The sequence below is a fragment of the Neoarius graeffei genome, chromosome 19, assembly GCF_027579695.1.
Source record: "Neoarius graeffei isolate fNeoGra1 chromosome 19, fNeoGra1.pri, whole genome shotgun sequence".
NCBI lineage: Eukaryota > Metazoa > Chordata > Actinopteri > Siluriformes > Ariidae > Neoarius > Neoarius graeffei.
Window position 1 is genome coordinate 65,826,631 of NC_083587.1, and position 72,089 is coordinate 65,898,719.

Here is a 72,089-nt window from a genome sequence, read left to right on the forward strand (position 1 = left end):
ATCAAAAATCCCTTCGCAATTCAACTTCAGCAATATCTTGGCATCATGTCTGCCAAGTTTGACATGAATTTGATGAACCGTCTAGGAGGAGTACGTTAAAAATGACCATGTGTAATTTCACTCCAAATGGCCTTATGACATCATTCCAAAGTTCTACCCATTCATTTCAATGGGAAATGGAAAAGGGGCCCATGCCCGGGGCCAAAAGTCTGTGGCTGAGTAGCGGTGACAATGACTGATGTGTATACCAAATTTCATGAGTTTTCGTGCATGGGAAATGCCTCAAATAAGGTCAAATACGGCATAATAATAATAATAATAATAATAATAATAATCCTTCGAAAAACAATAGGGTCTTGCACCGAACGGTGCTCGGGCCCTAATAATCCTTCGAGAAACAATAGGGTCTTCGCACCTAACGGTGCTCGGGCCCTAATAATAATAATAATAATAATAATAATAATTCTTCGAAAAACAGTAGGGTCTTACACCGAACGGTGCTCGGGCCCTAATAATCCTTCGAAAAACAATAGGGTCTTCGCACCTAACGGTGCTCGGGCCCTAATAATAATAATAATAATAATAATAATAATAATAATCCTTCGAAAAACAATAGGGTCTCGCACTGAACGGTGCTTGGGCCCTAATAAATAAATAAATAAATAAATGTGATCGAGAGGATAAGGTGCATGTGATTGTAAAAACATATACTATTTAGGTAAGAGGTAGGCATGTTTTAGGTAAGAGCTAGGCATGTAGAGGTGTAGACAGTTTGTGTTACAGTTCAGTCCCGTTTCTGTCCGTACCGCTGTTATCTGAGTCGGTGACTGGCTTTGTTCAGTTCACGTATGACACTCGGGTAAAAGCTGTTCTTTAGTCTATGTGTCCGTGATGCAATGGACCTGAACCATCTACCAGAGGGCAGTGGTTCAAGAAGCTGGTGTCCAGGGTGGGAAGGGACCTTTAGGATGTTGGTGGCTCTACTGAGGCAACGGGTGGTGTAGAGTTTCTCTAGAGGGGGCAGTGGGCAGCCAATGATCTTCTGTGCAGAGTTGATGACTCTTTGAAGAGGTTTCTTGTCTGCCACAGAGCTGCTGGTGTACCACGTAGCAATGCAGTATGTCAGCACACTCTCGATTGAGCAATGGTAGGAGGTCACTAGCAGCTGCTCGTGGAGGTTGTTCTTCTTGAGGATCCTCAGGAAGTACAGTCACTGCTGTGCCTTTTTCACTGCCGCTGTGGAGTTTGTCGTCTAGCTGAGGTCCTCTGCAATGTGTGTGCCCAGGAACTTGAAAGTGGGCACTCTTTCCACTCTGACCCTGCTGTTTAGCAGTGGAGTGTAGTTCTTGTTGTGTTTTTGGAAGTCTATTATGAGTTCTTTTGTTTTTGATGGGTTCAGGGCTAGGTTGTTTTCTTCACACCACCTTGTCAGTTTCTGGACGTCTTCCCTGTAGGCTGTCTTGTCATCTCTTGAGATAAGTCCAACCACAGTTGTGTCATCTGCAAACTTGATGATGGTGTTGGTAGGGTGGGTGGGTGTGCAGTCGTGGGTGTAAAGGGCATAGAGGAGGGGAGGGGGCTCAGCACACAGCCCTATGGGGCTCCAGTGCTGAGTATGAGGGTGGATGAGGTGTGGGGGCCTAGTCTTACCATCTGGGAGTAGTTGGTGAGGAAGTCCTTGATCCAGTGGCAGATGGTTTGGGAGAGTCCTAGGTCAGACAGTTTGGGAATCAGTCTGTCTGGGATGACTGTATTGAATGCAGAGCTGCAGTCTATGAAGAGCATCCTCATGTAGCTGCCCTGCTGTTTCAGGTGGCAAAGTGCAGTGTGTTGGGCAGTGGTTATCGCGTCCTCAGTAGACCTGTTTGTTCTGTATGTGAACTGGTGTGGGTCGAAGGTGGCTGGGAGGTTGGTTTTGATTTACTGCTGGGCCAGCTTCTCAAAGCACTTCATGATGATCGGGGTGAATGCCACTGGGTGGTAGTCATTGAGGCCACTGATGACTGGTTTCTTTGGTACTGGGATAATCATGGCTGATTTTAGGTAGGTCAGGATGGTGGCTTTGGACAGGGACAGGTTGAAGATGTTTGTGAAGACTGCTGGGAGCTGGTCTGCACATTCTCTCAGTACTCTTCCTGTCACTCCATCTGGACCTGCAGCCTTCCTGGGGTTGACAGCCCTGAGCACACGCCTCACTTCATGCTCCTGTACACTGAGCATGTGATTGTTGTAGGTGGGAGTGGTTGTAATGTCTGCAGCCTCTGCTGTTCTTACTTCAAAGTGGGCAAAGAAGCAGTTAAGCTCCTCTGCTAATGCAGCATTCACCTCAACAGTCCTGTGATTACTGGTTTTGTAATTGGTAATGTACTGTATCCCCTGCCATAGGCCAAGTTTACATTAGACCGTATCTGTCTCGTTTTCTTCGCAGATGCACTGTCCGTTCACATTAAAACGCCAGGAAACGGGAATCCGCCAGGGTCCACGTATTCAACCCAGTTCGTGTCTGGTCCGGTGCTGTGTAAACATTGAGGATATGCGGATATGCTGTGCTGAGCACTAGCTGACGTCGTCATTGGACAACGTCACTGTGACATCCACCTTCCTGATTCGCTGGCGTTGGTCATGTGACGCGACTGCTGAAAAACGGCGCGGACTTCCGCCTTGTATCACCTTTCATTAAAGAGTATAAAAGTATGAAAATACTGCAAATACTGATGCAAATACTGCCCATTGTGTAGTTATGATTGTCTTTAGGCTTGCCATCCTTCCACTTGCAAGTGGTAAGTGACTTGCGCATGCCCGATATGCACTGGGATCACACACACAGCGGCTCAGTCCCGAATCACTGCTTGTGCGCTTCACTCGCGCGCTCTGTGAGCTGCGCAGGGCCGGGGAGTGCGCACCCTCCAGAGGGCGCTCGCTGTTCAGGGCGGAGTGATTTGGAGCGCAGGATGCCTGCGGAGCCGAGCCGCTGAGGAGAAATTTGCACATTACACATTTACACATTTCAACTTACCGCTAATTAGTCATGTGATTAGCGTATCCGTGTATTGGCGTTGCTGTGTGCACGCGAATCGTGTATTGGCGTTGCTGTGTGCACGCTAATCGTTTTTAAAAACGTTAATCTGATGATCCGCTGATACGGTCTAATGTAAACCCCACCATAGTCTCTGTGGGTCGTTTTGGCAAAATGGTCCTCAATCTTTTTCCCATGCTCAGCTTTAGCACCTTTGATGGCTCTCTTGAGGTTGGCCCTGGCTGTGCTGTATAGACCCCTTTCACTGACGTCACCCGAAACCGGAAGTAAACAGACCCTGCGCCATTTTGGAAGACCAACAAACTCGTGATTAGGGGGAAATAACGGCAGCGGTATGTGAACCCACGAGAATAAAGTGGAGTGGCAAACGACTTAAACAAACAAATCTGAGCTGTTTTATTTATGATTTATTGGCCCAACAGTAGACTTGAAAGAAACCTGTGTGAGACTTGGCAAAAAACTGTGGATATAATGGATAAGTCTGTGCATGATCTGCGGACACTTTGAGGTAAGCAAACGCAAGAAATTCAGATTTAAAACATGCTAAATTGGCCCCAAGTTGATAACTGTATGAGGAGCAAGCCTCCCAGACTTCTACAATTTAATAATAATAATAATTTAGGATGGTTTGGGGCTTGCTCGCTGCTGCCAGGTTGGTTGTTGAGTAGCCTGACTGTTTTTTTTTTTTCTTGCGTGTGGTATCATTGTTGACGCGAGGTTATTTTTTGAACATGCCAATGTGGACACGATTTCCCCTGATGAGTTATGACTTCAGACGCGATGCGTGTGTGGAGGTGTGGAGTCCGCGTGTTATGTGCGTAAGATAGGCTTCTCATGTGTTTGGAGATCCGCGCTCCGAGACAAGCGCAAGGCTTCTCATGTGTTTGGAGATCCGCGCTCCGAGACAAGCGCAAGTGCCCCCCCAAGGGAAAAAAGGGACCCCCCGAAAATATCGGCATAGTTCGAACACTGAGTGTAGGCACTGGGTGTAAACAACAAATAGTTTACAATGTCTGGGTAGCAAACAGATGGCAGAATTGGCGTCCGGTCCTCCTTATGTTTCCATTCTCCCTTGCCGCGAGTCTTATCATATGAGTCAAACCCATCAATCACAGCCAGTTTCTCCACATACCGTGCCCTTTCTGCAGCTGGTAATGTACTCACATAACCAGAATTATCATCCATCATGTCACTTTACTCTCGCTTGTACTTTGTTTTATATTGTGAGTGCATGTACTTGGTCTTCCAATATGGCGCCTAACAAAATCTCGCGGCGCAGTGACATCATGTGAAAGGGGTCTATAGAGAGTGTGCACGTGATGTCACGAGGTCATGTGATATTTGTTTATCTGCCATCTTGGATGGCATGGCCACGCATAGAACTTAGACGAACCCATTCTAATTATCAAGTGTGTGGGAGTAGATCTTTCGAGAATGGTTATATCTTGTTCAGCATTTGGTTGTACCAATAGACAGGGCCAAAAGGAGGGCCTGTCATTTTATAGATTCCCCGCAGACGAGGAGAGACGCTGTTTTTAGTCACTGCACACTTTATTGGACCATTGGGGTCTTTTCAAAATATTAGTTAGAACTTGCTGTATAATTGTAGTATACTGCACCACCTATCACCAAGTTGTGATCAAAAAAATATAACTGGTTTTCACATGGACGTGTAATATTAATGTTCTTAATACAGGGATGCAAACGGTGTGCCTTTTGGCGGATGCCGCCTTTTTCACGGCTGAATCGTGCGGATCCGATTTTTTTAGGGGGGGCGTTGGAGTGTCTGAATAATTTCATCAAAGTAAATTCTGTATTCATCTCATCTCATTATCTCTAGCCGCTTTATCCTTCTACAGAGTCGCAGGCAAGCTGGATCCTATCCCAGCTGACTACGGGCGAGAGGCGGGGTACACCCTGGACAAGTCGCCAGGTCATCACAGGGCTGACACATAGACACAGACAGCCATTCACACTCACATTCACACCTATGGTCAATTTAGAGTCACCAGTTAACCTAACCTGCATGTCTTTGGACTGTGGGGGAAACCGGAGCACCCGGAGGAAACCCACGTGGACACGGGGAGAACATGCAAACTCCACACAAAAAGGCCCTCGCCAGCCCCGGGGCTCGAACCCAGGACCTTCTTGCTGTGAGGCGACAGCGCTAACCACTACACCACCGTGCCACCTAAATTCTGTATTAAAATTACTAAATGAGCAAATGCCGTTACAGTCCATGAAACATAGGAAGTATAAGTATGAGAAGAAAACAGTAAATTAGAAAGCTGCGCACATTTGCGCAGCTTCCGCGCAAACGTGCGCAGCTTTCTGATTTACTGTTTTTCAGACAAAAACATACATATTTACAACCCTGTCATTATCTGGAACTGAATTTAGATTTCGAACATTCTTACGATAAAACGTCCTGCATAGTCTCTTTATGATAAACGTCTTAATGCCACTTACCCGTGAGGTTATCAAGTAGACATTCTTCTTCGGAACCTTCCAGAGGTATAGTTGGGATACCCATCCAGCAAAAAAATATTTATAAGCTTCCAGGCTCTTGTAAGCTTTGAGGGCTTTGCCAGTGTAACACGATTCACGATTAACAAGAAAATTGTAAATGTCGTGGTAGGCCAGATTGGGCAAATCGCCGGCACCGCAGCTCCGAATTTCCCTGAACAAGGATTGCGGCAAGTTGCACGGATCTGCAATCCCCAACCTGGAACACTTTTCCATGTAACGCTGCCTCACGTCACCTTCAAGATGCTGAACAAACTTAGACAAGTTATTGCGCGATGTAGATGGGGTATTTTCCGAATTTTCTTGGGGATTACTCCCTGGATCCATTACGCTCGCGCAAGGTAAACAATCCTGAAGCCGTCCAATATGGCGGAGTAAACACGGACGGGTCACATGACTGCACATCCTCTATAGGGTTTTGTCCTCAGATTTAAATGCAGCATTGCGAGCCTTCAGAAGATTTCTGACCTCCGTCATCCAGGGTTTCTGGTTGGAATGTATCCGGATATGTTTGTCAACAGTGACATTGTCAACACAGTTGTTGATGTAACAGAGCACTGCTGATGTGTACTCTTCTAGGTCATGATCTTCAAAAATGTCCCAGTTTGTCCTTTCAAAGCAGTCCTGGAGCTGGGAGATTGCTCCTTCAGGCCATGTTTTGACAGTTTTAGTGGTGGGGGGAACTTTCTTCCTTAGGGTTTTCTCCATGAGGCAGAGGATTACATATATTCTGAAATAATAAGAATTTAAAAAAGCCCTTAACCATTCTTTACAATCTACTAGTGATGACGATGTGACATAGAGTTGTGGTCAGAAGTTTACATATAGTGTCATCTTGGATATGAATGTCATGGCAGTAGTTGGGCTTTCAGTAATTTTTTTAACTGTTCTTTTTCTGTGGCAAAATGATTGTACAGCATACATCTTTAATTATAAAAAAACACTAGAACTTGGTGCACAAGTTTTAATTTTCTTTGGGTTTTCTGAAATCAACACAGGGTCGAAACTATACATACAGGTTCAAAATTTTACATACAGCACACCTAATATTTGGGTAAAATGTCTCTTCGTAAGATTCACCTTGATCAAACATTTTTGTTTACCATGAACAAGCTTCTGGCAGAATTCTGGTTGGATATTTCACAACTCTTCATGGTAGAATTGGTAGAGTTCAATTAAAATTGTTTTTTTTTCTTGGCATGGACTCAACTTATAAGCACAGTCCATATACATATGTATTTTCAATAGGGTTGAAGTCAGGACTTGTTTTAGGCTTAATGTTAGCATGCTTTATCCTCCACAACCAGCTCTGATGTGTGTTTGGGTTCATTGTCCTGTTGTAACTCCCAAGTCGTGTTCAGGTTTCTGATGGTTTACACTATGTGCACAATTATTAGGCAAGTTGTATTCCTGATGATTAATTTTATCGTTGAACAAATACAGTGCTCTCAGTCAATCCAAATTGTTAATAAACCTAAAACCAGAATGATTAACAAAGGAAAGGGGAGTTTAGGCCTTCTCAGGGGAATATATAAGTGTGCAGAATTATTAGGCAACATTTAGTGTGCAGAATTATTATGCAACTAAATGAAAAGCTTAAAGTTTCCCATCTCACTTGTTTATTTTAATTTTCAGTGTAACAAATAAACAACTCAGAATTAACAAATAAACACTTCTAGCATTTCAAAAATATTCAGTGACCAATATAGCCACCCTTCTTTTCAATAACTGCCATGAGCCTTCCATCCAGTCTGTTAGTTTTTTGATTTGTTGACGATCAACTTTTTGTGCAGGAGCAACCACGGCCTCCCAAATGCTATTCAGAGTGGTGTATTGTCTTCCCTCGCTGTAAATCTCATGCTTAAGAAGGGGCCACAAGTACTCAATAGGGTTTAAGTCAGGTGAGGAAGGGGGCCATGTCATTACTTTGTCATCTTTAAGGCCTTTGTGGGCTCGCCAAGCAGTGGAGTACTTGGGTGCATGTGATGGTGCATTGTTCTGCACAACAATCATGGCCTTCTTGAATGATGCAGACTTCTTCCCATACCACTGCTTGAAGAATGTATCTTTTAGAAACTGGCAGTAGGTTTGGAAGTTGATGTTAAGTCCATCTTCAACCTGAAATGGTCAAACTAGCTCATCCTTAATAATAGCAGCCCATGCAATTACCCCTCCACCACCTTGCTGGTGTCTGAGTCAAAGTGCCCTGTGTCCATTATGCCGCTTTTCCACTACAAACGCGGCTGAGTCGGGCTGAGCCGTGCCATGCTGAGTCGGGCTGAGCGGGGCTGTTGGAGTTGCATTTCGACTACAACCGCGCTGAACCGTGCTGGCTGGAAGTGGGTGGACACATTGGGTGGAGTTAGCGAAAGTGGGTGGACGTCAGGTGATGTCGTTAAGCAGCGCAAACAGTGACATCAGTGAGCTTTTAAGCGGTAGTCTCACGACCCGAATAGTAAACAATAAAAATGGAGGACATGGAGTCGTTAGTGTTGCTGGTCTTGGTGCTGTGGCTTGTTGTCATCGACAACGCGGACAGATACTGGCAAGAGCGTATAGATGAGGCGAGGCACATAAGGCTTCAGAAATTCTCGTAATTCGTAATTCTTCTCCTTCCGGGTTTGCGGTGTTTACAGATCCCAGCGCGCTCGCGGGGCATGTGTGGGCATGTGAGGACACTCCTCCTCACCAATCAGTGCACAGGGGAGTGTCTGCTCACGCCCCCAACCTCACTCGGCTCGCTTTGGCTCGCTTCAGCCCTACTCCAAAACGGTGCGAGTTTTAGGGGCTAAGCAGGGCTGAAGCAAGCTGAGTTGTGCTGGTTTTTGGTAGTCGAAACGCGAGCCGTGTCGGGCTGAAGTGAGCTGAAGCGAGCTGAAGTGAGCTGAAAAAGGGTAGTGGAAAAGGGCCATTAGTTATCCAGCTATGGGCCCATCCATCTGGTCTATCCAGAGTCACTCTCATTTCATCTGTCCATAAAACCTTTGGAAAATCTGTTTTCAGATATTTCTTGGCCCAATCTTGACATTTCAACTTGTGAGTCTTGTTTAGTGGTGGTCGTGTTTCAGCCTTCCTTACCTTGGCCATGTCTCTGAGCACCGAACACCTTGTCCTTCTGGACACTCCAGGTCGGTTGCAGTTCTAGAATATTGTGGCACTGGAGGATAATGGGTTCCTGGTAGCTTCATGTTTAATCCTTCTCAAGTCTTTTGCGGTTAATTTGTGTCTTTTCTTCTCCACACATTTTTTGCGACCCTGTTGACTATTTGCAACAAAATGTTTGATTGTTCTGTGTTCACATTTCTATAGCTTAGCTATTTCAAGAGTGCTGCATCCCTCTGATAGGCATTTTACAATTTTTGTCTTTTCAGTGTCTGTTAAATCTCTTTTTTGGCCCATTTTGCCTGAGATAAAGAAGCTGCCTAATAATTATGCACACCTTAATATAGGGTATTAATGACTTTAGGTCACACCCTCCCTCATTACACAAATAAATACCACCTGAGAATGCTTAAATCCAATTAGCATTCAAGTGTATCTAGCTTGCAGTTGGAAAACATGCATAGAAATAATGGTAGGGTCAGAGTACTCACTTGCCTAATAATTGTGCACACAGTGTATACTGAAAAGTTCTGAGGTAGTCCACCTTCATTATTCCATCCACTTTGTGCAGTGAACCAGTTCCACTGGCAGCAAAACAGCCCCAGAGCATGATGATCCTACCACCACCACCACCAGCTGGTACAGTGTCCCTCTGTGCATGGTGGTCATTGTGGCCAAACAACTCAATCTTTGTCTCATCTGACCATACAGCTTTCCTCCAGAAGGCTTTTTCTTTGTCTGTGTGGTCAACTTCAAACTTTAGTTAAGCTTGAAGGTGTCAATTTTGGAGCAGGGAGTTATTTCTTGGATAGCAGCCTCTTAATTCATGGTGATCTGAACTGTAGACAGTGATCCATCAGCTTCCAGCTCTACAGGGTCACAGGCAAGCTGGAGCCTATCCCAGCTGACTATGGGCAAAAGGCGGGGTATACCCTGGACAAATCGCCAGGTCATCACAGGGCTGACACATAGACACAGACAACCATTCACACCTACGCTCAATTTAGAGTCACCAGTTAACCTAACCTGCATGTCTTTGGACTGTGGGGGAAACTGGAGCACCCGGAGGAAACCCACGCGGACACGGGGAGAACATGCAAACTCCGCACAGAAACGCCCTCGCCAGCCACGGGGCTCGAACCCGGACCTTCTTGCTGTGAGGCGACAGCGCTAACCACTACACCACCGTGCCGCCCCTGCTTTTATATATATATATATATATATATATAATGTGAGAAATATAAAGTGCATATGGAATGCAAAATATAAAAGTAGAATGAAAAACGAAGTGTGTTGTGGGTGTGTTTGGTCCCTGATGATGCTCTGTGTCCTTTTTGTGACCCGGGTGTTGTAGATGTCCTGTAGTGGGGGGAGGACAGCTCCACAGATGAACTGTGCCATTTTAATGACACGCTGTAGAGCCTTTCTGTCCTGAGTTGTGCAGTTCCCGTACCACACCACTGTGCACCTGTAGAAGTTGGTGAGGAGTTTGGTGGACAGTCCAAATTTCCTCAGCTTCCTCAGGAAGAAGAGTCTCTGTTGAGCCTTCTTGATGGTCTGCTGTGTGTTATGTGTCCAGGTGAGATCCTCACTGATGTGAGGTCCGAGGAATTTAAATGTTTTCACCCTCTCCACCTGTGTCCCGTTGATGTGCAGCGAGGCGTGCTGGTCTCTCCTCCTCTTCCTCGGGAATAATCATCTCCTTGGTCTTCTCAGCATTCAAGGAGAGGTTATTTTCCCGGCACCAGGAGACCAGCTGAGCCACCTCCTCCCTGTAGACTCTCTCATCTCTGCCGGTGATCAGCCCAATGACAGTAGTGTCGTCAGCGAACTTGATGATGGAAGTGTTACTCTGGGTGGGGGTGCAGTCGTAGGTGAAGAGGGTGTACAGGAGTGGACTGAGCACACAGCCTTGGGGGGTCCCTGTGCTCACTGTCTTGGTGCTGGATGTTCTGGTACCAACTCTGACAGCCTGGGGTCTGTTTGTGAGAAAGTCCAGGACCCAGCAGTAGAGGGAGGATGTCAGTCCAAGGGTGGAGAGCTTCTCAGTCAGTCTGCTGGGGATGACGGTGTTGAAGGCTGAACTGTAGTCCACAAACAGCATTTGAATATAGGTGTCCCTGTGTTCCAAGTGTGACAAGGCTGTGTGGATGGCTGGATTGATGGCATCATCAGTTGAACGGTTCTGACAATATGCAAATTGAAGGGGGTCTATTGTGTCTGGTATGTCCTTTTTGATGTATGACATGACTATCCTCTCAAAACACTTCATTACAACTGAAGTGAGTGCAATTGGGCGATAGTCATTCAGGCATGTTATATTATTTTTCTTTGGGAGGGGCACTATGGTGGTGGTCTTGAAGCATGTGGGCACAGAAGACATGGAGAGGGACAGGTTGAAAATGTCTGTGAAGACCTCTGCTAACTGTGTGGAGCAGGCCCTCAAAGCACGGCCAGGGATGTTGTCAGGGCCGGCTGCCTTTCGGGGGTTAGTCCTCCTGAAGACCTTGCTCACCTCAGTTATGGTCACAGTAGGTGAAGAGCTCTGTGCTGCCTCTGTTGGTAGAATCCCTCTGTGTTGGTTGGTGTTGAGGGTGTCGAAGCGAGCATAGAACTCGTTCAGCTCATCTGGTGATGTGTTGTGGTTGACTGTGACCCTGCTGTTCTTCTGCTGGAAATTGGTGATCTGTTGCAGGCCCTGCCACATGCATCTGGAGTCTGAGGTGTTGTAATATCCTTCCAGCTTCACTCTGTACTGCCTCTTGGCTTCCCTGATGGATCTGCGTAGGTCATATCTGGCCTTTTTATATCCATCTGTGTCACCAGAAGCAAAAGCGGTGGAGCATGCATGTAGCATACTTCTGTTAGGGTTTTGCTGGGATTCGAACCTGGTTCACTGGTGTAATAATCCAGCAAACCCCCACTAGGCCACCAGGGGGATGACTCAAATACAGAGGCGTGAGGCGGAAGTAGAAAAAGTATCAAAAGGTTTATTTACAATATTTACACACAAAAAATCCAAAAAGTATAATCCAAAACGCTCAGAAGATATAAGGGAAAAAATAAAAAATCCAAAAGTTCAAAGTCAATACAAAAGCCAATAACCAGAAAAGAAGGGGTAAAAATCCAAACGCTCAGAAGATCCAAAAAGTAAAAAACAAAATCCACAAAGTCCAAAAGAAAGCAAAAATACAAAGAACACAAGGACATAGACGAGGAAATCGGAACAGAGGTAACTGGAGCTAAACATAACAGCACAAAGACTCCGTGACAAGAGGACTGAACTTAGGGGTATAAATACACAAACTAAAATAGGACACAGGTGACACTAATGAGGACTAGGCGGGGCACAAGACACATGGAAAACAACAAACATAAAACACAGAAACAGTGGCAGCCTCTAGAGGCCAAAACAAACATGACAAGAAAAGGAAATAACAGCAGCCTCTAGAGGCCAAAACAGTCCCAGTCCTAACAACTTCACTGTTAATCCAAGGTTTTTGGTTAGGATATATTTTGCAGCGCTTGGTGGGGACAATGTCATTAATACATGTACTGATGTAGCTGGTGACCACAGATGCATATTCCTCTAAATCCACAGAACAGTCTTCTCTCAAAGCAGCAGTCTTAAACACATCCCAGTTTGTAGAACTGAAGCAGTCCTGGAGCACCAGATCAGTCTCTTCGTTCCAAACTTTAACAGTTTTACTCACTGGGGGGGGGGGGGCTTGTTTGAGAAGGGCCTTGTAAGCTGGGTAGAGGAACACAGAGATGTGGTCAGACTGTCCAAAGTGGGGGTGGGGCACAGCCTTGTAGCCATTTCTCATGTTGCTGTAGACGTGGTCCAGGATGTTGTTGTCCCTTGTCGGAAAGCTCACTTGTTGATGGTACTTCGGTAGCACAGTCCTGAGGTTGCAATGATTAAAATCCCCAGCCACGACGAACACGACATCTGGGTGTGTGGTCTTGTGTTTGCCAATGATGTCATGTAGTAGTCCTAGTGCTGTAGTGTGGTCGGCCCGCGGCAGGATGTAAACAGGCAGCATAAACACAGCACTGAACTCCCTCGGTAGATAAAAGGGTCTGCACTTCACCATCAGCACTTCAATGTCCGCACAACAGTGTTTTTCAACCACCTGTACGTCTGTACACCATCTGTTGTTAACATAAACACACACACCGCCACCTTTGTTTTTACCGGAAGCAGATGTGCAATCTCCGTGGTGCATGGAGTGGGTCTGTAGTTCAATGGCTGGGTCTGGCAGGCTTGCAGTAGTCCAGGTTTCTGTAAAAATCAGGGCACAACACTCTCTGATTTCACGTTGAGATGTTATCCTGGTTCTCAGCTCATCCATCTTATTTTCGAGCGAGCGAAAGTTAGCTAGCAGAAGGCTAGGTAGCGGTGGTCTTGTAGCTCTAGCCTTTAGCCTAGCATGTAGCCCGCCTCTCTTACAGCGCCTCCGTTTTGGGTGCATGGATCGTCGGCTGTTTTGCCAACTCAAGTCTGGTGATGATGCGGCCTGCCGGATGGTGTCGGTGTAGCTCCGGTCGGTGTCAGCGAGGAGAAGAAAGCCACAGTCCAGAAGGACTGGACTGGACCCGTGCTGAATTTTACCAATGTTCAGAAGTGTGTCTTTGCTGTAGGTGATCCTAGTGTACAAGCACTGAGCATTTGTCACAATCAAAAGTACTAAAATAAACAATAAAGATGGTCAGTGTCATGAGCGCGTCGCAAACATGTTTGCCACGGGGGGCGCCATGATAGAATTGTGTACATCTGGTATCCTCTTTCTCAGATCTGCACTGAGTTCCTTGGACTTTCCCATTTTACTGTGTGTTGGTCAATCCAATGAGTGCTGTAAACAAACCCTTTTTATGAAGGCACAAAGAAGCTAACAGCTGTAGTCAATCATGATCACTAACAGGAAGTTAAGAGACCTCGGCCTTGGCAAGATAAGAGACATTTTGGAAATTTCAGCACCTCTGAATTAATAATTTAGGTGAGCATATGTAAATTTTTGACCCTGTATGTATAGTTTCGACTCTCTGTTGATTTCAGAAAACCCAAAGAAAATTAAAACTTGTGCACCAAATTCTAATGTTTTTTTAAAGCTGTATGCTGTACAATCATTCTGCCACAGAAAAAGAACAGTTCAAAGAAATTACTGAAAACCCAAATATTGGCATGACATTCATATCCAAGATGACATTCATATCCAAGATGACACTGTATGTAAACTTCTGACCACTACTATATATTGTTTCCCCCCTAACCACCAGTAGTGTCTTGTCTTATTTAATAGAATAAAATTAAGAGGAACAGAAATTAATATTTGGCAATTTGTGCCCTTGAAGGACTTTTTTGTTCAAAGAATGTGGCGTAAGGATTTGCAGCAAGCATATCACCACAAAATGGGAACAGAGAGAGAGAAAAAGGAAGCAACTGGATATGAGAAAGACAAAAAGATACAGAACGAAGAACAATAAAGTGAACAGAGAGAGAATCCAAACATAGCAATGAAGTGATTCACTCACTAAATTCTGGAAAAGTGACAGCAAACTTGTTGTAGCTTCTTTAACATTTAAGATTAAAGAGAGTTTTATTGTCAATACATCGGTGTATACTGTAAGTATACAGTGTATTGAACGACCATGTTCCTCAGATTCCCCATGGTGCATTTATAGAGAAACAGAAAGATTACAAAACAAGGTATATACATAACTGTCGATAGTTACTGAAGTAACATTTAGCTCTCTCAACATCGAGCTACAGTTGTGGTCAGAAGTTTACATACAGTGACATGAATGTCATCTTGGATATGAATGTCATGGCAATATTTGGGCTTTCAGTCATTTCTTTGAACTGTTCCTTTTCTGTGGCAGAATGATTGTACAGCATACAGCTTTAATTAAAAAAAAAACACTAGAATTTGGTGCACAAGTTTTAATTTTCTTTGGGTTTTCTGAAATCAACACAGGGTCAAAATTATACATACAGGGTCAAAAATTTACATACAGCACACCTAATATTTGGGTAAAATCTTTTCTTTGCAAGATTCACCTTGGCATTTATCAAAAATTGGTCAAAAATTTACATACACTCACCTAGATTATTAATTCAGAGGTGTTGAAACTTCCAAAATGTCTCTTATCTTGCCAAGGCTGAGGTCTCTTAACTTCCTGTTAGTGATCATGATTGACTACAGCTGGTAGCTTCTCTGTGCCTTCATAAAAAGGGATTGTTTACAGCACTCATTGGATTGACCAACACACAGTAAAATGGGAAAGTCCAAGGAGCTCAGTGCAGATCTGAGAAAGAGGATCGCAGATGTAGTTATTGTGAAGGGTAGTCAGTTTGCCAAGTCACTCTGCTTCAAGAAAACCCCTCAGCTGAAAGGAAATTGGTTTAGATGGTCAGGAACAACCTGGGAACCACCATGGCACAGCCCTGCCATGAACTGGAAGCTAATGGATCACTGTCTACAGTTCAGATCACCATGGACTAAGAGGCTGCTATCCAAGAAATAACCCCCTGCTCCAAAATTGACACCTTCAAGCTTAACTAAAGTTTGAAGCTGACCACACGGACAAAGAAAAAACCTTCTGGAGGATAGCTGTATGGTCAGATGAGACAAAGATTGAGTTGTTTGGCCACAATGACCACCATGTACAGAGGGACACTGTACCAGTTGGTGGTGGTAGGATCATCATGCTCTGGGGCTGTTTTGCTGCCAGTGGAACTGGTTCATTGCACAAAGTGGATGGAATAATGAAGAAGGAGGACTACCTCAGAATTTTTCAGTATAAACCATCAGAAACCTGAACACGACTTGGGAATCTGGAGTTACAACAGGACAATTAATCCAAACACTCATCAGAGCTGGTTGTGGAGGATAAAGCAGGCTAACGTGAAGTTTAACACAAGTCCTGACTTCAACCCTATTGAAAATACATATGTATATGGACTGTGCTTATAAGTTGAGTCCATGCCAAGAAAAAAAAACAATTTTAATTGAACTCTACCAATTCTACCATGAAAAGTCATGAAATATCCAACCAGAATTCTGCCAGAAGCTTGTTCATGGTAAACAAAAATGTTTGGTCAAGGTGAATCTTGCGATGAGACATTTTACCCAAATATTAGGTTTGCTAAATTTTTGACCCTGTCTGTATAATTTTGACCCTGTGTTGATTTCAGAAAATCCAAAGAAAATTAAAACTTGTGCACCAAATTCTAGTGGTTTTTTTTTTTATTAAAGCTGTATGCTGTACAATCATTCTGTCACAGAAAAGGAACAGTTCAAAGAAATGACTGAAAGCCCAAATATTGCCATGACATTCACATCCAAGATGACATTCATGTCACTGTATGTAAACTTCTGACGACAACTATAGCTCAGTACAATAAACAACATAAATGACAAGACAAAGACAAGTGCAAAGTGGCATTGTGCATCTGTGTGCCAATGTTCATTTTATTGCAAAAATGCAAGAAACTGTGGTTTAGTTTGAAGAGTTTAAGTTTTTCCAGGATATTACACAAGACGGGTACAAAGTGAGCATTGTGCATGTGTGTGTGTGCAAATGGGCAGTGACGTGCAAATGAATGAGAAATAATGAGAAACTCTAGTTTCAGGTTAGAGGTTTTTTTTTAAACATTACTGTGTTTAAAAACAAACAAACAAACAAACAATAAAAAAACACAATTGTAAAAGTTTGCAAACGGTCTCAGATAGCAAGTACTAATACAAAGATTTAGCCCAATGTTAGCAAACAGACCAGAGTAGTTTCTCCACTCACTTTAGAATGATATATATTACACAGACATGGGAGTTTTACTGGGAAATACACCACTGGTATTTTTCATCTGTGCTCCATCTGGGACATGGAGAGCCAAAACTCCACAGTGGTGTAGTGGTTAGCGCTGTCGCCTCACAGCAAGAAGGTTCTGGGTTCGAGCCCAGTGGCCGACGGGGACCTTTCTGTGTGTAGTTTGCATGTTCTCCCCATGTCTGTGTGGGTTTCCTCCGGGTGCTCCAGTTTCCCCCACAGTCCAAAGACATGCAGGTTAGGATAATTGCTCCAGCTTGCCTGTAACCCTGCACAGGATAAGTAGCTACAGATAATGGATGGATGATCCGAACAGTAGCACTGGATTAGCCTCATCTTCTCTCTTTCCCAGTGAACAAAGAAATGATTCTGCGCATGTACAGCAGAAAAGTTTTGTTATTGGATAATCGCATCAGCTCCGATGTACAACCCCGATTCCAAAAAAGTTGGGACAAAGTACAAATTGTAAATAAAAATGGAATGCAATAAATTACAAATCTCAAAAATTGATATTGTATTCACAACAGAACATAGACAACATATCAAATGTCGAAAGTGAGACATTTTGAAATTTCATGCCAAATATTGGCTCATTTGAAATTTCATGACAGCAACACATCTCAAAAAAGTTGGGACAGGGGCAATAAGAGGCTGGAAAAGTTAAAGGTACAAAAAAGGAACAGCTGGAGGACCAAATTGCAACTCATTAGGTCAATTGGCAATAGGTCATTAACATGACTGGGTATAAAAAGAGCATCTTGGAGTGGCAGCGGCTCTCAGAAGTAAAGATGGGAAGAGGATCACCAATCCCCCTAATTCTGCGCCGACAAATAGTGGAGCAATATCAGAAAGGAGTTCGACAGTGTAAAATTGCAAAGAGTTTGAACATATCATCATCTACAGTGCATAATATCATCAAAAGATTCAGAGAATCTGGAAGAATCTCTGTGCGTAAGGGTCAAGGCCGGAAAACCAGACTGGGTGTCCGTGACCTTCGGGCCCTTAGACGGCACTGCATCACATACAGGCATGCTTCTGTATTGGAAATCACAAAATGGGCTCAGGAATATTTCCAGAGAACATTATCTGGGAACACAATTCACCGTGCCATCCGCCGTTGCCAGTTAAAACTCTATAGTTCAAAGAAGAAGCCGTATCTAAACACGATCCAGAAGCGCAGACGTCTTCTCTGGGCCAAGGCTCATTTAAAATGGACTGTGGCAAAGTGGAAAACTGTTCTGTGGTCAGACGAATCAAAATCAGGGACACTGTGTCATTCGGACTAAAGAGGAGAAGGACGACCCAAGTTGTTATCAGCGCTCAGTTCAGAAGCCTGCATCTCTGATGGTATGGGGTTGCATTAGTGCGTGTGGCATGGGCAGCTTACACATCTGGAAAGACACCATCAATGCTGAAAGGTATATCCAGGTTCTAGAGCAACATATGCTCCCATCCAGACGACGTCTCTTTCAGGGAAGACCTTGCATTTTCCAACATGACAATGCCAAACCACATACTGCATCAATTACAGCATCATGGCTGCGTAGAAGAAGGGTCCGGGTACTGAACTGGCCAGCCTGCAGTCCAGATCTTTCACCCATAGAAAACATTTGGCGCATCATAAAACGGAAGATACGACAAAAAAGACCTAAGACAGTTGAGCAACTAGAATCCTACATTAGACAAGAATGGGTTAACATTCCTATCCCTAAACTTGAGCAACTTGTCTCCTCAGTCCCCAGACGTTTACAGACTGTTGTAAAGAGAAAAGGGGATGTCTCACAGTGGGAAACATGGCCTTGTCCCAACTTTTTTGAGATGTGTTGTTGTCATGAAATTTAAAATCACCTAATTTTTCTCTTTAAATGATACATTTTCTCAGTTTAAACATTTGATATGTCATCTATGTTCTATTCTGAATAAAATATGGAATTTTGAAACTTCCACATCATTGCATGATGTGTTGTCTTGACAATGTGCAATATTGCAACAATATCCATTCATCCATCCATTATCTGTAGCCACTTTATCTTGTACAGGGTTGCAGGTGAGCTGGAGTCTATCTCAGCTGACTATGGGCGAGAGGCGGGGTACACCCTGGACAAGTTGCCAGATCATCGCAGGGATGACACACAGAGACAAACAACCATTCACACTCACATTCACACCTACGGTCAATTTAGAGCCACCTGGAGGAAACCCACACAGACACAGGGAGAACATGCAAACTGCACACAGAAAGGCTCCTGTCAGCCATTGAGCTTGAACCCAGAACCTTCTTGCTGTGAGGCAACAGTGCTAACCACTACACTACTGTGCTGCCCTATTGCAACAATATTGTATGCTCATTATCCATTGGGTAGAGTGACGTAATACACGTTGGATAAGCGATATGCTAACAATATTGCATGCTATCAAACCAAATGAATGAAACCCGCTAAAAGGGAATAGAACACATTTTTTTATTCCATGGAAAAAGTGTCCTGTATATATAATAATTCCTAATATTTCACTCCGATGATGTCACTCCCAGTGTTTTCCCGCTGACTAGATGCATGTTGTCAAAATGGCGAACCGGTTCAAAATTAAAATTCTTTTGATTAACTTGTGTATTTTTTTTTTTGTGGATGTGTCCATATAATATAAAGAACATTACACAGTGGCATAAAGATAAGAAGTTTATCTTCTCATGTTAAAAAATATATCACTCGTTCGCTTCACTCACTCACTCCTGATCTACACATTCACCACTCGAAGATAAACTTCATATCTTTGTGCCACCGTGTAATATCCTCTCTCTTTCTCTCTCTCTCTCTTTCTCTCTCTCTCTCTCTCTCTCTAAGTCTTAGGCACCTTATTTCGTATAAACTTTGTTATATACTTTTATTTTATGACTTCTACATTATCGAATCAGTACAAAAACACTTTAGAGTTCCAAACATTAGTTTTCCAGCACAAAATTAAATGTTACAGAAAAAAAAGTATCTGAGCAGCATATTCCATAAGAGAGGATATTTAGATGAAAAAAGAAAACATAATGAAGGCTACTGGGTTTTGGTACAAAATGAAGAAGTGAGTGTGACGGTCAAAGTGTCCAGAAGAACTGTGGCTGGTTCTGGAAGATGCTCAGTAAAACCTACAGATCATTTCTGCATAAAACTGCACTCACTGGACCTGAGAATACTATTTTCTTTTTTTTTAAGCCAAATATTGACTTTTTTTTCATGCATTACCGCTGACTGAGCTTTATGGTATTTTTTGTAAATGTAGAAATGTTTAATTTAATTATCTTTGAAGGCATCTTTGCTGTACAGTATTTCACTGCATGTGCCTAAGACTTTTGCACAGTACATATATATATATATATATATATATATATATATATATATATATATATATATATATATATATATCATCTCATTATCTGTAGCCGCTTTATTCTGTTCTACAGGGTCGCAGGCAAGCTGGATCCTATCCCAGCTGACTACAGACGAAAGGCGGGGTTCACCCTGGACAAGTCACCAGGTCATCACAGGGCTGACACATAGACACAGACAACCATTCACACTCACATTCACACCTACGCTCAATTTAGAGTCACCAGTTAACCTAACCTGCATGTCTTTGGACTGTGGGGGAAACCGGAGCACCCGGAGGAAACCCACGCGGACACGGGGAGAACATGCAAACTCCGCACAGAAAGGTCCTCGCCGGCCACGGGGCTCGAACCCGGACCTTCTTGCTGTGAGGCAACAGCGCTTGTGAAACAGTGTATGCGGGCCAACTTGAAAAAAAAAATGCTGCATGATTATTCCAAGAACATCCCCTGTTGTAATCACTATTTTTTTCAGGCTCTCAGTGGCTTTCAGTTCTCACTTGTAGTTACTGAATCAGCGAGCTAATTATATACAGAGAAACAAAACTACTGTGTGTAGTTCTTACCGAAGACACAATGAAGACGCTGTACTTGTTCATGCTCACGCTGTCAGGTACGAAACAATTTAATTCTTATGTTTTAACTTTTTCCTGATGAATGTTGCAATGAGTACATTCTCTTAATAGATCTCATCTCATTATCTCCAGCCGCTTTATCCTGTTCTACAGGGTCGCAGGCGAGCTGGATCCTATCCCAGCTGACTACGGGTGAAAGGCGGGGTACACCCTGGACAAGTCGCCAGGTCATCACAGGGCTGACACATAGACACAGACAACCATTCACACTCACATTCACACCTACGCTCAATTTAGAGTCACCAGTTAACCTAACCTGCATGTCTTTGGACTGTGGGGGAAACCGGAGCACCCGGAGGAAACCCACGCGGACACGGGGAGAACATGCAAACTCCACACAGAAAGGCCCTCGCCGGCCACGGGGCTCGAACCCGGACCTTCTTGCTGTGAGGCGACAGCGCTAACCACTACACCACCGTGCCGCCCCCTCTTAATAGATACTTTATTGAATACTTTAAAAAATTAATTAACTATTAATTTGTGTCTGATCGAGAACTTGACTTTAAGCTTCTTTACAAGAATTTTTGTGGTGTTCGGTCATTTTTAAACCTTTTAAACGATCTTCAGTGTACCTGTAAGGTTCCTTGTGGCACCACCTGAAGATTTTCTGAATACTGTAGTTTTTTTTTTAAAGTTATTGCAAAGATTCTATGATGTAGTTTAGAGTTTGTTTCCAGGAATTAATTTCAGATGGGGAGGGGAGTTGAGGAAATGTGCTTAATGAAAATCATCTAGATCATTTAAGACATGATTAACCATTAAAAAAATGTATATATATATATATATATATATATATATATATATATATATATATATATATATATATATATTTCTACATCAACTATGGGACACATTCGTTTTACGTCTGGGGTCAAAGAACATGCAGGAATCGTCATGACTGCACTGTATGTATGTTGTGTTAACCATGAATACTGTAAGCACATGGAGCATACATAAAATATTTTAGTGGGGTTCAAACCTAAGATCCACACCTTCAGATACTTCTGAATCATGCATTATATGACACAAATAATGTACATTGTGTAAAGTACAATTATAATAGAGCATAAGAAATATATTTGATCAGGTTATACAACCCCAATTCCAAAAAAGTTGGGACAAAGTACAAATTGTAAATAAAAATGGAATGCAATAATAAACAAATCTCAAAAACTGATATTGTATTCACAATAGAACATAGACAACATATCAAATGTCCAAAGTGAGACATTTTGAAATTTCATGCCAAATATTGGCTCATTTGAAATTTCATGACAGCAACACATCTCAAAAAAGTTGGGACAGGGGCAATAAGAGGCTGGAAAAGTTAAAGGTACAAAAAAGGAACAGCTGGAGGACCAAATTGCAACTCATTAGGTCAATTGGCAATAGGTCATTAACATGACTGGGTATAAAAAGAGCATCTTGGAGTGGCAGCGGCTCTCAGAAGTAAAGATGGGAAGAGGATCACCAATCCCCCTAATTCTGCGCCGACAAATAGTGGAGAAATATCAGAAAAGAGTTCGACAGTGTAAAATTGCAAAGAGTTTGAACATATCATCATCTACAGTGCATAATATCATCAAAAGATTCAGAGAATCTGGAAGAATCTCTGTGCATAAGGGTCAAGGCCGGAAAACCATACTGGGTGCCCGTGATCTTCGCGCCCTTAGACGGCACTGCATCACATTCAGGCATGCTTCTGTATTGGAAATCACAAAATGGGCTCAGGAATATTTCCAGAGAACATTATCTGTGAACACAATTCACCGTGCCATCCGCCGTTGCCAGCTAAAACTCTATAGTTCAAAGAAGAAGCCGTATCTAAACATGATCCAAAACGCAGACGTCTTCTCTGGGCCAAGGCTCATTTACGTAAAATGGACTGTGGCAAAGTGGAAAACTGTTCTGTGGTCAGACGAATCAAAATTTTAAGTTCTTTATGGAAATCAGGGACGCCGTGTCATTCAGACTAAAGAGGAGAAGGGCGACCCAAGTTGTTATCAGCGCTCAGTTCAGAAGCCTGCATCTCTGATGGTATGGGGTCGCATTAGTGTGTGTGGCATGGGCAGCTTACGCATCTGGAAAGACACCATCAATGCTGAAAGGTATATCCAGGTTCTAGAGCAACATATGCTCCCATCCAGACGACGTCTCTTTCAGGGAAGACCTTGCATTTTCCAACATGACAATGCCAAACCACATACTGCATCAATTACAGCATCATGGCTGCATAGAAGAAGGGTCCGGGTACTGAACTGGCCAGCCTGCAGTCCAGATCTTTCACCCATAGAAAACATTTGGCACATCATAAAATGGAAGATACGACAAAAAAGACCTAAGACAGTTGAGCAACTAGAATCCTACATTAGACAAGAATGGGTTAACATTCCTATCCCTAAACTTGAGCAACTTGTCTCCTCAGTCCCCAGACGTTTACAGACTGTTGTAAAGAGAAAAGGGGATGTCTCACAGTGGGAAACATGGCCTTGTCCCAACTTTTTTGAGATGTGTTGTTGTCATGAAATTTAAAATCACCTAATTTTTCTCTTTAAATGATACATTTTCTCAGTTTAAACATTTGATATGTCATCTATGTTCTATTCTGAATAAAATATGGAATTTTGAAACTTCCACATCATTGCATTCCGTTTTTATTTACAATTTGTACTTTGTCCCAACTTTTTTGGAATCGGGGTTGTATGTAATGTAGATCAAAATAGGTTTAATTTGCTCGTTCTAATACATTATCACTCAGTCACAGGGATTTGTAATCTAATTGATTTGACTGCAGCAAAACAGGCGAAAAGGACGATTGAATTAAATTGAATTCACTGACAAGAGTTTGAATTTAAGGAGATATTTGATTAAAAAAAAACCCATTTCAGTTGATTTTTCATCACATTTTGCAGGTGTTCTCACTCAGGACGGTGGTTGGTCTGTGAAATATCCTGATAATCTGATCTGTGCTGTGAGAGGATTCAGTGTCTCCATTCCCTGCAGTTATTATTATGATCCAACATCAAATCCCAATATTCAGGTGACACAAAAGCTTTGGTGCTCGATGAACTCAAACACAGATGTTTGTTTAAGCCCTCCGTATGTTTATAACAGCTCATCAAACACCAACTCAGACTTTGAGTACGCTGGAGACGACAAATCAAACTGCACTTTATTAATCCACAATCTACAGTTCAGTTATTCTGGAGAGTACAGATTCAGATTTATAACTGATAATCCTGATGACAGATGGACAGGTGTTCCTGGAGCGACTCTACAAGTTGCAGGTAAATTTTAATGATGAAAATAAGATAAAAAAAAATCCAAATTATAGTTTCATTTGTATAACTTGCTTTCTTTCTTTACTGGATTTCTTTTCGCAAGTCTTACAAAAGTATTACTCTTTTAAATCAGGTCCAGAATTTACTTTTGTGTTTGATCCTTTTTTTTCCCCATTACATTAATGATATTTAGTTAAAGCATTTAGCAGTACACTCTTATCCAGAGTGACATACAACACGCCCAGAGCAGCCTGGGTAGCAGTTGGGGGTTCAGTGCCCTGCTTGAGGGCACTTCAGCCATTCCTGCAAATCCAGGGAAACAAACCAGCAACCTTTTGGTTCCAAAGCTGCTTCTCTAACCATTAGGTCATGGCTTCCCCAGCTGATATTATTCAAGAATACATCATTTAAACCTAATTTTTTTCCCTCTTCTTTCCATTTTATTTTGTGTAGTTTCTACCTGTTGTTTGTTTTATTCTTCTAAGTATCCTTAAGTGTCATGAAAGGTGCTTATAAATAAAAATTATTATTATTATTATTATTATTATTATTATTATTATTATTAAATTTACCAGAATATCCTGCGAGCCAGATATGATATCTGAATAAAGGCTTTTTAGTGAAGAATGATGGAGTCTTGTTTGATACTTTAGGATTTGACCGTTATATAATTATTAACACCCTCTCAGTCCTGATTCACTGACGTGGAGTCTTTCCTGCTCTCTGGAAAAGATTTAAAGGTGTCACTAATCAGGCTCAGTGCAACCGGGACCCTTAAACAAGGAAACTCGTTAAATCTGACGTGTGATGTGAACTGCACACACAGTTCCTCACAGTTCATGTGGTCTAAGAACAACGAGCTCTTACCTGAATCAGGACCCGTTCTTCACTTTCCTGCTCTAACCGTGAGGGATTCTGGGAATTACACCTGCACTTGGAAAACCAACGAGGCCTCAGGATCTGAAACGATCAGCCTTCACGTCGAGGGTGGGTCCATCTGCTCACAACATTCCTGAAGCTTTAATATCAGAATTTTTCATGATTACTGAAGTAAGATAAAAAAGAAAGTACAAATGATCTGCCCTGACACACTCGTAATAAGTGACATGTTTAGTTAAATACTTTTCAACAGGTGCAGCTCATTGGACCTGGATCATCGTTCTGGTGATCGTTTTCGTGATTTTGGTGATTGTGGCAGTAGTGATTTCACACAGGAGGTGAAGATTGTTATGATGGACAAATCAAAATATTGTTAAGCCCTAACTCTGTATTCCATTTGGGAAAAATGCTGCCATGGTTTGTGTAAATCAGAATGATAGAATTCTTAAAGTGCCATTCCACCATTGGATGTATTCTTTGGCATAAAATACAATATATTTTGACAACATATATAAATGGTATCACTAGATAGAGAAATCTTTTAGCTTCAAAGTGATATATCAAACATAATTTTTTGACAACGACAAGTATATTAATTTTGCGACCAAAGTCACCTACCCTTTTAATTTCCGCGCGTGATGTCATCGGCAGGTTCCCCTTCTTGTGTACCACGTGACGTGTGACGTGGCACATATTATCAGCAATGGCGGATAGAACGCGATAAAAATAATACCAATAAATCTAGCTAATACCAATAAATCTAGCTAACTGAAAGATTAACTCAAAATTTTTCGCAATTTTTTTGGCCCCCATACATGAGGAGAAATGACTCTCTCACTTTGGGGGTTTCCTGGTCTAAAAATAGACCGACACGTGGTACACAAGAAGGGGAACCTGCCGATGACATCACGTTTCATTACCGCGCGGAAATTAAAAGGGTAGGTGACTTTGGTCGCAAAATTAATATACTTGCCGTTGTCAAAAAATTATGTTTGATTTATCATTTTGAAGCTAAAAGATTTCTCTGTCTAGTCATGTTGTCATAAAATATATTGTATTTTATGCCAAAGAATACATCCAATGGTGGAATGGCACTTTAAAGCTGTACTTGTATACTTCTTCCATTAGGAAGAGAGGAGAAGCTCAAGAAGAAAACAGTGGGATAAGTGCAGAGAAATTACAGGTATGACCTTTAAAAAGAAATCACAAACTCAACACTGGACAGTTTAAGGTTTTCTATGTTCTCGCACAGCGATAATGGATGTGTGAATACAGGAACGGTTTATAAAGTGATAATTGTACTTCTTATTTTACCAGGTTGGAAAAAACACAAATGATAAAGAGACAAAGCCACAGCTAGACTATGTTCCTCAAGCAGATGATGAAACATCGCAAAAGGAGGAAGTGACTTATGTGACTGTGTGTATCAAAGACAAGAAACTAAACCAAGGGTAAAAGCAAATACACTTCACATCCTAATCCCCTAAAACATATGGTGCAGTGTAAACTGTTGTGGAAAACTGTGATAGATTGGATTAAGTTTAATGGAGATGAAAATCTATGCTATATTATATACGTTTATTCTTTAAGTTCTCTGAAATATTTAACATTTAATAACAAATAGTGTGTGTGTTTTGTGGCTTGACTTTCAGGAATGTCCACACTGCGAAACAGAAGGAGGATGACAGTGTTATTTACAGCACAGTCATAAAAACCTGATCACATGTTCAGCAGTGGGAAGTTAAAACAAAACACGTCATCGATTCCATTTTAGAGTTATTAATACTGTATCATATCAAGTGTAGGCATATCAGGTGAAAATTCAAATTCAATCCAAATCACTTGAAACTGCTCTCATTGAATCGAGAATTGAATGCAGAACAACATACTTTTACAGAATTAAAATACGTTTATATGTTCTTGAGAGATTACAAATCAAAGATTGGAAAAACGGCTTAATTTTTAGAAAACGGCCGTAATATTCTGTATGAGGATCACATGGTCCAAAATGGGCCTCATTAACCAATGAGATCAAATGCTTTTTCTTAATAACTTTTCTATTTTTCAAGATATTTACATGGAAATTGGCAGGAACATAGAAGGTTGTATATTGAATACAAAGTTTGAAAAATTAGTAAAAACAAATCATCAATCAGAAATCATCGAAACTGATCAGAAGAGAGAGAGAGAGCCTGACTGCTTTCCCGTGACTCAAAAAGAAAAGCACCAGCAGTTTCCCGACGTCCCGTGAGCAGAGTTTTTACTCTGTTGTACCGACTTCAACCTACTGTTACTCCCAAAGTACTGAACAGATCTTAACCAGATCCATTTCTTTGGAAATCAGAGATTATAAGCTTTTTAATGAGAGTATTCATGATAGAAAATATTCAAGAGTTAAGCAATGACACATTTGGAAACTCAGATGAGTGTCTGGATGGACAATTTTTACACCGTGGCCAGCGAGTGTCTGATACTCCGATCAAGTGTCCAGTTATTTGCTTGAAACACACGATTGGATCAGAAATTGACGTTAAAGTTGAATTTGTTCTAAGAATCATGCCAGGTATTTTTTTTCTTTGATAATTATAGTGTTTTGGTCAACAGACTTTTTTTTCATTCACTGATCTTCAGTAAACACTTTATCCTGGTCAGGCTCATGGTGGATCCAGGGTCTATCCTGGGAATACTGGGAGCAGGGTGGGAATAAATTCACTCTGGATGGGATGATGGTCCATCACAAGGCACCATGGACACACTGGTTCACAAATAAGAGTAAGTTAGTAGTATAGCCAGTCTTCCTCTGGGTATGTTTTTCAGAAAGTGGGAGGAAACTGGAGAACCTGGAGGAAACCCAGACACAGCGAGATTATGCTGCCTTGTTTTCTAAAGATTTATAAAGTTTGATGCTCTGTGATTTGTTAATGCAGGTGAAAAAAATCCAGTGTCTAAATTTAAAACATTTCTTTCTTTCTTTCTTTCTTTCTTTCTTTCTTTCTTTCTTTCTTTCTTTCTCACCATACATTCTTTTTCTTTTTTCTTACCATGTTCTTTCTTTCTTTCTTTCGAAATCCAGAATATTTTAGTATACAAGTATGTTCATGTGTGTAAAGCTGATAAATCTTTAGTAAAATAAATTTGTAATTATGCCTGATGATAATGTACCGATCCAGAGGAAATCACTGAGTCACTGCTCTGAATGTCAGTAACAGAGGTTAAAAAAGCTCTGAAGTTTGTCAAGAAACAGGAACTTTTAGACAAAAGTCTTTCAAAGAGCTGAAGAGTGTGTTTCTAAAATTAAATTGTTACTTCAATTCATAAGATGTTTAAAGCAAAATATTGATGTAATTGTTGAACTTTAATGTATAGAAATGCTTTCTTCTCAGATTTCTCCACTTTAGCATCAGTTAGCATCAGTCATGATGCTCATTTGGATCATTGCTAAATTGTGCAAACTATGTCTTGACTTTAATCTAAATAAAAGTTCTGTTCTTGCTGAGACTCGTTAGTTTTTTTGTGTTAGTCGACAAGAAGTTTGAATCGTATCTGATGTGGGTCCTGGTTTATTTCAACCATTTAATTTCATTCATTTTCCATTGATCCTTTTTTCACAAGCCACAATGGAGACACTACATTAGTTGCTGACTAGCCGATTAGCTCCACATTAAGAAACACAACCACAGCAATACTGCTACACAATATATTGATTAAATATATTGATTAAATCACACTTATTATTACTGTTTTTTAATTCAGAAGGACGAAATGCAAATGCCCCGCCCACACGTTACCAAGAAATGAAGATAAACCCAGAAGCTGAATAGTTGACACAACCAGAGCTTAATATGTAAATCGGAAACTCAACTGACATTTAAAAACCACTATTTTAAAACAAAAATAAACGTTATGACTATTTATAGAGACCCCCCCCCCCCAAGTTTCTGATTCTTTAAACATTTTAAACATCAAAACCAGGTGGCATGGTGGTGTAGTGGTTAGCGCTGTCGCCTCACAGCAAGAAGGTCCGGGTTCGAGCCCCGTGGCCGGCGAGGGCCTTTCTGTGTGGAGTTTGCATGTTCTCCCCGTGTCCGTGTGGGTTTCCTCCGGGTGCGCCGGTTTCCCCCACAGTCCAAAGACATGCAGGTTAGGTTAACTGGTGACTCTAAATTGACCGTAGGTGTGAATGTGAGTGTGAATGGTTGTCTGTGTCTATGTGTCAGCCCTGTGATGACCTGGCGACTTGTCCAGGGTGTACCCCGCCTTTCGCCCGTAGTCAGCTGGGATAGGCTCCAGCTCGCCTGCGACCCTATAGAACAGGATAAAGCGGCTACAGATAATGAGATGAGATGAGATGAGATAATGAGATGAGAAACATCAAAACCCAGTGGTCTTCTCAAAGCATTTCACCAGTGACACCTGCTGGTGAAAACTATGTAGTGCAATCCAAGAAGATGTTAGGTTCATTAACAAGAATGAAAATGACTTCTGAAACTTTTTTCTGAACAACTTACAAAAAAAAAAAACACCTTAAACTCTGTCTAACCTTCCACATCAGGTTTTGGTTATTATAATGTCATTGAATCATATGATAAACTGCATCAATTTATCAGCCACACTTTTATTTATAGAGAGCATTTAATAGATGGATTGATTGATTTTATTTAGTAAATTCAATGTAAATACACACAAACAATTATAAATACATTAAAATACATGGGTGACACAAGAAAATGAAAACACTTATTTCCATTGTGGTCCATAAAATCAAATGACAAAATGAAGGGAAAATATAGAATATAAAATTAAAATAAAGAAAAATTATATATATGTTGATAACAAATAACATGAGTAGTACAAGTAAATATAAATAAATATAATAATATAAATATAAAAAGATAATACTGTACAAAAGTACTTAGTGCAAAATACGAGGAAACAAATACCTGTATCAAAATTAACAGGACAAAGACAATATGATAACAGAAGACTAGTTAGATTATAACATAAAAGTGTTGAGAAACGTATGTTATAATATCAGAGATAACGATCGACATACGTACATTATCAGAATTACAGAGGAAAAAAATCCAAATGTATGATGCATCACAGTCACAGAAAATCCACTCAGTGCGTCAACCTTGAGAGCAATTCATCCTTCTGACCAGTAGGTGTCGCCCGTGTGCTCTGTGAACAAATTATACTCTTAAGAGATATTCTAGATTCCAGATAATCACTGTGACATCAGCTCTAGTCTGTGTACAAAGTTACTATTCTGATGTTCTTTCAAGAGCACAGACACTACAATCTTCAAGATAAAACTTGAAATGAATAAATGAATTTCAATGAAGAAATGCTTCAAATTACAGATACGATCCACATATCACAGTTGACACCTATATAATGCTTCGCAAATCATGATACACATACATTCTGCTTCTCAAATGGAGCCCTGAAAATCACACAAACTCTACATGCTAATAATCACATGATTCACATGTAAAATTTTCTCATGTGGTTTTTAGACACTTCGTCTTGGACTGTCCTCTGGACTCCATTGAGGTGGTGGGTGAGAGGAGGATGTTAGCCAAGCTGACCTCAATCATGGATAACCCCTCTCACCCCCTACATGAGGCTGTGGGGGCTTTAAGCAGCTCTTTTAGTAGTAGACTGCTACACCCACGGTGTAAGAAGGAGAGATACTGCAGGTCATTCATACCTGCTGCTGTCAGACTGTAGAACACCCACAACTTGTAACGTAGCACCAATAACCTGTTTGTCATTATATTTGCACTACTTCACCACTACTACCTCTGCCATCTCTCATCGATGCAATTATTATGTGCAATTAATATAGGCCCTAAACAATTTTTATGCACTTATATTTATGTTTATATATATATATATATATATATATATATATATATAATTTATGTATATATGTGTGTATATGTACAGAGTCTACCTGTAATGTGCAATTTTTCTATACTTTTTCACAGTAGATAATGCAAATAACCCTCTGTATTTAATCTTTCGTTTGTCAAATTTTTAGTTCAGTTTTATTTGTTATCTGTTTGACATTTTCTTGCTACTGTAACACGTGAATTTCCCCGATGTGGAATGAATAAAGTGAATCTAATCTAATCTAATCTAATCTAATCTAATCTAATCTAATCTAATCTAATCTGTTATATTTCACGCAGTTTTTTAACCTATGGTCTTTTCACAAATAGTGCAATGTTTTTTATTTTTCAAAATGCGTTTTTCCCCCCCAAATGGATCTTTTATTTCCACATATTATTGAGACGACGTCGAATTACTTGAGTTCACATGTGCAATTTTAACTACTTATTAACTGAGCGTGAGGTCATGACAAGAAGATATCAGACCGAGGTCTTGACGGCAGGGCCGTAGCCAGGATTTTTCAAATACCGAGGTCAAACATGGCTGACAGCACCGAAGCCCCCCGGCACAACTTAAATAAATAAGTAAGGATAGATTTGGTGGAGGACACATTTATTTTAACAATTCTAAAACTGTGGCACCATAACTGTGGTGTTTTATCTGACATAAAAGTAGAAAAGTAGTGAACTCTTGAACTGAATATACATACCTAAAGTACCAGTTACCTAAAGTATTGGCATTATTTACATTGCAGCATACACATGACAGAAAGGGTGTGAACTGCTGAATTGTAAGCTTTAGTATTACACCTTATAATAATAGTGTGAGAGAGAGAGAGAGAGACAGAGTTTGTGTGTTATTTGTGGGTGTCTGTATGTGTAGAGACATTCTGAGCAGTAATGTAAAGGCATCAGTCTATCTGGCTGTCTTGAATTGAGATCCATTTGCACGCATTCTCTGAAACAGTGTTCTCACCATTGCCTGTAATGTAAGTTTGGCTCACAACACATTTACTTTAACAATTCTAAAACCGTGCCATCATAACTGTGGAGTTTTGTCTGACATAAAAGTCAAAACTGAACTGAGTGTATTGCTCAGCTACATGAAGTATTGGCATTATTTACATTTCATTATCTTAAATTACATTAGAATGTAGGGCTATTAGTTCTGTGTGAAGACTATGTATTAGAGAGAGTGTGTGAGAGTGTATTATTTGTGTGTGTGTGTGTGTCTGTGTGAGTGAGTGAGCGAGAGAGTTACTCGAACAAGCCCGTTTAGTCAGCCCTGCACAGGGCTGCCTGTGACAACGTAGTTTTGAATGTTTCTCGAAATGCTAACTAAAATGTAATAGGCAATGACAATGAAACGTTTCCCCTTGGAAAGTTGGCATGACACCGCTGAACGGTCTGCCACTGCACTGACAATATTTTCTCACCTTCCCTCCTTCTCTTTCTCTTCTGTTGGCTGTCCAAACCTTAATTTGGTTTGTTGCAACTTTTTCATTTTGCACTCGGGTAAAGCTCTATAATGCGATGTGACTATTAGCCTACGTTAGGTTAGGTAGGCATATGTGATAGAGCGTAGACTACACCCTGCCTGTTTTATCCAAAACCCAACTTCCCCGGCCGACACTAGTATAGGCTACGTCGCATGACGCTGCTTTAGACATGGCAACGATAGAGATAGAGGCTGAGAGATTTCAGATGACATTAGACAAATGTGAATTTTATTGGGGGGAAATACAGATGACATGTGGATGCGGACGCTGCGTTTTACATTGATCACTGCTCGAATTCAATTTGAAATTTCTGAAAAAAAAAATACCGAGGACATGACCTCGGTGTCCTCAATGGTAGTTACGGCCATGCTTGACGGTATGGACCAAGCCATACATAAAGACTGAGGTCTGATATTTTCCCATAAAGACTGAGCAAGCAAAGTTAATAAGGAGTTTGTCTTGTCTTATTTCAAAAATTAAAATAGACAGTCATTATAATGAGGCGTCATGCTGCTTTCCGTCATGTTATATTTGTAACGTAGTTGAGTCATACATGCAGAATAAATGGCTAGCAGTTTCAAAACTGAATTTCTGTTAGTGGTTAGTGGTTTCTGAATGCTCTTTGTTACTCATTTCTTGAATAACTCAGTGACTTTTGTTTGTCTTTTGTGTTTCGGCCATTTTTGATTCCGTTTTGATTTCCAATTAATCTCTTTTTGCCATTTTGTTTTTCTTTTTTGCAACATTGAAAGCCGGCACCTTGGAAAGAAAGTCCATAATTGCCCATGGGAAAATACTGCCCGCCAAGGAACCAATCAGAGCGCACGATTTTACCAGAAGTAGCTTGTGCCATATAATAACAGGACCGCACCTTCATGTCAAGCCACATGCTAATCTCATTTGAAAAACATCTGACGCTGATTGAGTGAAATGTTTGATTTTTCTGTAATGGTGTTATGAACCCATAAAATTGAAAAAATGGGAACACAACATAAGAAGCCCAGGAGACGGCGATTTCAAAAGTAAATGTTTTTTTTTAATGCTCTTGGAGAAAGGGTTAACAAAAGGCGTCAATAAGGCTGCTGGGCCATAGAAGGTTCACGCTGCACGCTGCATGCTGCACGCTACACGTTCACGTGAAGAACCGGACCCTGGGCCATTAAACTTCATGCTTGGATGTTCACGTGTTGCGCCTGTTCTACTTTGACCGAGTAACCAACAATACGGACTCTTCGGATGACGACGATTGCCTCATTCTGCTTTTACTGAGACAGAGGAAGAGAAAAAGGAACAGAATTTGGAGCCGAGAACACTTCCTTCTGAGAGAAACCCGTGGTGAATTTCACCGAATATTCTATAATCTGCTTGACAATCCCGATGAAGAACTATTTTTCAATTATACCATTCAATTATTTTTTCTGAAGTTTTCCCCTGAAAGCATAGAGTTATCTCCCTAGACCCGTTCTGATTGGCTGGCGCGGCGGTGACCGCATGCATTGACTGGAATTTCCATCTTCACGCCTAGAAAAAAGTGCGCATGTTCATTTCACGCTTCACGCGTGAAGTGTGCAGCGTGCAACGTGAACGCCGTTCTATGGCCCAGAGCAAGTCATGCTACGTTTATCCACTTTTCTTTACACGCGTGTAGCGTGCAGCATGCAGCGTGCAGCGTGAACCTTCTATGGCCCAGCTGCCTATGGCCCAGCAGCCTAACGGCCTGCGAGTCATAAAATTCAACTTAAACAATCCCTCCAAAAAAACGAAATAAACAAGGGATTCTTACACACACACGTTTTGAAAAAAAAAAAAAAAAAAAAAAAAAAAACAGCATCTTACCAAAAATACAAAAGCAGCTACAAAAGCGTTATTTAACAAAAATAGAGAGGGTCAAAGCCCCAGAATGTGCCCACTAGCTGGAAGAGACAGTGTCGCAGGCGAGGCTCAAAAGCGAAAGAGCAGAGGATCCGAGAGCTGAGAGAATCCACCCAGGGAGACTGGAGTCTTTTATTGGCGGCACCGGCCAATCGGGCGGCTCCGGCACCCAAGGCGCACCTGCAGCGAATCACTCTTAAGGGGAAAAAAAAAAAACAAAAACAAAAAAAAAAAAAAAAACACACAGCAACCACATGGGCAAACAGTAGACGCAACGCAGCATCTAGGCTACGCAACACCCCCACCCTTAAGAAATAAATTGAAGGGTGAAGACCACACATACATACATATACATACACACATGTTTTTTTTTGTGAAACTGACTGCATAAATATAAAAACTCAGATCTTCCCCACTAACTATACACACAAATCTACCTAACAGTAGACCCTAATCTTCGGGCAGCCGTTGTGGTGGGTACTTGCGCACCTTAAACCCATAGGCCGGTAGAACTACCCAGTAACAAGTAGTTGCCCAAGCCTTGGTGGTGCCCCCGATACAACTGCTCATAACCACGTGACCGCCCAAAAACAAGGCAAAAAAAAAAAAAAAGTACCCACCAGAGTACATTCTGAACCTTTCAGGGGAAGTCTGCATAAAGAGTAAAGGCATATACAATTAGAGTGTTTCACAACAGTTTCAAATCACACAATGATATATTTAACAGGTTTACATTACAGGAAGAAAAGAAAAATGCAGCCCGACAATTTATTATTAATTCCATTTAACAGTATAACTAAACCCGGGATAACGCGTCAGCCACGACATTATCCCAACCACGAATGTGTTTAATGTCAAGGTTATAGCCCTGAAGCACCAGACTCCAACGCATTAACCTTTGGTTGTTGTTGCACATACGGTTGAGAAATGTTAGAGGGTTATGGTCTGTGAATACGGTAACCTTAGCTGCCCCGCCAACATATACCTCGAAGTGCTGTAGAGCCAGCACGAGCGCAAGCGCTTCTTTTTCGATGGTGGAATAGGCACGTTGGTACTGGTTAAATTTGCGTGAGTAAAACCCAACAGGATGGTCCAGACCATCGTTACCCTCCTGAAACAAGACAGCACCCGCCCCTAAATCACTTGCATCCACCGTAATAGAGAAAGGCATGTTAAAGTTAAGCACGGCCAGCACAGGCACAGTAGTAAGCAGCGCTTTGATTGATTCAAAGGCGGATTGACAGGGTGTATCCCAGTCAAACACATGCTTTGTGCTGAGCATGTCAGTGAGAGGGGCGGCAACACTCGAAAAATTTCTACAGAATGATCTGTAGTAGCCCACCATGCCCAGGAAACGGCACAATTCACGTCGTGAGGTTGGAGGTGGAAAGTTCAGAATTGCTTCCACTTTGGCAAGCACTGGACGAACTTCTCCACGTCCAACAACTTTGCCGAGGTACACCACGGTGGCCTCGCCAAATACGCACTTGGCTAGATTCACGGTCAAGTTCGCATTAGACAGTCTTTCAAAGACGGTGGCAAGATGTTCCACGTGAGCCCGCCAGGTGGCGCTATACACAATTAAGTCGTCTAAGTATGCCTCACAATTAGACACACCATCAAAAATTCGATTAACTAATCGTTGAAAGGTGGCTGGGGCGTTTCGAAGACCAAAAGGCATGCACACATACTGTAGAAAATGATCAGGTGTAACGAAAGCTGAGATCTCCTTACTACGCTCGGTTAAAGGGACTTGCCAATATCCCTTGAGGAGGTCTAGCTTGCTCACATAATTGGCCGAACCTAGGCGGTCAACACAGTCATCCATTCGAGGCAAGGGGAAACTGTCTGGCTTGGTTACTGCGTTAACACGCCTAAAGTCGGTGCAAAAACGGAACGTACTGTCAGGCTGGGGAACTAATAGACATGGGGAACTCCACGGGCTACTACTTGGCTCAGCAATTTTGTTTTCCAACATGAAGTTCACCTCCTGTCTAAGTATTTCACACTTTAATGGATTTGCGCGATATGGGTGTTGGCGGATTGGCTTTGAATTCTCGACATCAATGTCATGCACGATAGCGGTGGTACAGCGAGGAATGGGACTTCAGCAAAGCAATCAAGTCAGCTGACTCGGATTTAGCAAGGTGGGAAAAATAAGAGGGCAGATCGCTAAGGATTTCAGAATTTTTTAGCCTCCCTTCAACCAACTAAACAGGCGGGCCAGGAACGTCGGGAGGCTGGTCAGAGAGAACAGCGGTTGCGCATGAAGTGGAGAGAGTGGCAAGTTCAGAACCACATGACCTGGACAGTTCCCCTTTTGTATCAGTGCTTACTGCGGCAGCTGTCAGTTTTTGTGCCCGGTAGGCTTTTAGTCTGTTAATGTGACACAGCCTGGTTACCTTTTTGCGATCGGGGGTGGCAATGACGTAATTTAAGTCACCAACTTTTCGCTCCACGCGATAAGGGCCCGCGTAGCGCGCTTGTAAAGCAGAGCCAGGCACTGGCATTAAAACCATGACTTGGTCACCAGGGGAAAAATGGCGAGAGAGAGATTTTCGGTCGTACCGTTTTTTCATTCATCCCTGAGACAACTCAAGGTTCTTTTTTGCCAGTTGGCAAGCCCGCTTCAACCTGTAACGCATTTTTGAGACAATCATTTAGGTCATGATAACTGGCCATCTCAGTAAGCCACGCATCTTTGAGAACCTTCAATGGCCCACGCACAGTATGCCCAAAGACTAGCTCCGCAGGGCTAAACCCTAGACTCTCCTGAACCACCTCACACAAGGCAAAGAGGCACATCGGCACTCCCTCATCCCAGTCACATTCAAACTCAAGACAGTACGTTTTTAGCATTGTTTTGAGGGTTTGGTGAAATCGTTCAAGCGCACCTTGTGACTGGGGGTGATAACTACTTGATGTAACGTGTTGAACCGCTAGTTGTTGCATGACTTGCCTGAATATCTTAGACAGAAAATTTGTCCCTTGATCTGTCTGAATGACTTTTGGGAGATCAAACACAGAAAAAAAATTCAAAAGCGCCTTCACGATGACCGGGGCTGTAATTTTCCTTAAGGGAACGGCCTCGGGGAAATGCGTGAGGCTGCACATGATCGTGAGTAGGTACTGATTTCCCGACTTGGTTCTAGGCAGAGGACCCACACAGTCTAAGATTACATGCTCAAATGCTTCAGAAGACATGGGGATTGGCTGTAGGGGAGCAGGCGGAATTACTTGATTAGGCTTCCTTACGACTTGGCACAGGTGACATGTCCTACAGAACCTTATGACGTCACGTTTAATTCCTGGCCAGAAAAAAATGTTGTAGCACTCGGTCGGAAGTTTTATTGACACCCAGATGTCCCGCAAAATGGTGGTCGTGAGCTAGACTTAACACTTCATCCCTATAAACTGTTGGCACCACAATTTGATTAACAACATGCCATGTATCATGCACAGGGGCAGTCAAAGGCCGCCATCTGCGCATCAACACACCATCCTGTATAAAATAGCCTGGAGGTTTCACATCATTATCACATTTCGATGTGGCCTCGGACAAGAGCGGTGTCAGAGAGGGATTGTCTTTTTGCTCTTTAATTAGCTGCTCGCGGCTAAGGGGGAGTTTAGACGTGACCGAATGAGAACCGCGAGGCGATGAGACACTGCTCATTAACGGATGAGCAAGGAAAGTCTCTTAAATCCACCATAACATCTGGACTGTCACATTTATAGCACTGCGCCATGGCGTGTGTAATTACGGTGGATGGATAAACTTCAGGGACAACAGTGGACGGACGAACACCTAAAGACTGTGGAGATACTATTGGCCAAGGCAAAACTTTCCCACCGGCGAGATCATTCCCCAGCAGCATTGCTACACCTTCAACGGGGAGACAGGGGTGAACCCCCACAACTACATCACCGGTAACTAAGTCGGACGAAAGGGACACCTTATGCAAAGGGACATTAACGAAACCCATTTCAAATCCTCGTACGAGGACATCATCTCCAGTATATGTACTGTCGCTGAAAGGTAACACCTCCTTAAGCAAAAAACTTTGTGAAGCACCGGTATTGCGCAATATTTTAATACGCACACATTCGCCGGGCACTCCAGGTAAAGCGACAGTGCCATCCAAAATAAACGGCGCAAAAGACCCACTTGGGGATTTGTCCGCATCTGAATCAGATACATTTATTTCGTCCTTTTTAGAACTGGAAACACAAACCAGTCTCCGTTTTGACTGGTGAAGCGGGATAGGTTTGATTTTTACGCTTAAACCTGTAACAATCAGCAATGACGTGGCCCTTTTTCTTACAGTAAACGCATGCTGGAACTGTGTTTCTAGACGCCTGGCTGACTCGGCTAACGCTCGACTGACGGGGCAGGGAAGGCGTGCGACCACGCACCGGCCCTTTAACGAGCCCACTTTGTTTTGAAGAGCTAGTTTTTCCAGTGAGATCGCGTTTATGAGCAAGAGCATATTCATCCGCTAGCCGGCTGCTCTGGCAGATGTTAGGTCTTCATGCTCGCTCAGGTAGGTGGCGACGCCCTGTGGAAGTCCGTTGGTGAAGTCCTCTACTATAATTAAGTTGCGAACCGCCTCAAGGGTGGTGACATTTTGTGACTGCAACCAACGGTCAAAGAGGATTTCCTTCTCCCTAACAAATTCCACATACGTCAGCGAGTCGGGTTTTGAAAATGACCGGAGTTTTTGCCGATAGGCTTCAGGAACGAGCGAATATATCCTAAGTACCGCCTGTTTGACCTTCTGCTAATCAGAAGCATCTTCTAGTGGCAAAGAGGAATATGCTTCCTGGGCCTTATCAGTAAAAACACATTGTAATACCATTGTCCAGACCTCGGGTGGCCATTTTAATGTAGTAGCCACACGCTCAAAGTGATTAAAGAATTTATCGACTTCTTTTTCATTAAACGGTGGAACTACACGTATATTTCGAGCCACGTCAAAATCATGCCTGGATGGTACGCCAACTGCCCTAGCCTGCAACTCCAGTTCCTTTAAGCGTACAGCGTGATCGTGTTCCAGGTTTTTTTAAACGGAGCTCATGCTCGTCTGTGAATATTCTCAGTCATCCAGGTCATAGTAACTATGGGTGGTAAAAGAGAGCAACTGGACTTGCTTGAAAATTCTTGAAGACGTTTCACCTCTCATCCAAAAGGCTTCTTCAGTTCTGTCTGACTGGTAGGGAGTATCAGGTATTTATCCTCTCATGGATGAAAAGCTCATCTAAGGTGTCGTTGAGTCATCCTGTTGGCGTGGGTCACTGGGGGCTGAATGTGAATGGCCTCGAGAGTCGTTAGGGTGATCAATGGATTGCCCGTTAAGGTGATCAATGGAATGCTGATTCTCTCTGTCCTCCTGTGAGCCACTGAAAACAGCTGGGTTTTGGTGTGCATTCAGTTGTCTGGGAAGTGTGCCAAGGACTGCATTGTAGGTGGCTGATAAATTATGTCTTAGACCCCCACCTCTGTTCAGTGATGGCCGTTCCAGGTTGACAAAAATGGCTTCTTTAACTCCTCGCTCATACCAACAATCCTCTCTGGCTAAAATGCGTACGTTGGAATCCTGAAATGAGTGTCCTTTGTTGTTAAGATGAAGGTAGACAGCAGAGTCCTGGCCTGAGGAACTGGCTCTCCTGTGTTGAGCCATACGCCTGTGAAGCGGTTGCTTGGTTTCACCAATATACGAGTCCGTGCATTGCTCACTGCACTGAATTGCATACACCACGTTGTCCTGTTTGTGTCTGGGTATTCTGTCCTTAGGGTGGACCAATTTCTGCTTCAGGGTGTTACTGGGTCTGAAACATACCGGAATGTTGTGTTTGTAGAAGATCCTCCTGAGTTTCTCAGATAGACCAGAAATGTAGGGAATGACAATGTTCTTGCGTTTGTTCCTGTTATCCTCCTTGTCCATTATGTTCCTTTTCCTGCTCTTGAAGAAAGACCAGTTGGGATACCCACAGTTCTGAAGTGCTTTCCTGATGTGATTCTGCTCCTTCTCTTTTCCCTCTACCGTTGTAGGGATGTTCTGAGCCCTGTGTTGCAAGGTCCTAATGACCCCCAATTTGTGTTCCAGTGGGTGGTGAGAATCGAAGAGTAGGTACTGGTCCGTGTGTGTGGGTTTCCGGTAGACCTCGATGCTAAGGCTTCTGTCTTGTCTAATGTGTACATCACAATCCAAGAAGGCTAGATTATTCCCACTTACGTCCTCCCGAGTGAAATTGATGTTGAGCTCATGCTCCCTCTGCTCTCTTAATTTAGTTTGCTCCCATTCAAGCTCCCTCTCTCTCAGCGCTAAGCGCTTCCACTCGAGTGAGCTTTTAGTGGAAGTGGTCGGAGGTTCAGGGGCGACTTTCTCGACTTCGCCAAACACACCTTGGCTATACAGCGAATCGATAAACTGCACCTGCAACTCACTTTTAGTGATACCCCCACGAACATCAACTTTAATGCCCTGCAACACGTAGAAGCTCATCACGAGTTATACCAAGCAGCGCTTCCTGCGTTGGCGCTTTAAACTCATCTAGGTTAAGCATAACTACGGTTAACGGCACACACAAAAAAATACAACTCTAAACAGCTAGTAGGCACCAGCAAAGAATACAAACCTACCACCTGGGACAGAGAAAGATTCGCAGCGAGGACAAAACACAAGGGGTGTTTCAGCACTGGCGGTTCTAGACCGAAATTACTAGGGGGGCCGAGGTTGGGCCAGTGTTTTTTCAGGGGGGCACATATGAGCAAAACATGGCAATATTTAGGCGTTCAAAATGTTTAGTTTATTTAAAACCAAAACAAAATACATTGAGCATAAATACAATGAGAAACATTCTGTCTCAATAGCCTAAACATAAAATAAGTTGTGCTCAGTAAATCTTAAAACCATGTTTCTCTTTTTTGTAAAATAAGATTTCTATTTTTGCATACAATTAACCTTTTCTTCAGATGTGGCTGCACTGGAGTGTTGTCCAAGCACTTGCTGATATCTGGAGAAAGATGAACAGTAAATATGAGAGTGCGACTGAGAACACTTATTTATCATTATATCTATTATTTGTATTTTATATTTATTAATTATTATTCAGACTTCACACTTTCAGGGTAGGCTATATGAATTGTAGGTCGACACTGCTCACACATACATTTGTTCAACATCACAAACCTGTGCTGTACTTGATATGCATGGTGAATCTGGTTGTCCCAATGACTTGTTGGGTTGTCCCTCAATCTGATCCTGAATGTCTTCATCCTCACTCTCAGATTGCCTTTCAGATGCTGTTGGGGTTCACCCAGAAAGAGACCCCGATTCCTTCATGAGCCACCCTCGGATCCGGGACGAATGATAGAACGAGAGAAACAGACAGGGGAACCAGAGAGTTCACATGCCAGTTTATTCGCACAGTCACTTCGTCAAAGATGAAAGATTACAAACACCTTTTATAACAAATCATAATCTCTCCAAACGGCTATTGTGTCTGTCAAATGTGTGTGTTTGTATGTGACCTCAGAGAGGGGTGTGTGTGTGTGTGTGTGTGTGTGTATGTGTCTATGGGAGGGTGTGAGTGAGTGACATCATTTTGATATCTGTGTCTATGTGCTAGGTCAGCAAATCACATCTTAATTCCATATGTATGTGTGTGAATGAAACCTTCAATCATAAGCAAAATAATATTTCAGCAATTCAGCAATTTCATTTACGCACGTCAAGGCGCGTGAGATGTTTTTACGACAATGTTTTAAACAAAGACTATGTTTGGTCTAACAAAGAAGTGTTCTTCTCCACTGGACGAAGGTCAGGCTACACAGGAACAGTTTAAAATCACTGCCATAGTATATGCAATAGTCCAAAATAATAAAGGATCTTAAAAAGCTCTAAAATATACTATAAGTAATATATACTATAATATATAATATAAAAATATAATATAAGAGTCTTAACTCTTTGTTCAGCAATAAGGCTACCATTACATCCAACATTAAAGTGTGTGTGTGGGTCGATCTGACACTAAAACAGACCTTGGTGGGTCCTTCAGACACTTCTCTGTTCAAAATACACATTTCATAAACAAAATGTTCCCAAACAATGTCCAGCTGAGACAGAAGGTCATTTTTAACTGAACCTTAAGTTAACTCTTAATTTTGTCACCATTTTAATAATAATACTTATAAGAATAATAAGAATAATACTTATATAACCCTAACAGATGCCTCACTTTCCACCTCTCCAACCACCACCTCTGGCTCTCTCTCCACCTCTGGCTCTCTCTCCTCTTTCATAATCTTCATCTTCCTTACTCTCTCTATGTTGCTTTTTGCCAACAGGGGCAAAAAAGGACATAATGTCCTTCTTGCTCCTTTCCATGATGATAGCCTACAGTAGGTCTGTACTAAAAAGTAAACGGAGAGGAATGTAGCCTCTACATATCAAAAGGCCAATAAAGTTTTACAAGAAGGTTAAACACTGTCGGTTATTTTACCCATTTCCCAAAAATATTAAGTTAGGCTACTTATTGCTGTGCAACGCACTTTTAAGAAAGCGCAATAAAACGGATTTATTATTGTAGTGAACAACAACAGTAAAACACGGATATGTGCAAACACTGACGTTACGAAATTGAATAATTTTCCTTACCTTCGCCTCTTCGCAGTAGCCTAGAGAACTAGAATTCTTGCAGGGCTGCAGCTCTTATCTGCGTCCGAAGTTTACAATTCGCGCTGCTGCGGGTCTTTCTGCTGCAGGTAACAGCGTGCGTGTAGCGCTTTAAGGAGTCCGTGTAGAACACTCCGTCATGTCAGTTCCGATCTTCGAGCCAGCGCACGTCAAAATTAATAAATCTTGTTACCTGTTCAGCACAGGGGCCACAACAGGGGCCAGGAGCAATTTTACAGGGGCACTGGCCCCCCCTGGCCCCCGTTTAAAACCGCCGATGTGTTTAAGGAAGCGCAAAAAGCCTCAAAAGCGGATCTAAAACGTAAGGTGACTTACGCACGAGCAAGGACTAAATTTTGATTATCAATCAATTAATAAATGAATTAATTCTCTCCCGGACGAGCCCCCATTTATGTTACGAACCTATAAAATTGAAAAAATGGGAACACAACATAAGAAGCCCAGGAGACGGCGATTTCAAAAGTAAATGTTTTTTTTTTTAATGCTCTTGGAGAAAGGGTTAACAAAAGGCGTCAATAACGGCCTGCGAGTCGTAAAATTCAACTTAAACAATCCCTCCAAAAAAACGAAATAAACAAGGGATTCTTACACGTTTTGAAAAAAAATAAAACAGCGTCTTACCAAAAATACAAGCAGCTACAAAAGCGTTATTTAACAAAAATATAGAGAGGGTCAAAGCCCCAGAATGTGCCCACTACACTGTAAAATATAATAAGTTGACTTTACTTAAAAAAAAATATGCAAAGTCGTTGCTTCAAAAAAAGTAATTTATGTTGATTTAGATAAATTAGATTGGGTTAACTTATTTTTTGTGAGTTTGCAGTACTCAAATTAACTTAGATTAGTTTGATTACATTAACTTATTTATTGTGAGTTTGCAGTACTCATCTTATATAATTTTGATTACATTAACTTATTTATTTTAAGTTTACAGTACTCAAATCAATGGCTTTCAGATATCTTTTTTCATAAATTTAACTTAATATTCATGAATTCCATTGATTTGAGTACTGTAAACTTAAAATAAATAAGTTAATGTAATCAAAATTATATGAGTACTGCAAACTCACAATAAATAAGTTAATGTAATCAAATTAATATAAGTTTATGTGAGTACTGCAAACTCAAAATAAATAAGTTAATGTAATCAAACTAATCTAAGTTAATTTGAGTACTGCAAACTCACAAAAAATAAGTTAACCCAATCTAATTTATCTAAATCAACATAAATGACTTTTTTTGAGGCAACGACTTTGCATATTTTTTTTAAGTAAAGTCAACTTATTATATTTTACAGTGTAGCTGGAAGAGACAGTGTCGCAGGCGAGGCTCAAAAGCGAAAGAGCAGAGGATCCGAGAGCTAAGAGAATCCACCCAGGGAGACTGGAGTCTTTTATTGGCGGCACCGGCCAATCGGGCGGCTCCGGCACCCAAGGCGCACCTGCAGCGAATCACTCTTAAGGAAAAAAAAAAACCCACAGCAACCACATGGGCAAACATTAGACGCAACGCAGCATCTAGGCTACGTAACAAATGGTAAACTCCAAATCTATTGCTTCACCACAGCAGAGAATGAAGGACTCATTACACATTGATGGTGTAGAAATCTGAGCAGAATTTTACTACCCCATGTTCTCATGAAGCTTCTCATGTGGGTGTGTCCCGTCCCGTCCCGTCCTGTCCCGTCCCATCCAATACTGGCTATATCACATAACACGCTGCTGTATCAACAGTAACAAGTGTGTTTTAGTGATTATTAATTAACCCTTTCATACAGAAGACTGGTGTTCCATTCAGAAGGCAGAAGTGAAATTGAATCATCAGACATTTTTGACCTGTATTAACAAATTAATTATTTTATCAACACATGTCTGTTATAGCGCTGTCACCTCACAGCAAGAAGGTCCGGGTTCGAGCCCCGTGGCCGGCGAGGGCCTTTCTGTGTGGAGTTTGCATGTTCTCCCCGTGTCCACGTGGGGTTTCCTCCGGGTGCTCCGGTTTCCCCCACAGTCCAAAGACATGCAGGTTAGGTTAACTGGTGACTCTAAATTGACCGTAGGTGTGAATGTGAGTGTGAATGGTTGTCTGTGTCTATGTGTCAGCCCTGTGATGACCTGGCGACTTGTCCAGGGTGTACCCCGCCTTTCGCCCGTAGTCAGCTGGGATAGGCTCCAGCTTGCCTGCGACCCTGTAGAACAGGATAAAGCGGCTAGAGATAATGAGAATGAGATGAGATGTCTGTTATAAGATCAGCCAGGTCACTGTTGTGTTTCTGTGCGTGTGTGTAGAGTATTGTGACTGTGTGTTTAGCTCCTGCTGAACAGGGTGATAGGAAACAGGAGGGGAGTGAGCCCCCTGCTGGGCAAACAACAACATTGGTACGGCAATAAAACACACAACACAAAGTTTTTTTTTTTTTTTAATCGTAAAACACTGTATATAATTTCCACAATAAGATTATAACATTTAAACCTTGTAGGCTTGGTTAAAAAATAAATACTTATGAAAACCTGCAAATTCCATTTTTCAGCCTCTGATAAAAAGAGTTAAGGCCAGTAATCTAACCAGTCATGATCAAATTTTACCCCATTCATTAACTAATCTTGCTCACTTGGGTAAGTTTTGATCCTTGTTTTACCTGGCAATATACTTCTTCTTTTGGACATTTTTAGGAACTACATTTGGCTCTCACTTCTCTCTCTCTCTCTCTCTCTCTCTCTCTCACACACACAAAAGAAGCTGTCTGTGTTGATCACCTGCTAAATAAGAGCAATATAAAAATAAAAAAATGCTGCACCTGGTGATGATTCTGCTCACTGTGTCAGGTATGAAATCAACTCTTCACTCTTCAGTTCTTATCCTTTCACTGACACTAGAACAAGGACAGATTCTTACCTCAAATTTCAGCTTTGATATTTGTTTGTAAGAAATAAACCAATGTATGTGGTGTTGTTATAAAAAAAAAAAAAAGACACCGTACCACATCCTGGTGTCTCAAATCACTGTTACGCTCATCAGCTGTTCGAGAGAACTTACAGAGATGTTTTTATGAGAATCTTTGTGCTCTATTTTGAAAAGACAAAAACACTTTTGATGTACAAACAACATTTTGTAGTGCAACAAAACAAGACCGTAAAACAAAATCGACACTTGATCCTGTTGTTTTAGTCTTTAACTTTAAGATAAGATAAGATAAGATAAGATAAGATAGCCTTTTACTATCCCACAAGGGCAAATTTACATTGTTACAGCAGCAAAAGAGCAGCAAAATATAGAAAGAAAAGAAGATAAGGCAGTGAAGGAGTAGTGCAAAAAGTACTAAGTATACAAAAAAGGTATATATATATATATATATATATATATATATATATATATATATATATAAAGAATTAAACTACAAATTTAAAGATAAAACTAACACATTTTTGCAAAAACTTTGCCATTTTCACTGATTTTTTTCTGCACACTTATTTTGCAGGTGTGTTTACTCAGCAAAAAGACTGGGGTGTGGAATATCCCGATAGTCAGATCTGTGCTGTGAGAGGATTCAGTGTCTCCATTCCCTGTAATTATTATTATCCTCCACAGCAAATTTATCAAGTGGTGGAAAAGCTTTGGTGCTCAATGAACTCAAACACAGACAAGTGTTTAAACCCTCCGTATGTTTATGACAGCTCATCAAACACCAACTCAGACTTTGAGTACGCTGGAGACGACAAATCAAACTGCACTTTATTAATCCACAATCTACAGTTCAGTTATTCTGGAGAGTACAGATTCAGATTTATAACTGATAATCCTGATGACAGATACACAGGTGTTCCTGGAGCGACTCTACAAGTTGCAGGTAAATGCTATGGTTAAAATTAAATATTCTTTATGTGCATAGGACGTGTAGGAAGCTGTATTTTGTGTTTATATAAGTGAAATGGACAGGTGCAGGTTTAAAATGAGAAGAAACCTTTATTATTCATCACATGCACACTTCAAGCACAGTGAAATTCATCCTCTGCATTTAACCCATCTGAAGCAGTGAACATATACACACACACACACCCAGAGCAGCGGGCAGCCACACCAGAGCACCCGGGGGGCAGTCAGGGGTTCGGTACCTTGCTCAAGGGCACCTCAGCCCAAGGCCACCCCACGTTAACCTAACTGCATGTCTTTGGACTGTGGGGGAAACCAGAGCACCCGGAGGAAACCCACGCAGACACGGGGAGAACATGCAAACTCCACACAGAAAGGCCCTCGCCGGCTGCTGGACTCGAACCTGGAACCTTCTTGCTGTGAGGCGACCGTGCTAACCACTACACCACCGTGCCGCCCCAGTATGTTGTGGGAAAGAAAAGTCTAATTTCGGATTCACTTATGAAAATCTGTCACCACGGACACTTTGCTAGTCATTAGCAGAGTAAACATTCAGTGAAATGACTTGGTATACTGGGCTGAATATTTATGCAGATTTAAAACAGTGTAAAAAGAATGTAGTATGTTTCATATTGCGGGGTTTTTTTTTCTGTTGATTTACATCAGCTGTTTTCTTTATTGTGTTTATACCACAGCGCTGTTGTACTGTACATTCTGATTGGTGCTGAATTATTTTCTATAAGAGCAGCTTCGATAGTCGTGCTGGCTGTAAGACAGTTCACAATTACTGTATATGCCGATCAGCCATAACATTCTGACCACTGACAGGTGAAGAAGTGAATAACATTGATTATCTCATTACAGTGGCACCTGTCAAGGGGTGGGATATATTAGGCAGCAAGAGAACAGTCAGTTCTTGAAGTTGATGTGTTGGAAGCAGGAAAAATGGGCAAGCGTAGCGTAAGGATCTGAGTGACTTTGACAAATTGTGATAGCGAGATGACTGGATCTGAGCATCTCCAAAATGGCACATCTTGTGGGGTGTTCCCGGTATGCAGTGGTTAGTATCTACCAAAAGTGGTCCAAGGAGCCGAAGGACAACTGGTGAACCGGCAACAAGGTCATGGGTGTTGAAGGCTCATTGATTCACATGGGGCACGAAGGCTAGCCTGTATGGTCCAATCCCACAGAAGAGCTCCTGTAGCACAAACTGCTGAAAAAGTTAATGCTGACACCTTTCTGAAGAGGAGGGTGTTCTCTCATCCAGAGGAAGGGAGGCAGGTTTCTTGTGCCGTTTGGGACACTTGAGTCCTGCTTCTTATATTCAGCGAGGCAGACCTTGGCTCGTCCGAGCTGCATGGGTTCAGGATGGTTGCTAATGGGTTGACTGGGAATTGGATCCAGAACGTGTTAACATGACAACTATCACATGATAGTGACTCAGAATATTCCTCTGTACATTATGCATTCCCATCTCAACTGTATTCACTCAGCTGGACATTTTTTGTGTGTGTGTGAAAAAATGAATTTGATTATTTATAAACATCAGAATAAATAACTATATTTAGTCAACTCATATTTCAGTTCTCAGCTGTATTGCCACTGTATTATAATTATTAGCACCCTCTCAGTCCTGATTCACTGACGTGGAGTCTTTCCTGCTCTCTGGAAAAGATTTAAAGGTGTCACTAATCAGGCTCAGTGGAAACGGGACCCTTAAACAAGGAGACTCGTTAAATCTGATGTGTGATGTGAACTGCACACACAATTCCTCACAGTTCGTGTGGTTTAAAAACAATGAGCTCTTACCTGAATCAGGACCCGTTCTTCACTTTCCTGCTCTAACTGTGAGGGATTCTGGGAATTACACCTGCACTTGGAAAACCAACGTGACATCAGGATCTGAAACGATCAGCCTTCACGTCGAGGGTGGGTCCATCTGCTCACAACATTCCTGAACATCTCGAATGATTCCTGAAGGAAATGAAGTGACTTGTGTTCAGTCAAATATCCATGTGTTAAATAATGTAAGTTCTTTTTCTACAGGCGAAAATCAGTGGAAAATCTGGATCATTGTTTTGGTGATAGTGGGAGTGATTTTGATCGGTTTAGCCATTGGAGCTGTGATTTACAAGAGGCGGTAAAACTCTGCTTGTTTATTTTTTTTTAGACAATACAATAAGTTTTATTTTAAACTCTCACAATTTCCTGATGAAACCATCATCTCACTCACAATCTGTAATGCCAAAAAGTTTAAAACAGAAATTAACATTTGTATTTTGTGGTTTTTAAACAGTTTTCTGTGTGATTGCAGGTTTGTCAGCACTGAGCAGCAGAAGGAGGATGATTGTGCTATCTACGCTAACATACAGCAACAGAATAATTCTCCAGTCTATGCTAATGTACAGCTATAGCTCTCTATGCAATAACAATGAGCTGATCAGAGTTTCACACCTCGTTCACTTCATTCATGTCTTCTGTTTGTGAATTTCCCCTTTGAACTGAAAAAGACAAACATGATACAGCCTTCACGCTTGCTGTGTTTTGCATTTGAAATAAATTTTATAATGTCATAAATAAAGGTTGGTTAAGATGTTTATGAGCTGCTGATACTTATTGACTGTGTAAGGAATAAAGTATTCGGAGTATTCAAAGTTTTCATTTTTTTATAGGAAAGTAATCAATGCCAGGGTGGTGTGATGTATCCAATGCAACGCAGAAATTAAATTAAACTAGATAGAGACTGACTAAAGTCACAGTAATTTCTGCTAGCTGTTACAAACTGAGATGTCTGGTCACTGTACCCTATAAATCCAGAATGGTAAGAGATAGAGAATGATGCTTCATGAGGAAAAGTTGCACCCTGCCACCCTGGAAAAAAAACTGACTGAAAAAATCATGAAAATTGACAGAGTTATAAGTGATTGAAAATAATCCCGTTTTTCATGGATCATTCCAGACCAGTGATCTGGATTGGCACCAGAAGTCACAGCAACGTAATTCAGCCCAGAGGTATTCTTCATGTGAATTTGGTGATGATTGGCTGAAAACTGTGTCACAGTGAGACACAGTGTCCTAAAAAATGTTAGGAGAATAATAATAATAGAGGGGCGGCATGGTGGTGTAGTGGTTAGCACTGTTGCCTCCCAGCAAGAAGGTCCTGGGTTCGAGCCCCGTGGCCGGCGAGGGCCTTTCTGTGTGGAGTTTGCATGTTCTCCCCGTGTCTGTGTGGGTTTCCTCTGGGTGCTCCGGTTTCCCCCACAGTCCAAAGACATGCAGGTTAGGATAATTGGTGGCTCTAAATTGACCAGAAGTGTGAATGGTTGTGTGTCTCTGTTACCCCTTTTCCACCAAATCACTTCCAGGGCTGGTGCTCGTTCAACTTGCGAGCCAGCTGAGAACCAGTTTGCTTTTCCATAGCTCGGGGTGCTAAGGGGAGCCACGTCATTACGTCGCTGTATACGTCAGTTACGCTGCTGTGTTTGCATAAACCTTGGCGCGAACATTGAAGTAACAACAACAACACGGAGAAGAAGAAGCAGCAACAAAAACAACAACAATAATGGATGATTTCGCATTTGTACAGCTGCTGCTTCTCTTCGCTTAAAAATGGCGACCTTTCGCTGCCTTGCTATTGTTGTTGGTCTTAACAACGCCGCCCCCGCTGACGTAAGCGGTTCTTTCCTCTGGCCCAGCAAAGAGTTGGTGCTAGCCTGGAGCCGTTTTTTCTGGCCTCAGGGCCAGTTCTTTGTCAGTGGAAACAGAAAACCCGGTTCCAAACTAAGCGCTGGCCCCAAACCAGCCCTGGAACTGCTTTGGTGGAAAAGGGGCATGAGTGTCAGCCCTGCGATGACCTGGCGACTTGTCCAGGGTGAACCCCGTCTCTCGCCCATAGTCAGCTGGGATAGGCTCCAGCTTGCCTGTGACCCTGCACAGGATAAGCGGCTACAGATAATGGATGGATGGGTTAACAATATACTATTATAAGTTACGTCAACGTGGTTTCTCTCTCTGCCTTGGGATTCTGACATTTCTGCTTAATATTTTATCATGATTGAGGAACAGAGACGGATGCAAGCGCAGAAAACTTTTATTTACGCAGGACATTCAAAGCAATAAAATCACCCTGGTGTGAAAATACAGCAGTAGAAGTGAGGAACACTTCTGGAAAATAAAAACAAACACAAGACACACTTAGAGAAGCCAGGGTTTAAATAACACGAGTAATAAGTGATAGCAGGTGTGTGTGTGTGTGTGTGTGTGTATAATGCTGTCTATAAGCAAGGTGTGTGAGTTTTAGAGTCATGCTGGTATACTCGAGCAAGTCAGCAGACATGGAGGTCCCTCTGTATAAACAAAATTTGTTATAAATAGTCTTTGTTTGAATAAAATATATGTTCTGAAATAGGAAGAGAACTCTCTCAACAGAGCTGTGATGCAGCTTGACTCCTGCCATGTTGCTAACTAGCTAATGTCTCACCTTGGCAATGTCACACACCGCTGTGATTTCATTGAGGTGTACGCTCACACAGTGTTCATGTTTGAGGTCTTTTAATGATCATCACATGATTCTGATGTGGAATACTCCTCTGTACATGATGCATTATTACCTTTACTGCAGAGATGGCGGACAACTCCATATAAATGCCCATGTTTGGAACGGGATGTCCAACAAGATCATATATGATGTCAAATGTCCACATATTTGGCCATACAGTGCATTTCTGAATCAAAATGTATTTTTAATAAGGTGTGTGTGTGCGTGCACGCATGTGCAAAAGATAATGCATGAGGCCCCTGCTCATCTTCCTGCCTATATGGTTTAACACTCTTGGTGTCTGTAGCTATATTAGGTTGATTCTTTTCATCCAGGAAGTACTCTTAGTTCTCACCTATCATGACCGAGTCAGTGAGCTCAGTATAAACACAGACCCAACAGCGAGTGTGTGAAGTTGTTGCTGAAGAAGAGATGAAGATGCTGCTCTCGGCTCTGATTCTGCTCACGCTGTCTGGTAGGAAACATCATCTCACTCTTCGACAGAATTATTGTTCAGAGTTGTAATTGTTTGCTGATTGATGTTGCAGTGTGTACGCTCAGTTATTGGATTATACACTTCCACAAACACATTATACTGGATCATATTAGTCAACATTAGATTTCCATCTGATGAAAGATTTCTAATGATTATTTTAAGTAAGTTTTGGTTTTATTGGGTCACTAAGATAATTAATATAGATATATCTTTAGGCACTGCCTAAAAACAGAGCTCCTGATGAGTGTACAATGTACAGTACATGTAAGTGGTGTCACTCATTATTCATGTTTCGGGCAGAGCCGTCAGCCTAGGAAGATGTATTTATGTTACAGACGCTCGCTGCTGTGTTTATATTCACCATGTGCCTCCGTCAGAGGTTTAGCAGGGTATGTTATAAAACGTTGCTGTCTGTCATTCCGATATGTCATTCAGGCACAATGTAAAGTTTGTGTGTGCTGTTTATTGAGTGTGTTTTGTGTTTGGTGCATTGCTTGAACTGTGGTTTAGCACAAGGCTTTGGGCGGAGCAAGGTGTGTAACATTCAGAGCATAGTCTGTGAACATTACTCTGCAAAACTGTGTATTCGTTTACAACCATGTTACATGAATTGGTTTTGTTTTCTTTAGTTTCATGGTGTACGGTGTTTGATGTCTGGTGTTTGATGCTATACTCGTGTTCAAGAGGAATAAAATGCATATGCACCCATCAGAGACGCTCTGCTGTTGTTCATAATGTCAAGGGCTGCGCCAGTGTTCGTAAATAATCCCATGTTAATTTTTAAAAAGCAAGTTAAAAATAAGAGCTAGATAAAAACCCATCTATCTTAGAGAAATAAAGACACAAATTTCATTGTCTGGTGGTCTAGTGTCTGAGATACATTGCCTTGCACTTACGATCAGGTTCCCTGTGGTGGTACACATACACTAGCGTTCAAAAGTTTGGGGTCACTTTGAAATGTCCTTATTTTTGAAAGAAAAGCACTGTTCTTTTCAATGAAGATCACTTTAAACTAATCAGAAATCCACTCTATACATTGCTAATGTGGTAAATGACTATTCTAGCTGCAAATGTCTGGTTTTTGGTGCAATATCTCCATAGGTGTATAGAGGCCCATTTCCAGCAACTCTCACTCCAGTGTTCTAATGGTACAATGTGTTTGCTCATTGCCTCAGAAGGCTAATGGATGATTAGAAAACCCTTGTACAATCATGTTAGCACAGCTGAAAACAGTTGAGCTCTTTAGAGAAGCTATAAAACTGACCTTCCTTTGAGCAGATTGAGTTTCTGGAGCATCACATTTGTGGGGTCGATTAAATGCTCAAAATGGCCAGAAAAATGTCTTGACTATATTTTCTATTCATTTTACAACTTATGGTGGGAAATAAAAGTGTGACTTTTCATGGAAAACACAAAATTGTCTGGGTGACCCCAAACTTTTGAACGGTAGTGTACAAAGTTTGTATGGTTGCAAAAGCCATCAAAAATCAGGTTGATGCATTACAATATTCTCTTAAGTATGGAGCTTCATCAATAAAATACAAAACAATCTTAGTTCATTATCATCATGAAAATTGCTCAGGTCCTGGGCTCTCAGTGTACTGTTAGATCAAAATTCTAACAGAGTCTAATTGATATGGTCACAAAACAACTTTACAGAAAATTATAAATTCCAGATATAAATCTGTTTTATAAATTTATTCCTAATGAGTAAGCCAGAGGTGATGGTGGCAAGAAAAAATCTCCCTGAGAGACATGAGGAAGAAACCTTCTGGGTGACATCAAATCATGTGATTATAGACCAAAAATAGATAGCACAAAACACAAGCACACACGAGATTCCTGCTGTACATCTAACCTCTGACCTTTAATCAACTGAAAGATGGAAAAGACTGATAAAATCATTTAAGGAATAGGTCAGGTGTCCCTGACAGAGTTCGTATTAAGATGAAGGTACGTTGAAGAGTCATGTTTTGCTTCTTTTGGAAGGTGTTTTTGATAGTAGTAAACTAAAAGAATAATTTGTGGCAGATCACAGAATCCAGGGACACATGTCGGCCCGGGGGCATTTTGAGTTATTGACAGATTCAGAAAGTACAGTTTCTAAGCTTTCCAATGATGCCTTCCATGTGGAGATCTGACAATATTTGAAGAATGTGTGGCCTTTTGAAAGTGTATACTTCTTAAAACAGAAAAGGGAGAAAATCGCCCTCAAAGTTTTCCATCTCAGCTACTCTGGGTGCAGGGCGGGCACATAATGGTGCTCATCTGCATGACATTAAGGAAAGCCCTACCCCCTATGAGCTAGCACGATACTACTTTCATGTAAACAAAGATTACCACGTCAATTTTCCTTCCATGCAAAGTGTGCCCAAAACAATTATGAAGTACAAAAATAAGTCCTAAAGTATACTTTAACGTTTTGTGGTTGAAAAATTACTCACACCGTAAGAAAGAAAGATAGCACGATGATGACACAACTAACACAACACTAGTTTCATGTAAAGCCTCGGTCACAACCGGCCGTACAGTACGCGCCCCTACGGCCGGTCTACACGCAAAAAACGCAAGAAACACACGGAGAGCGCGCATGAAACGCACGAGAGCGTGCGTGTGATGTGCTGATTTTCGAGCCGCAGACCGGCCGCAGAGGTTCTTTGTCATGTCAAAAAAACTCTACAGGCGCTTACGTTTTTTTCAGGTTGCAAGACAAACTTACAGCCAACGCGCGTCTTTCTCCATGAACAACAACAAAAAAAATGCAGCGATTTGGGAAACGCCAAAAATCACATGGCCAAAAAATCGTATGTCCGGTTGTGACCTAGGCTTAACCAAACCACAACACTCTCCGTTACATGCAAAAATAACCACACAGCCTTAGATTAATAAACTTACCCCATCAGAAAGAGAAACGGCGCCTTGCACACACCAATGCCTCCGATGGAATGTAATCCTAGAACGGTCCGTGTATCATCCAATCATTCAAGTATTCCATTCAATCTGGAAAACGAGGTTGCGGGGTTTTTTTTGCTAGAAATGGTTATCTCTGATGTAAATACTGAGTGTCTGTTTGCTTCACGGTGTTTGCTCCTCTGCGCTCTGTTTAGTAACTCATTCCATAGTGAAATCACACGCCTGTATGCAGTTAAGTAGCCATGCGCTCAGCCCGTATCATACAGCTGATTCGCGAAAAAAAACAACAAAAGACTTACAGTGGTGCTTGAAAGTTTGTGAACCCTTTAGAATTTTCTCTATTTCTGCATAAATATGACCTAAAACATCATCAGATTTTCACACAAGTCCTAAAAGTAGATAAATATAACCCAGTTAAACAAATGAGACAAAAATATTATACTTGGTCATTTATTTATTGAGGAAAATGATCCAATATTACATATCTGTGAGTGGCAAAAGTATGTGAACCTCTAGGATTAGCAGTTAATTTAAAGGTGAAATTAGAGTCAGGTGTTTTCAATCAATGGGATGACAATCAGGTGTGAGTGGGCACCCTGTTTTATTTACAGAACAGGGATCTATCAAAGTCTGATCTTCACAACACATGTTTGTGGAAGTGTATCATGGCACGAACAAAGGAGATTTCTGAGGACCTCAGAAAAAGCGTTGTTGATCCTCATCAGGCTGGAAAAGGTTACAAAACCATCTCTAAAGAGTTTGGACTCCACCAATCTACAGTCAGACAGATTGTGTACAAATGGAGGAAATATAGTTAGTTTTTTTTTTCTTTTTTATCAGACATCTAATTTTGGGGTTTGTTTACCTGACATGTTTCGACGTACAACTTCCGTCTTCCTCAGAGTGTCACCGGATGCTATTGGTGACGCATCTTTTATCAGCTGCTGTTTCTGACCGACCTGTCAAACCAGACAGGAAGGCCACGCCTTCAGAAACAGCAGCTGATAAAAGATGCGTCACCAATAACATCCGGTGACACTCTGAGGAAGACGGAAGTTGTACGTCGAAACATGTCAGGTAAACAAACCCCAAAATTAGATGTCTGATAAAAAAGAAAAAAAAAACTAACTATATTTAATATAAGACATAATGAACGTAATCGAAAGAAATGGAGGAAATACAAGGCCATTGTTACCCTCCCCAGGAGTGGTCGACCAGCAAAGATCACTCCAAAAGCAAGGCATGTAATAGTTGGTGAGGTCACAAAAGACCCCAGGGTAACTTCTAAGCAACTGAAGGCCACTCTCACATTGGCTAATGTTAAGGTTCATGAGTCCACCATCAGGAGAACACTGAACAACAATGGTGTGCATGGCAGGGTTGCAAGGGGAAAGCCACTGCTCTCCAAAAAGAACACTGCTGCTCATCTGCAGTTTGCTAAAGATCACGTGGACAAGCCAGAAGGTTATTGGGAAAATGTTTTGTGGATGGATGAGACTGAAATAGAACATTTTGGTTTAAATGAGAAGCGTTATGTTTGGAGAAAGGAAAACACTGCATTCCAGCATCAGAACCTTATCCCATCTGTGAAACATGGTGGTGGTAGTATCATGGTTTGGGCCTGTTTTACTGCATCTGGGCCAGGACGACTTGCCATCATTGATGGAACAATGAATTCTGAATTATACCAGCAAATTCTAAAGGAAAATGTCATGATATCTGTCCATGAACTGAATCTCAAGAGAAGGTGGATCATGCAGCAAGACAACAACCCTAAGCACACAAGTCATTCTACCAAAGAATGGTTAAAGAGGGATAAAGTTAATGTTTTGGAATGGCCAAGTCAAAGTCCTGACCTTAATCCAATCAAAATGTTGTGGAAGGACCTGAAGTGAGCAGTTCATGTGAAGAAACCCACCAACATCCCAGAGTTGAAGCTGTTCTGTATGGAGGAATGGGCTAAAATTCTTCCAAGCCGGTGTGCAGGACTGATCAACAGTTACCGCAAACGTTTAGTTGCAGTTATTGCTGCACAAGGGGGTCACACCAGATACTGAAAGCAAAGGTTCACATACTTTTGCCACTCACAGATATGTAATATTGGATCATTTTCCTCAATAAATAAATGACCAAGTATAATATTTTTGTCTCATTTGTTTAACTGGGTTCTCTTTATCAACTTTTAGGACTTGTGTGAAAATCTGATGATGTTTTAGGTCATATTTATGCAGAAATATAGAAAATTCTAAGGGGTTCACAAACTTTCAAGCACCACTGTAAATCATCATGTGAATGGCCCATATGGTAATTTACCCACACCCCCCAGCAGGCTACAGTCCTGACAAAAACGAGACAATTTGCAACAAAAAATGTATGCTTTTCCAACAAAACAATCTATTATCTGAAATACTGATTGCATTCTTCAAGATCTCAACTTGCACATGATGGAAAAAAACAAAAATCACAAATTTCGAAAAAAAAAAATGCTCCTTTTGCGATTATCTCGGATTCATTTCGGCCGACATTTGTCCCTGGATTCGGTGAGGGGTCACATTTTTAAAACATAACCCAAACTCAAAAAAAAAAAGTTGGGATGGTAATATTGAAATTAAACCTGAAAACAATGATTTGTAAATAATCTTTGACCTGTATTGCACTCAAAACAATACAACAGCACATTATTTGTTTTACATCATGCATTTTACTGTTTTTTCCCCCCCAAAATAAACACATTTAAATTTTGATTCTTGCAACATATTTAAAAAAAGTTGGGATGGTAAAGCATTTACCATGTTATAATGTTTATAATATTTCCATTCCTTCTCACAACACTTAAAAGATGTTTATGGACTGAAGGCTCCAAGTGATGAAATGTTTCAGGTGTTATTTTTGTCCCGTTCTTAGTGTAAACAGGTCTTAAGGTGTGTAACAGTTCGGGGTCATCACTGTCATATTTTTCATTTCTAAATTCTCCACACATTCTCTTCTGGGGACGGGGGGGGACACGCCCTCTTCTTCCACAGGCACGGCTTTGTAATGTGAGCAGAACGTGGTTTTGCATTGTCTTGTTGAAATCTGCCTGGAAAAGACGTCGTCTTGAAGGCAACAGATGTCGCTGCAAACTCTCAGTGTACTTTTCTGCATTAATGCTCCATGACAGAAGTGTAAGTTACCTTTGTCAAGGGCACTGACCCAACCCCATACCATGATACACCCTGGCTTTTGGACTGGTTCTTGGTAACAGTCTGGACGGTCCTTTCCCTCTTTGGTCCGGAGCACACAGCATCCATTTCTTACAAAAAAAGACCTGGTATAAAGATTCATCTGACCACAATACACATTTCCACTGTGTGATAGTCCATCCCAGACGCCTCTGAGTGCAGAGAAGTCAATGGTGCTTCTGAACACAGTTAACGTAAGGCTTCCTTTTTGTACAGTAAAGTTTTAAGTGGTGTTTGTGGATGTCAAGTCAAGTCATTTGTATAGCGCTTTTAACAATAAACATTGTAGCAAAGCAGCTTTACAGAATTTGAATGACTTAAAACGAGCTAATGTGGATGTAACTCCATATTGAAGTCATGAACAAAGGTTTGCCAAAGTAATCCCAATCTCATGTGGTTTTATCAGCTATAGATGAATGATGGTTCTTGATACAGTGCCGTCTGAGGGATCAGAGATCCCGGGGGTTCAGATTAGGCTTGTGGCCTTGCCCTTTATGCATTGAAATTCCTCCAGATTCCTTAAATCATTTAATGATGTTATGCACCACCAGGCCCGGCCCTTACCAATTTGACACCCTAGGCAAGATTTTAGGTGGCGCCCCCTCCCCAACACCAGTTAAAGCCACTGATAGTGTATCTAACAAGAAATGGAATAGCTTTGTCTTAAAACATTCTTTTATTTAAACAAAAAAATTGCACGTTCAAAATACTTAATTAAAGGCATTAAATAAAGAAATTGCACATTCAAAATATTTAATACTGAATTAAAGAAACAAATACAAAATATGAACTGAATATATGAAACATAATATAAATGGCTTACATAAAGTATTACATTTACAGTACTCCCAAAATAAAAAATGTAAACAAGTGTTGTAATTCGTAAATGCAATATAAATAAGGCATTGCACAAAATAAGAGATTAAAGAAACCAGTGTGCATGAAAATTACAAGGATTTAAATAAAAATAAAAAAAATATAAAATTGTGATATTTAAAAGACCTCTAGTGGTGTTTTTTGGTACTGCCTTCAACTTCAACAGTAGTCTAGCATATGTAAAACCTGGTCGGACGAGAGGGGGCGCCTTGGGAAAGTAACAGGTCTATTAATAATAATAATAATAATAATAATAATAATAATAATAATAATAATAATTATTATTATTATTTACTGAATTCCTCACCACCCGCTCGGTGAGTTGCTTTTGTGTCTTCTTCCTTTACAGGAGAGAAAGTGTGCCATTTATGCTATTTGTAAAGAGAACACATCTGAGTGCTTGTTTCGTTTCCCTGCAGTCTTGACGCACTGAGATTGTTTCTTGTTTTCAACGCGTTTATTATATTTTCCTCCAGGAAGCTCTTCGCAACATGCTTGCTTGAATGAGCTGCTAAACTGTCATTTTAATGAGAACACAGATCAACAAAGCAACTTTGTTTTATTTAAAAAAAAAAAAAACAAACGTGCCAGGCACCATTGGAATATCTCGCTGCGAAACGTGTTCGGTGCATAAAAGACCTTTACTTCAGCCCAGACTGCTCAACGACACCGACAGACTGCTCCAAGTGCAGCCATATTCAAAACAAGCAACAGATCTATGTCAGCTATCTACGTTATGCAAAAACACTCTTTAGCCAACAACACTTAGGCTATTACATGGCCGAAACAGAGAATAGCCGCGGATGCGCACTTGCGCGCCCGAAGACACACTATAGACAGGGCGAACCACTGGTGAGCGCTTATTGTTTGTTTGGGTTCATTTTGCCTGCAACGAAATACAAGTCAAAGTAAATTTAGAAATCACTGCTTGCTTTTTTAATTTGTATTTCCCATATGATAGAAATATGTTTGGAATGCTTGAAACTGGTACAGGCTGGTCTGATTGCTACTCGTTTTGGTTAGTTAAATCCTTAAGATCGCACATTCTGCTCTCTGTTTAATGAAGGTTATGCTGAGCAGTAATGTCTTTCTTTTTTTCATAAGATTATGATCCTGATGGGTGATGTAATGGTACAAAGTACCAAAGATAAGATAAAGAGTTGGGTGGAACATTTTGAAAATGTATTAAATGATAAATATGGATCCATCTGTCAGGAATATATTACCCATCAGCCCCATGATCACGCACACCTGAGCTACGTTGAGGTTTAAGAATACAAGTTCTGACACTTGTAGCACTCTTTAGCATCTGTTGTATTCATTTTGTGTTCCTGCGTGTTTTCGTGTTATACCTGGAGCTTGTTATTCGAGTCCATGTTAGAATAGAATAGAATAGAATAGTCCTGAGGTGCATGTGCTGTGTGTAAGGTGCACAGTCCTGAGGTGAGGTGAGTGAGATGAATGTGTTGTGTTTCACATTATGGAGTGAGGTATTGCACATTATAAAAGTATTGCACAGATTGCACAGTATTGTTAGTGTTTGTTTTTGTGTTTCACCTATTAAATCATATCTGCACTTGCATCAGCCTCTGACTCCTGAACCTAACACCATACAGTGGGGCAAAAAAGTATTTAGTCAGTCACCAATTGTGCAAGTTCTCCCACTTAAAAAGATGAGAGAGGCCTGTAATTTTCATCATAGGTACACTTCAACTATGAGAGACAAAATGAAAAAAAAAATCCAGAAAATCACATTGTCAGATTTTTAAAGAATTTATTTGCAAATTATGGTGGAAAATAAGTATTTGGTCAATAACAAAAGTTCATCTCAATACTTTGTTATATACCCTTTGTTGGCAATGACAGAGGTCAAACGTTTTCTGTAAGTCTTCACAAGGTTTCCACACACTGTTGCTGGTATTTTGGCCCATTCCTCCATGCAGATCTCCTCTAGAGCAGTGATGTTTTGGGGCTGTCGCTGGGCAACACGGACTTTCAACTCCCTCCAAAGATTTTCTATGGGGTTGAGATCTGGAGACTGGCTAGGCCACTCCAGGACCTTGAAATGCTTCTTACGAAGCCACTCCTTCGTTGCCCGGGCGGTGTGTTTGGGATCATTGTCATGCTGAAAGACCCAGCCACGTTTCATCTTCAATGCCCTTGCTGATGGAAGGAGGTTTTCACTCAAAATCTCACGATACATGGCCCCATTCATTCTTTCCTTTACACGGATCAGTCGTCCTGGTCCCTCTGCAGAAAAACAGCTCCAAAGCATGATTGTAGCAGTTCGGATGGGTGGGTGGAGCACAGAAGGACGGCAGGCCAGAACTGAGTTCACAAAACCCGTTTATTATAGCTTTTCAGCTTTCCTTCACTCACTCACTCACTCACTCACTCACTCACACATCTGTTGTGGTCAGGTTGGGGAGAGAGCCCACTCCGCTCTCGCTCTCTTCCTTAAATAGGGCGCGGTCACTGGGGAAGACACACAAACACATTAATCAACCTCAGGTGCAGTGATTCTGCCACTTACCTTCCCTGATTCTGCCCTCCGGTCACAGACTGACGCTTGACCACGCCCCCACTGCCACATACCCCCACCGCCCGACTCAGGCCGGGCAGCCGTCCGGCCTGCAGCCAACTCCCCCCCCCCCCCCCTTGATGGGAGAGGAAGTCCGCCACGACCATCTGCGCCCCTGGCCTGTGGACCACCTTGAAGTTAAAGGGTTGGAATGCCAGATACCAACGGGTGATCTGCGTGTTGGCATCCTTCATGTGGTGGAGCCACTGGAGGGGCGCGTGGTCTGAACAGAGGGTGAAAGGGCACCCCAGCAGGTAGTAACGGAGGGCGAGGACCGCCCACTTGATGGCCAGGCTCTCCTTCTCTATGGTGCTGTAGCGCCCCTCACGCACTGACAGCTTACGACTTATGTACAGCACTGGGTGATCCTCCCCCTCCCCCTCCTGGGACAAAACAGCCCCCAGCCCTCTGTCCGACACGTCCATCTGCAACGTAAAGGGGAGAGAAAAGTCAGGGGAGTGTAACAGTGGCCCCCCACACAGTGCAGCCTTTACCTCAGAAAAAGCCCGCTAGCATTGCTCTGTCCACTGGACCGGATCTGGTGCCCCCTTTTTAGTGAGATCAGTCAGTGGGCTGGTGACGTCCGAATAATTAGGTATAAACCTACGATAATGGCCAGCCAGCCCCAGGAACTGTCTCACCCCCTTTTTGGTCTTGGGCCTCGGGCAGGCCACAATCGCTGCCGTCTTATTAATTTGGGGACGCACCTGCCCAGTGCCCAAGTGGAAGCCCAGATACCATACTTCCACCTGCCCAATCGCACATTTCTTTGGGTTGGCTGTGAGACCTGCTCACCTCAGCGACCTGAGGACGGCCCTCAGGTGTTGTAGGTGCCGCGGCCAGTCATTATTATAAATAATGATGTCGTCAAGGCACGCGGCCGCATAGGTGGCATGGGGGCGGAGGACCCTATCCATCAGCCGCTGAAACGTAGCGGGCACCCCAAACAGCCCAAAAGGAAGTGTGATAAACTGGTGTAAGCCGAACAGTGTGGAAAAGGCCGTTTTTTCTTGGGATAATGGAGTCAAGGGGATCTGCCAATAACCCTTCGTCAAATCCAGTGTCGAGTAAAAACGAGCCGTGCCTAGTCGATCGAGCAACTCATCAATACGAGGCATTGGGTACGCGTCGAATTTAGACACCGCGTTGACTTTTCTATAGTCGACACAGAACCGGATCGACCTGTCGGCCTTGGGTACCAAGACCACCGGGCTGCTCCAGTCGCTGTGGGACTCCTCGACGATGCCCATTTCGAGCATGGCCTCGAGTTCTTCCGGAATCACTTTTTTCTTGTGTTCGGGTAGCCTGTAAGGGCGGCTACGCACTACCAACCCCGGGGGCGTCTCAATGTGGTGCTCTGTGAGGTTGGTGTGGCCGGGCAGGGGCAAGAACACGTCCGAAAATTCGGTCTGCAACTGGGCAACCTCCGCGAGTTGGGTCGGGGAGAGGTGGTATCCACAGGGGACTGGAGAGGTACGCGATGCCAATGCTCCCTTTTGAACCTCCGGCCCCAGCTCCGCCTTCTCCGGAACCACCGACACCAATGCCACGGGGACCTCCTCATTCCAGAGTTTGAGCAGATTGAGATGGTAAATCTATAGTGCCCCACCCCTGTCCATTCGCCTCACCTCGTAGTCGATGTCCCCGACCCGCCGTGTGACCTCAAAGGGTCCTTGCCACTTGATGACCAATTTGGAGCTCGATGTGGGCAACAGTACGAGTACTTTATCTCCCGGTGTGAACTCCCTAAGGTGCGTACCCTTGTCGTACAGGTGGGTTTGCCGTTCTTGGGCCTGCTGCAAATTCTCCTGGGTTAGGTGTGTGAGTGTGTGGAGTTTTGCGCACAAGTCCATAACGTACTGAATTTCATTTATACTTGGTGAAGGTCCCTCCTCCCAATTTTCTCGCAGCACATCTAAAATGCAGCGCAGCTTATGCCCATATAACAATTCAAATGGGGAGAACCCCTTGGAGGCTTGTGGGACCTCTCGCACTGAAAACAAGGGTTCGAGCCATTTATCCCAATTACATGCGTCCTCACTTACGAATTTCCTAATTATATTTTTGAGGGTGCGATTGAATCGTTCGACTAAACCGTCCGTTTGTGGGTGATAAATGCTGGTGCGGATCAGCTTAATACCCAACAACCTATACGGTGCGTTCAGTGTTCGTGACATAAACGTGGTGCCTTGATCAGTCAGAATCTCTTTCGAGATTCCAACTCGGGAGATAACGCAGAAGAGCGCTTCAGCAATACTGCGTGCTGAGATATTGCGAAGAGGCACTGCTTCCGGGTATCGCGTTGCATAGTCCACTAGAACTAATATAAAGCGGTACCCTCGTACTGACCGATCTAATGGCCCGACGAGATCCATCCCAATTCTTTTGAACGGGGTCTCGATTAATGGTAGAGGGCACAAAGGCGCTTTTGGAATGGCCACTGGATTTACTAACTGGCATTCGCGGCACGCCGTACACCACCTACGGACATCGCTGCAAATCCCTGGCCAATAGAACCAGGCCATTATTCGGGCTAGTGTTTTATCCTGCCCCAAGTGTCCAGCCATGGGATTAAAGTGAGCTGCCTGGAATACCAATTCCCAGCGGCTCTTCAGAATCAAAAGCTGCGTGACTTGCTCTTTAGTTTGAGTGTCCTGCGTCACTCGGTATAATCTATCCTTCATAATCGCGAAGTAGGGGAAGGACGGGGTGGCGTTTGGCTGGAGTGTTTGACCATCGATTACTCTCACTTGGTCAAACGCATGCCGCAGAGTCTCGTCTCGCGACTGCTCTAATGGAAAATCCGCGAGGGATTCCCCGAGAGAGAGAGAGGAGGAGCCGGCGGCTCCTCACTCTGATGCGGAGCTGACGTAGACGGCTCTGTGACAGCTGCTCCCACCAACGCGACACCAGGACCTCCCCTTATTAAACTATGGCAGGACCCACTCTTTACTGGGTGACTCATCAATGCCCCAAATCCCGTCCAATCCATCCCCAAAATTATTGAGTGGGTAAGGCGAGGATTAACCGCCGACTTCACTATAAATTTTTCCCCTCGAAAAAAATGTGGACCGACACTAAAGGGTAGCTGTGAACATCCCCGTGCACACACAACACCTTCACCAATTGTGCTCCCCCCAATGCCTCGTCTTGCACCAGGTTTTGGTGGATTGAGGTCTGATTACAACCAGAATCCACCAATGCCTGATATGTATCCCCTTGGATACTCACCGGCATGTGATATGCTCTGGCCTGATCGAGGGCGGCTCCTGGCACATCGGCGATCTGAACCACCGGGCCCACCTCCCTGACTGAGCACTGCTGTTGGAGGTGGCCCGGCTCCCTGCAGTGCCAGGAAACTGGCCCGGGCTTCCTCTCTGCACTGGTGCTCTGGGGCTCACTCACCTGAGGGAGGGGAGAGACAGACACAGAAGGGAGAAACGGGAGGGCACCGCGGGTGCGGTGGGCCGGCTGGGGTGAGGCCGGCCCCTGCCTCCGCGGTGGGGGAACGGGGTGAGGATGAGACACAGGAGGAGAGGGAGAGAGAGAGGGAGAGAGAGAGGAGAGGGGAGAAGAGGTTGTCTGCTGTCCTGCCGTCGAGACAGCCGCCAAATGGGACTCCGCCAGCTTGATTGCCTGATCCAGCGAAGCTGGGCGGTGGCACTGGACCCACTCTGCCGCTCCGGCTGGTAGACGCGCGATGAACTACTCCAGTGCCACCTGGTCGATGATCCCCTCGGCGTCGCGGTTGTCGGCCCTCAACCACTGCCCGCAGGTGTCCCGGAGTTGCTGGCCAAACACGAACGGTCGGCCGACTTCCTCCAAGCGCAAAGCGTGGAAGCACTGCCATTGTTGCTCGGGGGTGTGCCCCACATGCTGGAGGATGGCCCAGTGAAGGTCCGCATAGGCCAGCCGGCGGTCGGCGGGGAGCTGTAGCGCGGCCAGCTGCGCCTCTCCCGTTAGCAGGGGGAGGAGGCACGCCATGCACTGTTCCATTGGCCACCCCGAGGTCTCTGCCACCTGCTCAAAGAACGTGAGGAAGGCCTCGGGGTCGTCCTGCAGGCCCATCTTTGTCAGGGTGAAGGGGGACGGCCCCGCGGCGGTGGACCCCACCGACGTGAGGAGGTGCCGGAACGCCTGTCGCTCTTCCTGCTGAGCCAGCACCAGGGCCTTGAACTGCTGTTCCTGTTCCTTCCGGAGGGTGACTAGTGCCTGGTGCTACCTTTGCTGGGCCGTGGCGAGGGCGTGGACCAGCTCAGCGAATGGGGAGGACTCCATGGGGCTGTTCTGCTTCGGCGCTCCAAATCCCGGGTTTCGGCACCACTGTAGCAGTTCGGATGGGTGGGTGGAGCACAGAAGGACGGCAGGCCAGAACTGAGTTCACAAAACCCATTTATTATAGATTTTCAGCTTGCTTTTCAGCTTTCTTTCACTCACTCACTCACTCACTCACTCACTCACTCATACATCTGTTGTGGTCAGGTTGGGGAGAGAGCCCGCTCTGCTCTCCCTCTCTTCCTTAAATAGGGCGCGGTCACTGGGGAAGACACACAAACACATTAAATCAACCTCAGGTGCAGTGATTCTGCCACTTACCTTCCCTGACTCCGCCCTCCGGTCACAGACCGACGCTTGACCACGCTCCCACTGCCACAATGATGTTTCTACCCCCATGCTTCACAGTAGGTATGATGTTCTTTGGATGCAATTCAGCATTCTTTCTCCTCCAAACACAAGTTGAGTTTTTACCAAAAAGTTCTATTTTGGTTTCATCTGACCATATGACATTCTCCCAATCCTCTTCTGGATCATCCAAATGCTCTCTAGCAAACTTCAGACAGGCCTGGACATGTACTGGCTTAAGCAGGGGGACACGTCTGGCACTGCAGGATTTGAGTCCCTGGCGGCGTAGTGTGTTACTGATGGTAGCCATTGTTACTTTGGTCCCAGCTCTCTGCAGGTCATTCACTAGGTCCCCCCGTGTGGTTCTGGGATTTTTGCTCACTGTTCTTGTGATCATTTTGACCCCACAGGGTGAGATCTTGCATGGAGCATCAGATTGAGGGAGATTATCAGTGGCCTTGTATGTCTTCCATTTTCTAATAATTGCTCCCACAGTTGATTTCTTCACACCAAGCTGCTTACCTATTGCAGATTCAGTTTTCCCAGCCTGGTGCAGGTCTACAATTTTGTTTCTGGTGTCCTCTGACAGCTCTTTGGTCTTGGCCATAGTGGAGTTTGGAGTGTGACTGTTTGAGGTTGTGGACAGGTGTCTTTTATACTGATAATGAGTTCAAACAGGTGCCTTAATACAGGTAACGAGTGGAGGACAGAGGAGCCTCTTAAAGAAGTTGTTACAGGTCTGTGAGAGCCAGAAATCTTGCTTGTTTGTAGGTGACCAAATACTTATTTTAGCGAGGAATTTACCAATTAATTCATTAAAAATCCTACAATGTGATTTCCTGGATTCTTTCCCCCCATTCTGTCTCTCATAGTTGAAGTGTACCTATGATGAAAATTACAGGCCTCTCTCATCTTTTAAAGTGGGAGAACTTGCACAATTGGTGGCTGACTAAATAATTTTTTGCCCCACTGTATGTAAACATGAAAAACATCAAAAACAACTGCATATTGAAATCTATTGTGTATTTTTGTGATCATCTGCAGTTATTTACTTGTTTTTAGACGTTACTGTTACTTAGGCCCTGATAAATTAAAAAAACATAGAACTGGAGAAGGTGTACTTTCTATTTTCCATTACTGAATAAGATAAACACATATGAACTTGAAAACAAGCAACATATAAAACAATATATCAGTATAACTTCATCAGTCTCCTTTATAACCCATTTATTTCTCTACACAGGTGTTCTCACTCAGGACGGTGGTTGGTCTGTGAAATATCCTGATAATCCGATCTGTGCTGTGAGAGGATTCAGTGTCTCCATTCCCTGTAGTTATTCTTATCCAACATCAAATCCCAATATTCAGGTGACACAAAAGCTTTGGTGCTCACTGAACTCAAACACAGATTTCTGTTTAAACCCTCCGTATGTTTATGACAGCTCATCAAACACCAGCTCAGACTTTGAGTACGCTGGAGACGACAAATCAAACTGCACTTTATTAATCCACAATCTACAGTTCAGTTATTCTGGAGAGTACAGATTCAGATTTATAACTGCTAATCCTGATGACAGATACACAGGTGTTCCTGGAGTGACTCTACAAGTTGCAGGTAAATTTTAATGGTTAAAACAAAGATACAAATTATTTATTATCTGCATTATTTTTCTCAGCTGTAGGAAAAAATGCACATTTTTATTTTTTGCAGCTATGAACTGTAAACCTGACAAAATTGTTTTAGCAGGAAATTTCATGTAGCTGATGTTTATTATTCAGTAAAACATTTTTATCAGTGTGAGAAATCCTGATTCACTGACGTGGAGTCTTTCCTGCTCTCTGGAAAAGATTTAAAGGTGTCACTAATCAGGCTCAGTGGAAACGGGACCCTTAAACAAGGAGACTCGTTAAATCTGACGTGTGATGTGAACTGCACACACAGTTCCTCACAGTTCATGTGGTCTAAGAACAATGAGCTCTTACCTGAATCAGGACCCGTTCTTCACTTTCCTGCTCTAACCGTGAGGGATTCTGGGAATTACACCTGCACTTGGAAAACCAACGAGGCCTCAGGACCTGAAACGATCAGCCTTCACGTCGAGGGTGGGTCCATCTGCTCACAACATTCCTGAACATCTCAAATGATTCCTGAAGGAAATTAAGTGACTTGTGTTCAGTTTAATATTCAATAAATATTAAATGCTGTTGTGTTTAACAGGTGAAAATCCTGATCAGTGGTTAATCTGGATCATTGTCTCGGTGTCAGTTGGAGTGATTTTCATCGTCTCAGTCATCGTAGGAGCTGTGATTTACATCAGGAGGTAAAGATCTACATATTTTTATGCAACACAATCTATCCAGTCTAAATAAACTGTCTCTCACTTAAAGCATATGATTTTGTCACAAATTGCAATTTTAACTGTTATTTAAAAATCAACAGCAACTAATGTGTAGTTTGTGCCTCATGACCAGGTTTCTGAGCGATTGCAGGAGTGTCCACACTGAGCAGCAGAAGAAGGAGGACGCTGCTGATATCTACGTTAACGTCCAAGAAAACGAGGATGGTGCTAATATCTATGCTAACGTCCAGAAGGAGGAGGACGGTGATGGTATCTATGCTAATGTGTAACAGCAAAGAGCTGATCACAGTTTCACACTTCACACTCAGCTTAAAGTCTTCGACTTGTGAATTTCCTCTGTGAGCTGAAAAAGAACGTTACACAGCACATACACTTCCTGTGTGTAGCACTTGAGCTTAATTTTATGACTGACAGCTTCATTATTTATTACATTTATTGCCATTTCAGCCATAGAGTAATTTCTGAATTGGGTTTAGAAGCAATTCTTAATTTCTTTAACTTTCTTTAAGATTTCTATACAATTCTTTAATTTTTTAGAAATGTACTCCAACTAAATAAGAATAATAGCTTTATTTATAAATATTCTGTATATTCTGTACCCTGCATCTGACATTACCAAGCCTTTAGCATTGCATGGAATATCTGGCCATGTCTCTATTTTCCTGACCACGCCCTGTCTAACCTCTAATATACTGTTTGTGCCTCATCTGACCATTGCCTGTTTTTCTCTCACATTATTTTTTTGAACCATTTATTAGCATGCAGTTAATAAAGAGCTTCCTGCATTTACATCCATCTACCTCCCTTACATGACAAATATTACATTCAAATAAAGGAAAAGATAAACTAAGATATAAAGAAGGGAAGTAAAAACTGTAAGAGTAAATATAATTGTGAAGATATAAAGAAACCAAATTAAAAATCAAGAGCATCTACAAATACTGAACTAGAAAAATATGTTTTTAAATGAGACTTAAAAATGGCTACAGGATCAGCTGACCTACAGTAATGCTTGGCGGTACAATATATTGTTCCAAAGTCAAGGCGCATCAGAGAGAAATCTTTATCATCTTTGCTCTTTAGTCTTAACCTAATCTCTTCCTTGGTTTGACTGTCCTGCGTCACTCAACATAGTCCATCCTTAATAATACAGAAATATGGGAAGGAAAGCACAACGTTAGGTTGGAGGATTTAACCATCAATTACTTTCACTTGGCCAAAAGCATGTCTCAGACTCCTCACGCATCTGCTCCAATAGGAAATCCCCGAAAGGATTCCCCAGAGAGAGAGGAGAGTTCTCCCCTCTCTCCATGTCATCATGATGTGGAGCTGACATGGACAGCCCTGGGACCGCCTCCCCAGCTAATGTTGCGGCAGGATTCCTGTGACGTACTACTGTAGGACCCACCCACAACCAACTGTTTCATTAAGCCCCACTCACAACCCGCCGTAAGTGTTTGGACACACACGGGTCACAGGGTTTGGTAGTTTGCAGCCGTGCTGCAGGGTCGCGGTGAACCCGGGGGAAAGTTTTTGGGAGGAGTACGGGCAAAGTACTTGCCAAGTACAGGTTGCACATCTGACTTCCTCAAAGCGTGGGAAAAATTGCGCCGTTAGCCCGTGGAAAGCGTATATCTGACACACGTGATCAGCGCGTATAGCGTGTGTGAGACTTGCATTTTATCAGTTTTCTGCGCTACGAGTTCGGGCTGCACTTGTGAAGCGTGTGTGACGCATGTGATTAGCACGTTACAAACATTCATAACTTGTGTGTGATGCAAGCCAGGAGTGGGTATAAAACCAGCATGTCTGCATCTGTCTTTCGACTGAAGAACATTGGATATTTTGTGGGAAAAATGAAAAAATTTTCAGTTTAAAAGTTTAGAAAATGGGACCCAAGAAGAAGCGAGCAAAAGGGAAGTGACCCAGCCTGAAACAGCAGAGGGGGAGAAGGAGGAAGAATTTGATGATGATGGTAGCATCATCATCAGGCAAGCCCTGCACGGACAGGGAGGAGTTTGCCTTCAAGCTGGCAGAAGGCACAGCACCCTGCCAGAGGTATTTCCACAGGTAAATACACATGCTTTAAACATTCATTTCAGTATTTCCCTGTATATGCTTATGTAGTAATTAATATTATATATTCTGATTTTCATGTATGTTTCAGCTAACAACACCCAGAAGTGAGGACACTGCAATCCCATCATCGCTGTCAGGCCATTGTGCCATGCTCAGTGATGAAGACAAGGACATCCCGACACCCCGTCCCACCACTCAGCAGGAGCAGAACAACAGCTCGGAGTCAAAGTGTGTTTCAGTGCTCAAACTGTTGGGCTATTTAGTTGGGATTTTTTACAGTGTAATAAAATGTATTATTCCCTTATACTCCATCCATCCATCATCTGTAGCCACTTTATCCTGTTCTACAGGGTCGCAGGCGAGCTGGAACCTATCCCAGCTGACTACGGGCGAAAGGCGGGGTACACCCTGGACAAGTCGCCAGGTCATCACAGGGCTGACACATAGACACAGACAACCATTCACACTCACATTCACACCTACAGTCAATTTAGAGTCACCAGTTAACCTAACCTGCGTGTCTTTAGACTGTGGGGGAAACCGGAGCACCCGGAGGAAACCCACGCGGACACGGGGAGAACATGCAAACTCCGCACAGAAAGGCCCTCATAGGCTGCTGGGCTTGAACCCAGGACCTTCTTGCTGTGAGGCGACAGTGCTAACCACTACACCACCGTGCCGCTCGCCCTTATGCTCATGTTTTATTATTTGACGTTTGCATGGTAAATTAACATATACTCAAATAAAAACAGCAAATGAGGTGGTCTTCTACAATGCTACACGATCGGTTGATTGGTTCCTCCCCAATATATGGTCTTGCCCCTCGTGTCGCGTGCAGGTCGCGTGCAGGCCGTATGCGCTGTGTGCAGATTGCGTGTGCTCGTGCACACCACACATAGTGGTAGAAAGTGAGATGTACTTCTGTCTTGCGTGCTGCACAAATAGCAAGTGTGGAATACTTGTGTGGTATTTCTGAGGCACGTCACTCATACAATGACCGTGCATCACTCATGAGTCTTACTGTCATCACAAAGCCCCTACTAGCCGCGCTGCTGACTTGGTTCAGGTGTACAAAAGGAATACGGGTCCTGTACGTAGTGTATGCGCTCTTGATTTGTCACAAGACCCATAGACAGGGGCGCCGCCAGAAATTTTGGGCCCCCCAACTTTGCCCACCCTCGTCACAATTGCACTATTGTCATTATTTGACTTTTGATAGCCCATGGACCTTGAGTTTGTGACTTTGTTATTACATTTTATGTATTAACCAATGGTTGAAACCAATGGTTTAGAACGTGTGAACATTCCACACGTAACCATGTCAAACACTTGACTGGTGTCCGTTATTAGTGTAACGGGTTTATTTTTTTCCACTTGCCATTGTGTGTAGTGGTGGGGAAATTCTGCGCTGGCCCTTTAAGAGCGCAGGTAGTTATGGGAACGAGGCGCTGCCTCTTTCAGTTCGGTTTGGAAATAAAGCGCCAATGCCACTGGATGTTTGCAGCCCGTCCTCAGCAGTGCATTTGTGTCTCATTTCTTCAGAATAAAAAGACTGGTGAACAACACAACGCAACGTCTGTTACATTAGTAACACTTTAATCTAGCAAACTGTATATGGCGCTCGCTCATTAAACACTTCAATCCTAAAGCATTTATGGGTTGTATTGCTGCTTACCTCCTTCTCCAAAGGGGGGTTCAGTGGTTTGGTAGGGCGGAGGCCCCCCTGAGGCTGAATCTGTGCATATTTACGGCATCCCATTAGTTATGAAACTGGTTATTGAACACACATGTGAGCGATAGCTACCTTTCTTTGGGGAAAAACTGAGTGACCAGTTGCCTGCCTCTCCGGTCCCCCTCAGCTTTCGGATGCCTTTCTTTACGTATTTGACAGCCACGCTTC

General features: G+C 42.5%; 3 protein-coding genes and 1 long non-coding RNA gene across 6 annotated transcripts; 3 read left to right on the forward strand and 1 right to left on the reverse strand.

The window, feature by feature from the left end:
* The first annotated feature begins 20,156 nt into the window (after positions 1 to 20,156).
* On the forward strand, positions 20,157 to 28,162 carry LOC132867511 (uncharacterized). The gene is made up of 7 exons (XM_060900467.1): positions 20,157 to 20,484; positions 23,419 to 23,793; positions 24,520 to 24,774; positions 24,920 to 25,004; positions 25,795 to 25,849; positions 25,984 to 26,117; positions 26,319 to 28,162. Exons 1-7 carry the CDS (start codon positions 20,448 to 20,450, stop codon positions 26,383 to 26,385), a joined length of 1,008 nt encoding a protein of 335 aa, XP_060756450.1. The 5' UTR covers positions 20,157 to 20,447; the 3' UTR covers positions 26,386 to 28,162.
* A 1,498-nt stretch (positions 28,163 to 29,660) lies between these two features.
* On the reverse strand, positions 29,661 to 42,964 carry LOC132867510 (uncharacterized). Of its 3 annotated transcripts, XR_009650742.1 has the most exons (4): positions 42,595 to 42,964; positions 41,125 to 41,285; positions 39,108 to 40,948; positions 29,661 to 29,847 (listed from the first exon to the last, which is right to left on the reverse strand). XR_009650742.1 is itself a non-coding variant. In XM_060900466.1 (3 exons), the coding sequence occupies exon 3, from the start codon at positions 40,435 to 40,437 to the stop codon at positions 39,190 to 39,192; it is 1,248 nt and encodes a 415-aa protein (XP_060756449.1). In that variant the 5' UTR covers positions 40,438 to 40,948; positions 41,125 to 41,271; positions 42,595 to 42,964; the 3' UTR covers positions 34,141 to 39,189. The 3 variants fall into 3 exon arrangements, 2 of the variants coding, with proteins under 2 accessions (XP_060756449.1, XP_060756448.1); XM_060900466.1 differs by lacking the exon at positions 29,661 to 29,847 and having other exon boundaries at positions 34,141 to 40,948; positions 41,125 to 41,271; XM_060900465.1 differs by lacking the exon at positions 29,661 to 29,847 and having other exon boundaries at positions 34,141 to 40,948.
* Positions 42,965 to 45,370: 2,406 nt separating this feature from the next.
* LOC132867512 (myelin-associated glycoprotein-like) lies at positions 45,371 to 46,989 on the forward strand. The gene is made up of 2 exons (XM_060900468.1): positions 45,371 to 45,458; positions 46,112 to 46,989. The coding sequence occupies exons 1-2, from the start codon at positions 45,422 to 45,424 to the stop codon at positions 46,495 to 46,497; spliced, it is 423 nt and encodes a 140-aa protein (XP_060756451.1). The 5' UTR covers positions 45,371 to 45,421; the 3' UTR covers positions 46,498 to 46,989.
* A 1,184-nt stretch (positions 46,990 to 48,173) lies between these two features.
* Positions 48,174 to 49,033, forward strand: LOC132867513 (uncharacterized). Its single transcript, XR_009650743.1, has 3 exons — positions 48,174 to 48,432; positions 48,550 to 48,643; positions 48,818 to 49,033. It is a non-coding gene; the product is annotated as an uncharacterized LOC132867513 (long non-coding RNA).
* Positions 49,034 to 72,089: the final 23,056 nt, after the last annotated feature.

Excerpts from the sequence above, each read along its gene's own strand:
- LOC132867510 (XM_060900466.1), bottom strand. The coding sequence starts at position 40,437 with ATGAGCTTCTACGTGTTGCAGGGCATTAAAGTTGATGTTCGTGGGGGT.
- LOC132867511 (XM_060900467.1), top strand. The coding sequence starts at position 20,448 with ATGAAGACGCTGTACTTGTTCATGCTCACGCTGTCAG. Across the intron at positions 24,775-24,919 it reads GATCAGCCTTCACGTCGAGG|GTGCAGCTCATTGGACCTGG; the intron begins GTGGGTCCATCT and ends ACTTTTCAACAG. Across the intron at positions 25,005-25,794 it reads GTAGTGATTTCACACAGGAG|GAAGAGAGGAGAAGCTCAAG; the intron begins GTGAAGATTGTT and ends TTCTTCCATTAG.
- LOC132867512 (XM_060900468.1), top strand. The coding sequence starts at position 45,422 with ATGCTGCACCTGGTGATGATTCTGCTCACTGTGTCAG. Across the intron at positions 45,459-46,111 it reads GATTCTGCTCACTGTGTCAG|GTGTGTTTACTCAGCAAAAA; the intron begins GTATGAAATCAA and ends CTTATTTTGCAG.